This window comes from Protopterus annectens, chromosome 6.part0 (genome assembly GCF_019279795.1).
Source record: "Protopterus annectens isolate FY-2018-M chromosome 6.part0, PAN1.0, whole genome shotgun sequence".
In the NCBI taxonomy this organism is placed as follows: domain Eukaryota; kingdom Metazoa; phylum Chordata; order Ceratodontiformes; family Protopteridae; genus Protopterus; species Protopterus annectens.
In genome coordinates this window covers 998334962-998407050 of record NC_056737.1, presented here as the reverse complement: position 1 = coordinate 998407050, position 72089 = coordinate 998334962, and positions in this window count along the sequence as shown.

Here is a 72089-nt window from a genome sequence, read left to right as displayed (position 1 = left end):
TGTCAGGAGGCATACCCCTAGGTGGGTGGTATCATCTGCAGAGGCAATGGGAATTAAGTCAGAGTGCGCAGTCACGCAGCCTGTTACCATCCCAAGGTCGCCGTACAGTAACACGTTAGTGCTGCAGTCGGGAATACCAAGTAACTACTGATCAGTACATCACGACAGGAATACGGGATGCACCGCATGACAGTTCACCCTATGAGAGGGCATCCGGCGTGCAGGATGTAGGCAGCCAATGTGGCATGACAGCCACACATGTGTCACCTGGATGGTCACCATATCTATGCAGGATGCCATTGGCCATGGCTACGCATAGTAGCAGACATCGGTGGCGACTGTCGTGTGTACCCCGCGGGTGTACTGGCCATGCCTCCCACACCTAGCGGTTGCAAAAGGGAGACAGACATGCTCACGGGGTATCAACGCAGTCGTGCACGGTGTGCACTGTACTGTGTGTCTATCTACACAGCTGCTTACTGGGCATGCTCAGACACTTAGACGGCACAGAGCAGACATGCATACACATGGTGCGGCGGCATGGGTGGCGGAATGTGGACCATCGTGTGTCCAGCCACACAACAGCAACCTGGCCATGCCACAGGCGTGGCGTTGCAAAGGGATACAGGCATGCACCGGGTATAACTGCGGGCGGTGTGCACTGTGCTGTGTGTCTATCTACACAGCTGCCTACTGGGCATGCTCAGACACTTAGACTCGGCACAGAGCAGACATGCATACACATGGTGCGACGGCATGGGTGGCAGAATATGGACCGTCGTGTGTGTCCAGCCACACAACAGCAACCTGGCCATGCCACAGACGTGGCCATTGCGAAGGGGATACAGGCATGCACCCGGGGTATAACTGCAGTCGGGCGTGGTGTGCACTGTGCTGTGTGTCTATCTACACAGCTGCCTACTGGGCATGCTCAGACACTTAGACTCGGCACAGAGCAGACATGCATACACATGGTGCGACGGCATGGGTGGCAGAATGTGGACCGTCGTGTGTGTCCAGCCACACAACAACCCGGCCATGCCACAGACGTGGCCGTTGCAGCGGGGAATATCCAGGTGCAATTAACCATGGGTAGGACTGGCCTACAGTTTGTTGCATGCTACAGACCACCCTCCCAAACACAGGATACCTGCACAGATGTCCTGAGGACACTGGTGAGTGTGCATGCTCTCACAACAGCACCGTATTGGGTGACATCAACCACCCATACATAGACTGGGAACATTACCCATGGCACAACACCCTACGCCACCGGTCCCAGGTGTTCTCACACCTGGCCACTGTTAAACAGCCATGCACCATACACACTAGGGGGGATGTCTAACAGTTCTGCCCATCACACATGGTGAGGATATGCCCCACACAGGATGTACAGCCCTCAATGGTGATGCCAGACCATATAGTGGATCCACTGGTCATCCACATCCTGCACCCAACACCGGCATGGGGGACCTAAGTGATGACCTCTCCACAACAAACCACACACATCATCAGACCGGTGTGGTACCCTACAAGTCCTCCATGCCAGTGTTGAACACAGGCCACACTGCCAACCGCCTTACGAATGCCTTCTCTGAGCACCCCCATGCATGTCTGCACCAGGCGAACATGATAACATCAGGACCTTGTCCACCACAGGTAGGCACATGGTGTGGTGGACCCCAGCCACTGACAAGCTGTACATCAACAGTTGGAGCTAATACATGACAGAGCAATGTCAGTACCAGGGAAACCATCTCCCATTCATACCGGCGTCACCATATGGCCACACATACAATCATCCACGGCCGCTTGTGGGAGTGGTACTGCAGAGGGCACATGAGACAACCATAGGGCCTTCCCTAACTGTGGTAAGGACATGGTTGGGGGCGCACAGACATGGCCGGAAATGGTCCAGAATGGTACAATGGTCACTGCACCCACAGACATTGTCAACAAACCAGCGGACATGTTCCATGCATACATCCACCCCCCCCAAGAGGGGACATATCCATCCCACCAGAGTGTAGCCTCCGAAACATCTCATATGGCCTGGAGTGATCTCATATCTCTATGGCGGTTGACACAGCACCAATGGGCACCGATGGTGTCCCTGGCTGTGTGCTACCCATCCTCATTGAGGCCCTCGACCCACACATGAGGCCACTGTGTCATGTTAGCCTTACTATGGGCTATGTCCCCGATGGATGGCATATGGCATCTGTGGTCCCACTATGCCAGGGTAGTGCTCTTCTGGACTGTAGACAGCCACACCCTATCAGCTTGACAAGCCTTGTCTGCAAAGCTGTGGGGAGGTCCATACAGGTGCCCATGGATACAGACAGCGGTGTACAGCCAATACCGGAACATACCCACAACAACATAGTCAAGGCGGATCCTGCCTCCCGATCCTGCTCGTCCTGTCTGGCGTGGTCACCAAGGCCATTGATGGGGATCACGCGGTTTGCACACAGTACCATGACCTGGTGGGAGCGTTCAGAGCACACTCCACATGGGACTCATGGAAAGGCTTGCCAGCGTACATGTGGGGACATATGTCACCCGATGGTTCTCAGAAAGGTTGGAGGTCACACCACACAGGGTTGGTGTTCCTGGTGCCGTGTCAGACTCATATCTGGTCTCCAGTGGAGGCCCACAGGGCTCAGTCCTGGGCCCCCTGCCATACGGCATTCGACCTTCCAATGTGCATGCAATCATAGGGTATTGTGGCAGACAAGGTATGCAGATGACTACACACCGGCCACCATACCCAACACCCCATGTGACACGGACATCCACCTAGGGCGTCATAGACATGGATAACTGGTGCCAGAGCCATGGCCTGCTGCTACATGCCAGAGAAGGTGCAGACCTACCCAGTGTGAAGGACATGTTCGGCCCAATGTAACATGTAGGTGGTAAGCCATTCAAAATGGTGGACATGTTCATGGAAATGGGTACCACACCTGTCGGTAACCTCTGTCAACACACACAATGGCAATGTGGGTGTGAAGACATTCCACTGTGGCCACCTGGTCTGGAAGGAATCGCATCCACATCAGGGGTGTTCATTGTACCCCTGTACACATCACACACCAGAGCAATGACTGCGTACAATGGCACATCTGGCCTGTACCTAAGCTGACACCTGCAGCACTCGGAAGGACCACAAACATTCCACAACGCAGGGATGATGGTGCTAGGACATGTGTCACAAGCTGCACGACCAAGGGGACTCCGGCTGTATACCTTCCCAGCACATCTGCTCTGTGGTGATCTGTGCCTGGCATACACGGCCATGTCTGACCTGGGTGACATGGGCATATTCCACCTCCTAGGCTCCAGGCAAACACGGGCACAGAAGCGACTGTCAGACACCTCACCACAAAGATGAGTGGGACGTGCTGGGGGAACAGGGTCAGCGGCGGAGACCCCTACAACACGGAGAGGAGTGCCAGCCCATGTGAAGGAAAGGCCCTGACTGCCTTTGTCCAGGAGTAATCATGGCGTGTGGATGTGTGAACATAGTTATCGCCAGGCATCATCTGTGTGTCAGTGCTGGACGAGGGACTGGGGACTGATGGATGTGGCATCCCCATCCTAAGGGTGTTAGCAGCCACACACAGTCATGCTAGGTCTACACATGCATGTAGGGCACATAGCCTGGTATGTACATGTGGACCTATGTACCTATGTAGGGGTCCATGCCGGTTGCGGGTACCTGTGCTATGCTGATGTTGCCAGACATGCCTGTGGGTACCCCACGACTACGTGGGGAACTAATAACAGTGCTCCCAGTAGGCACATGCAAGTACACCATCATTGTCATACGGGTTAACTGAACCAACATGGTGCTACACATGTAACCACCACGCATACTGTGTACACAGATCAATGAATGCTGCACCTGCCCTACATGGTATGTCTGCTGCATGATGTCAGTGCACAACCCACATCACATACACACCTGTCACCAGCCATACACACACACCACAACATACACATCACGTACTATGCGGACACAGGTATCACATACACCTCTCACTATCTTGTCCACCCTGTGCATCAGAATATGTTTGCATAACCGTGCACCGATGGTGTAGCTCACAGTTCTGCGGCAGAGACTTCATCATATGCACAGGGTGATATGTGCCACAGGCATGGGCTGTACCAATGGATGACATCATGTGTGTGTGTAAGGGCCTGTGCATTGACTGGGCATGACTGTGTAGATTGCATGTGGATGTGGTGGAGCCCTACAGTTGTGTTTGCTGTGTGTGGGTTTGTGTGTACACAGTTCAGTCATCTGTGATGCCTACACGGGTATGCTTGGCAGCCCCAGACTGTACAGTGCAGGTGTTACGGCTCACTGTGTCCGCCTGGCGGCGTGACCGTGCCTGCCTGGGGTCGCGGGCACTACCGGGTGGAGGTGCGGACTGTCCACTCTCCGATGTCACATGTCCACTGGAAGCGTGCCCACGCGGGGGGTCCAGGGCCCGCGTCCACGTGGCCTGCTGTGTCCTGGTGTGGTTGGTGTAGTAGCAGCTGCACTGCTGCTGCTACCAGCACTGTGTGGGTGGGCATGGGAGGTGGCGCGCACGCTGACCTGCACCTGGTGGTGTTACTGGCCCGCCCACGTGCCCTATGCCTCACCCTACCAGGTGTTCCAGCACGGACAGCTCACGCTCACGGATGGCCATGCCTTGTCGAGGATCCCAGCCATCTCACCCAATCTCCTATCCAGAACATCGGCAAGATGCTGTTGGGCATTCGCCAATGACTGGATGTTGTCATTCAAGGAACGGATTGCAGACCTCTGCAGCCTCTGCCCTTCCTGGTTCTGCCATTGGCGCGTGCCTGCACCGCCATTACAGTCTGGAACATGCGTCTGGTTATACCAGCTGCTGCACCCTGTACGGCAGGTGTATGTCTAGCGGTGCTCCCCTACGAGCAGCACCTGCCACATGCCTGTGTGGCACTGCACCAGTCATTACACTGGCAACATCGTGTGTACCCACACCTTCTGCAGCCACCACACATTCCTGCTCGGTGCCAACAGGCGGCTGACTGACCGTCATCTATGGGCAACGGTGTTGGGGTATGTGTCGGCATCTGAACCGTGTGCGGGGATGAAGGGGACGTAAGTGTGATGTTCTCCAATGGCACAGTGTCTGCCTGTGACGACCCTGCCTGTGCCTCATGCACATGGTCATCACCACTAGTATCTGTGGGGACACTAGCATCAGATGGACCGCAGGAGGGGAACTCACCTACAGCACCTGTCAATACAAAGACATACCGTCCGTTACAATACAGACATGCAGACACACACACACACACACACACACACACACACACACACACACACACACACACACACACACACACACACACACACACACACACACACACACACACATCATGCATGTGATATTGCAGGTGGCATGCAGCATTCCCACACCACAGACCAGTGAATGCAGACCAGACATTCATAGTGGCAGTATGCACACTGCCCTGGTGGGAACACTACAACAGGCAGGTGTCTTTTAGTAGGCATGCAGTACACACATTCATGGTAGTTTGCATGCATCACCGTGATACACCGTGTGGCCACGGGCGAGTTGACAGTACACATGGCTGCCGACACTATGTCATGTACACCGCAAACATGTGCGGTATCATGTGGACATGTGACGATGGTGTCCCACCACATGCACCACATCAACGGCTGTCACAGTGCAGTGTTATGTGTACAGTCTACAGATACAATGTATGGGTAACAGGGATGTCTGTGCAGGTGCGGTTGGTGTGAGCTGTGTACATAGCTGTACAGTGTGGAGTGCGGGCACTGTGCCACTGCACAGTAGCAGGACACAGGTATGTTTCTGTGCGATGCGTGACCTGGATGCATTACATTGCCATGTCTGAAAGTCAGTTCAGCTGCTCAGCAGCACGTATATGGTGGACATTGGTGGCACCTGTAGTAGCTGTGGACAGGCATTCCATGTCACTGGTGTACCACATCGGATGTCCAGGGGGTCCACTACAGTGATGAGCCCACTATGTGTGTACAGGGTGCAACGGTGACTACCCACTGTGGATGTACTGTGTGGCAACATGCCTGTAGATATCGCCCATGGCCTTGTCTGTCTGGGTCATTGACAATTGTGTGTGGTGGACATCGTGCACACGGCCCTGTGGTGGCCCATGTGACATACAACCGTACTAGTCTAAGGTGTCACATTCCCTACGGATATGCAGACAGTGTGGATGTCTGCTATGTCGTGCATAGGTCATGTCATGGTGTGAAAATGTTGCAGACAGACATCCACATGCATGGGACATGGCATGTGCCATGTCTAACGTGTGCACCTGATGCAGGGGCATAGGTCACATTGGTAACACCTGTGCTCTGGCCAGATCACAGCTCACTATGTGGTACTGTGTGCATACTGCAGAGGCATACCAATGCATACTACACATGCAGCCATTGTGGAACACCTACACCATTGTATGCATAGCTGACTGCACGTAACACACCAATAGGTTGTGTGGTGTCATGCCACTCTACGCTAACGGTTGTATCTACTGTACATGGGTGGTGTGTGTGTCGGGTGGTGCAACCTGTATACCGTGACTGGGGCACACACAGGTGTGCATGTCATGCCTGGACACATGGGGAATATCAATACACCGTATCATGCCTTTGACTAGCAACAGACTTACCTGCGACAGACCCTTGTCTTTGCGACTCGCCAGGCATTACCTGTAAAGGGATGACACAAAGGTATACACATTATCCATTACTATCGCCACGGTCAGCACTGTGCATGTCACATCATGCATCTGTGAGTTAGCATGTGCTATGCACATGTCTGCTAACACAACATAGCATACTGTAGTATGCATCTTGTGTGGCCATATACCTGGCATGTGTTGCTATATTATGTGTTGTACTATGACACCCACTCCCACGTCGCTTATCATACAAACATGCAACACTGACTTACCAGGCAGCTCCGAGCTCATAGTTTGGGAGACACCCACCTCCACGATGGGCCAAAAGTTTCTGCGTGTTGTTCGTGGGTGTCCCCAGACTGGCCAGGAGCTCCTCCGTGGCTGTGAGTGGGGGCTGGGTTGGTGGCCCACCACCTGTCCCACGTTGTTGTCTGGCGATTGCAGCGGCACGCTGTCTTGCATGCTGGATCAGGTCTGTGCAGTGCCTGCGGATCTGTTGGTAATTGCGGTTGTATCCGCCCAGGCTGTTCACCCTCCTGCGCATCTCCTGCCACATCTCCTCTCGTTGCTGTGCCTGGTGTGGCGCATGACTAAATAGGATGTCGTGGTTTGAATGGAGTGCGGTATAATCACCTCATCCTCCTGACGGCTGAATGCGGGAAGCCGGGAACGTGGCATTATCTGTAAGACATAATGATGGTGGCAGGTCACATTTACACTGCTGTGCTGGCATACTGTTGGAAATACATTGCTATGACATGTACAACATCTGCACAGTAATCTGTGAAAGGCATCGTGGCAGTGACACAGCCGATGTGTTGGCTTCACACCATTGAGCAGTGGGTGTCACATCATATCTGTGTGCCACCCCATCACACTGTACATGCACCATGTAGATGTTAGCCTGCTGTGGACATGTGTACCTGGCTGCACCTGTGTCCATATCACTTGGCATGGGTCCCCATGTGACGTCGGTGCTACTGTTCACCTGGGCGCTGTGTATATGTCAGTAAACATCACGTCCGTAGCCATTGTGAACGTCAGCAGTGGCACTGTACACATACACATGGACACCTGCACATGCATGTGTTGTGCCATGTACATCCACACAGCACTGTACGGGTGTTGGACAACTTGCCACAGCTCACCTGTGTTGCACATGTGATAGACATAGGACAATGTGTAACCATGACACATTAGCAGGAAAGGCCATGCATAGCATGTACACACACATTGTCCAGAGCAACACACAGCACCTGTAACACCACAGGGTGCATCACCGCCACATTACTGCTGTGTATGGTTGATAGTGAGAGTGCCTTTTGTCCATTGCACCATGTAGGACTGTGATAGCTCATGCAGCCTTGCTGGGCAGGGCTGCATGGTATGGCAGGGTATGCCACATACATGGCACTGGGTTGTGATCCACCTGGGGGTTGACGATATTGGCAGGGTGGCTGTCCATTCCATATGTCATTGCTATGTGTATATGGACATTCAACATGTCTATCACCATGGTGTGGACACTGGCCTCAAGCGAGGTAGGCTGCACGCTGCTTGCTGAGGGTGTGTCTGGTGCATGCAGGTATCACACATCCATGCATACACTGTAACCCTGGCAGGTGCTATGTGCTGGGATATTGATCAACACAGTGCTGTATGTGGACACACACCGCTATCCCGTGCACATGGATGGTTGCCTGCACTGATGTGGGTACCACATATGTGTACATCCAGTGCCTGCTGCCACCCCATGTCTGCTGCTGCACTGCACACCGCCATCCCTCCCTCTGTGACTGTGGTGTTGGGCACAGCATAGGTATCCATGTATGGGGACAGGGATGTTCACATAGCAGGGTCACTGATGGTATCGTCGATCTGACCATACATTATGACGCACCCTCACACATACAACCCATTCATATTGTTGTTCACAATGGTGACACAGCTATACTGCTATGCTGGAGACATTCACAGCCATACATACACAGATGCATGCACGTCCATCTGTGGCATGGCCTGGACTATTGGTGTGGTTCGGCACATAACGTGTTTGACTGCAGCTGGCGCAGACCTACTGTGCACATGTCTACACGGTAAGCCTGTTCTACAGTAGGCATCTGTGATGTGCTGTGCACATATCATATCTGCACATTTGGTTGGTGTCCATTGGTCCACGGGCCAGTGGTGGGACACACAGGGATGTTGCTGAACATATATGCATGCAACCCTGTACAGCTGTAATGCTAGCCTCTCAGATGCTCATGTGTCATGGACGTGAACACCGTACCTGCACATGTGGTTGTGGGCTGCCGCCCGTACCCATCTCCTCCTGTGGGTTGCTATCATCCCACACCCTCCTTGTATTGTATGTTCAGGCTATGCACCTATGTGGGGCTTGTGGGCATGCAATATGATACTATATGCCTTTGCACCCATCACAGACAATGTCACACAGGTACACCGGCAGCCGTACACGTCACAGCTTGTTGTCGGCACATCACATGTGGTACACACATAACACATCTCCTGTGGGACATGGTCAATTGTACGGGCATGTCCAGCAGTCACATGCCACTGCTACCCCTACATGACAGCTATGCAGGACATGTGGCTGTACAGCTACTGTGACATGTACACGAGCAATGCCCCCTACCTACATCACGTGGTACTACCTGTGGGGTATGTGCGTCTGCATCCATGCTATGGCCATAGATGACAATTGTACATCAATATGTGCAACATACCTCATTGGGGGTTGTCATGTGCACATGTTCCCGCGATGTCAACGCATTGTTTGTGTCTGTTGGGCGGTCATTGTTGTGCATGGTTTACATGGCTGCCATAGCGTACTGTGTGTGATTCCAGGTACTTCATTGGGCTACCAGCATTGTACATTTCCACAGCACATTCCGGCCATCATGTAGCCATCCTAGATGACAGTGGGAGGTGTTCCGCCATGTGCACATATGTCACACAGTACGAGGGTGACTGACACACATTCTCAGGACTGGGTTCTGACTGCTGTGGATGTGTGTGATGGTGTTGACGACCATGACTGCGCCAGATGGTGTCATCTGGATGTGTAACATTCACAACACACACCTACCTTCACATAGCAACACATCGTCCACGACAATGGACATTCCTGCATGAACACTGTGTGCGGTATGTCTGTATGACCACTGCATGTACCACTGGTAGCCACCAGCATGGCTGCCTACAACAGCAGTGTGTATCCTGTGCGAACATGGGTTACGCCTGTCACAACACACCTGTGTCAGATGGCCCTGTGGTGGGTGACAGTGCAGTTCCACACATCATGTAACAGTATACATCGTGCACCAGTATGTTGCGGACATGTGAATGGCTGTGCTACTCAACATATGCACGCATGACACATCACCTGGTACACCGTGTCTGCCTTGCCACCTGCTATTGTGACCACCCTGTGATGACATTGTACAGGCCACATGGACTGGGACATGTGATGGCTCAATGGTGAATTAACCCTCAGGGTGTGTGTCTAGCCAGGTGTCCAGTAGCCAGTGGTCTGCACGCAGGGATACTGTACATTGGCCTACTCTGTCACTGGGACTGTTGACTATGGTCATACTGTACTTATGCAGGCATGTGGTGTTTGTCCAGTCTGACAGTCGTGGTCAACCACACTACCGTGGCACACATGACCTGCGGACATCTGCCTAGGGTGTGCAGCCCACATGTACATCTTCACATGCTATGCTGCCTGTGCAGCAGTGTCACATGTCTGTCTCCGGCAGGGCTGTCACAGGCAGGCATGGCATGCAGTGATGTGTGACAATGCTTACACCCTCCACTGTGCTGTACACAAGCACTGCACACACAGTACGGCACGCATGTCATTTATCTGCAGTGCCTGGGACCTGCCTCCATGCCCTACACAGCACACCTGCCAGTCCAGATTGTACACAGATCATACCTCCCAGGCACATACCTGGACTGCAACACACACACACGGGTGGGCGGTTCCCACACCACACAGTGATTTACACACATACTGTATATTCCCGAGACACATTGCATCATAGGTAATCCATGTTCAGATACCCATGTTCGTGACCACTACACATTGTGACGCGGACGGTGAATACACTGTACACCACAGGTTACATGCTGGCCGTGTTGTCATACTGTACATTGCACCTGGGACAGTTGCTACTGCCATGTACTGACAGCAACACGCACTTCCCTAGTATGGACTCCCATGTACCCACATGCTTGGCCATGCACTACGCATAGCTGGGTGACACATTACACGACACATACCATACCTACACTACCCTCGGCATGCACCATACCTCCATGTGTCTGTGTGCTATACCTACAGACATCCCCCCTCTGTTTGCTGAACATCCATGCTTCGCAGCCCTGCTAGCCACGCCCTAGACCACGACCATCGCAGCATGCATGGTACATGCTCTACAGCCGGTACTACCGGCGTCCGCTGATGGAGGTAGTTAATGGCATGGCACCCGTACGATGGACAGTATCGTGACTATGCCGACACATATCACAGTGCACTTCCGCTACATTTACGCACTGGTAGGGACCATGCTATTCCACACAGAGACATGGTGGTACTGGCCTTTTCACAGACGCCACAGTGGTATTCCTGTTCCATGCACATGTGCTGTATGGGCACATGTGCAGGCTGTTCACCAGTAGTTATGTTCACATGTGTGTGGTGCGTCACTTGACAGTCATGGTGGGTCCTCATGGTGCATCACATACTCCACAGCTAGCTACCTACACATGACTGCCATACATTGCAGTGTGGGCCCTCACGCGCAGTGTGGTGGTATGTCTCTGCTGTTTGGCTACATCCACATTCAATGCAGCATACAACACTCATGCAGGCATTGCCAACACAGATGTTGCTGGCATCGTGCCTGCCAATGGGGTACCTACCAACAATACACACTCTCACTCACTACAGGGTTCCAATCCATGGCTGGACATTGTATTAACCCTGTGGACACATACATGGTACCGCCATGCACCACGTTATGTCCTGGACACGGTCCCAATGTCACCTCCGATCTCCGTAGTTGTTGTATCCCGCCAACCTGGCTGTTATATGTCTCTGCAGCAGCACACTGAATTGACTGCTAGCCCGTTCATGGACGTTGTGTACCCTGACCACCACACTACCACATCTATCACTACACATGGGTGGTACTGCATTGCACTTATGGGGCTGCATTTGTACACCCATGACTGGGCCATTCAGTATGGCACTGGGCCACATCCTCACATACATGCTTCACACACTCATTGACGACCTCCATGCCTTTACTGGCACCCTTGTTGGGCTTCTGTGCACCACAGCACACCACATCCACATGCTGGCCACCTGTCATACCATTGCATGGGTGGTTGGTGTGGTACAGAGGGTAACAAATCAGACATTATCCCCTCTTTGCCCTTCAGCGCCATTCCACATTCTGGTATTGCCAATGTATGCATCCAGCATCACATCGTACCCTATGTCTCAGGATGTTACGCCATGTGACTCCTGTACAGGTCACACAGTGGTGCAGGCATATCATGCTACCTACAACATGTCAGGTACATGTGACATTGCACAGTCCTCAGTCATGTGGCCCCTCATGCTCACTATTTGCTTACATACACTACATGCTGTCACAGAGTACTGTCCATGCCTACATATACCACATCTACATACCTGGCAGCATTCTAGCTCAACCTACCCATACTGCTAACAACCATACAGGTGTCGGTGTGGCAGATATATCATGTAGATGTCATTGCGTCAGTTACATCACACATAGTGCATACACATCACCTTTGCATAGTGACAGTCATGCACTGTGTATCACATGGATACTGTCCCTATACATGCATATCACATTGTACATGGTTGCTGTACACACACATGCCCCACATGGTGCTGTGGTTGCCATATTCCACTGTGGCATGGGTACACATGTGCAGAGCCACACATTTCTGGACTGTATGTCTTGCTGGTACATTGGGTGCCCTTGTACCTGTGCCATACACACATGTACCGTAGGCAGTGTTACAATAACACATGTGTGGTGTACCTTACACAACGGATACAACTTTACATGTCACAGTATAGTCATGCCGTGATGTCTACCCAGCTCAGACAGTTTACATATGCAAATGACAGTCGTGAAACACATCTGTACTCACCTGCATACCACTTACACAGGGGTGTCATCTACTCTGCCATGGGCCATGTTCTCCGCATTACTGATGCATGTAGTACTCCTACATGGCGTTTGCAGTGGGCAGGGTGAATGGAGCACTCCTGCATGTGTGCACACATGCCACATTGCTCAGCCTGGGCGTCTGTGTGACCTCCGCAGACTGGACACACACACCGTGCTGTGGGACATAGGTCCTGTGCACATCCCACAGGGACACACTGTGGCACTGGTCATGTGATAGCTCCCTTGCTGGTAGGGTGACACAGACCCATGGTACCACCACAGCAGAAGTACTGTATAGACATACAGTTGACATCCACCTCTGCTGTTCAGTGGACACTACCATGGGGGGGTGACACTACTGTGTACATTGCACATGTGTTTACACACGGCCCTGCCGGACGTCATTGTTGCACACATTGCACCTGCTACAGAACGTTTGGACATGGTTACTTGCTGTTCCCTCCATTTCGGGTACCTATTCTGCTACTACTCTGTCCCATATGTGCAGGCCATACATATCCTGTTTATGTACATAACATTAGGCCATCCCTCCATCATGCATGCTATGCCTGTGATACTGTGTATGATTTCTGAACATATCCATCATGACAGCTTTGCATTACACATACTTGACATAGTCACCCCTACTGTGAGGCATACGTGCACGTCGTGCGCACATTCCGTATGACATCGACGGTATATGCCCATACACATGTGTGCTGTGACACTATACATACATGTCCTATCCCCTGCTGTGGCACTTCATTGGTGGATATCCACTGCCAGCATCAGCGTGGGTGGTGGCATTGTTTTGTGTTTGAAATCCCTATGGCGGACCTTGAGTTATCCCGGCTGTGTACATGTTGTCCCACTGCTGTGCACACGTTGTCCACAGTCGTTGGTATGCTCGGCTTAGCACTACATAACCACCTTTCACCACTCTCTGCCTGATGGACAGGTATCTTTACTTACACACCGTTCACATACAGTGCAGATTCGTCATACATTATCATGCGTTGAACACCAGTACATCGTGGGTTCGACATACCTTTCCGGTCTTTTGTTCCATATTCCTCGCTACTTGCTTGATACACGTTAGTGTTGTCTTCACTATTTGTTCGGTATGAACATACGGTTTGAATATCCAGGGAGTCTTCCTTATATCCGTCGTCACCTGAGGCATGTGGGTTCATCACGCCAATAGCTGTTCCTCGGTGTGTACTTATGTGCATATCACCGGTGCACCTCCTCCATTCATACGTTACGCGTCGGAACTAGGCCATGGTTCATTCCTCGTGTGGGCGTTGGTTATTTGCACTACCTTCGTGGGGATGGTATGTATTGTATCATGTTTGTGTGACTGCATCCGCTATGTGTGGTGTCAGGTACATTTTGCTGTGGTGTTAGCCGTGGATTGTGTGTGTTGGGTATGGTATTTTGTTTGACATGTGGGTGTCCGTGTCCTGGCGGCGTCTGTCGATGGCGTTGTGCATTCGGATGTGTAACATAGCTGTTATATTTCTGTACATAACGGATGCAGGGATGCATCCGCTGCTGCTAGTGTTTCCCACGCGGGTTGTTGCGGGTATGCCGCTGTCATTGACTGCCTGTATGTTTTTGCTACGGTTTCGCTGGTATCCCTTTGATATGTGCGATGGGGTATATCTGCGGATGTGGGTGGCCAGTGCGGGTGTGGGCCTTGCATTTATACATACACGGTATGCTTGTGTGTGTGCTCCATCCCTGCTTGGGGAGCTGCAGGTTACCTGTCTGTTGTTCTGGGATTGTTTGTTTTGTTGATGTCGTGTGGTGTCGGTATCGCCTGCATGTGTGCTTCCTGCATGTATTCCTCCTTCACATCGGTTATATATCTGCGGATGTTCGTACATGCCTACTATCCATTGGCATTTTGTCATGGATAGTTACGGTGATTGTGGTCCTGTACTTGGGACGGCCTGTATGCTACCGGTTGCCTCCTATTTGGGTGGCGCTTGCTTACTTGACAGTCGTGGAACACACAGCGGTATTTACAGGACGGTACATGGCCACGATCGGTGCCGGGATAGCACATGCGTATTTTCGACGTACATGCCTGATGCTGTGTAACGTTGCCGACGTATCATGTTGAGTCTACCATATGGCCGCCATACATACGGTCATGGTTTGTACATGCGTCCTTTGCATCTCCTGTTGGCTATGGTCCTGTGGTACATTCTGGGACATTTCCGCTTTGCATCGTTTTACGTCAACGCCTAGCCACTGAGGAGCTCTCAGTACTACTTTGTGGGTACTGCTGTACATACGCCTGTGGTTCCTGTACTGTATGCCCTCGCATGTTATTCCCTCCGCCTGTGACATGTCACCTACATACACATTTTACAGTGGCACACACATTACACACACACAGCGGAACACACGACAACCTCACCTCACACATACACATATTGCCGCTTTCGCGCGATGGTTGCACACAGTACCTATGTTGCCCGCATCGCGGCGGTGTGTACCTCCGCACTCATATCCTATGAATATGACACGCACATGTCCTGTTACTGTACCGTGGCCTGGCGATCATCCCGACCAGCGGATATGCATTGATGCAGGTTGACATTTCCATGGCTGGCGTTCCTGCTCTGCCCACCCTCCCGGATGATCGGGTTGTCGTTCACTATGTTTACTATGTGGGATTTCGCGTCTTACTTCTCTGTAAACTTGCATCCCTGGGATTCCATATTTACCTGTTGTACTTTATATCTGTGTATGTGTACATATATTTCTCGTGTGTAATGATATCTATCTCCGTATCTGTGTATGCACATGAGTACATATGTAGTCGACTTGCGAGCATTGGCAGCATCTGGCTACGCCGTCTGCTGTAGGACGGCGTCTTGGTTGAGTGTTGGCGTTCCATGCTCCGCTGGCTATTGGGTGTGCAGTGTTTGGGTGGTGCCTATGTTGGAGTCACACATAGGTCCATACGTCTGTACACATTATGGGCGGACATGTTTGTGTGGCGTCCATTTCACTGTGTGTGCAGGTAGGGAGGTGTCAGTCCATGGGGCCTATGCTGTCAGCGTATGTGCTATACGTTCCCTCTTTGCCAGGGCATAGGCATATTGAGTACGCCTCCGTCTACCTACTGGGGCTGGCACAGTGTGTTCTTGGCACTGAACGCTCTGTGCCTGTGCTTGCCTTGGCAGTTGTGGCGGGCTTGGTGGCCCTACACCATTATGTCCCTGCAGCAGCTGTTTCCGCAGAATCATATTGTGTAGCATACAACATACTATGGATATGTGGGCACATGTGCCTGGAGAGTACTGCAAGGCTCCACCGGATGTATCCAAGCACCGGAACCATGATTTCAACATCCCAAACACACGCTCTATGATTATTCTGGTTTGTGCGTGTGCCTCATTATGGCGTTCTTGCATGTGTGTGTGTGCATTTCTGATGGGTGTCATCATCCACGGCTCCAGTGCATAGCCAGCATCCCCCACAAGGTGACCTTGTGTGATGTCCCCCCTGGCGAATACCTGATACAGCTGTGAGGCATGCCAGATATGGGAGTCGTGGTAGCTTCCAGGGCTGCCAGCACACACATCCATGATAATGCCCTGCGCATTGCACACGACCTGGCAATTGATGGAGGGGTATCCCTTGCAGTTTATGTTCATAGGTTCATAGGTTTATACTAGGCTATCTGCCCTAAGGCATTTATAAGCCTAGCCCAAATTTTTGTGGCTTACGCCACCCCTTATATGAAAAAATACTGTGCCCATTAGTTTGTTGTGCCTCTGTCCAGCAGTGACACAGAGATGATTCCTGGGGTAAACCTATGATCTCCCATCCACAGGTCTAGATTTCTCTTGAACAGAGTCAGCGAGGTGCTCTGCCTCACATGGACCGGGATTTTATTCCACAGCATAGGGAGTCTCTGAGTAATAAATCTATCCCTCCAGCACGTCCTATTTATATCCGTGCTAAGGTTTAAGTCGCTTGCTCTAGTGGTTTTGGTGGATTTGGATTTTTGAGGTGGAGCATGTCCATTAATTCCGGGTTGGACATGGCCTTGTATGTCAGGCACATGTCACCTCTGAGCAGACGGTATGCGACTGAATAGAGCTGGAGTTTCTTCAATCTGGCAGCATATGACAGATTTTGAGTCCTTTATCCTTTTGGTGAGGAACTTTTGGGGTCTCTCCAATTGCTGCAGATGTCGGGTGAGATACATCCCGAATGGGGCATTGTACTCGATCATTGGTCTGATAAGTGAAGAGTACAGGGAACAATGACCTCACTAGATCTGGATGTGAATCCCTTCATGATCAGGTGGGCAATGTAGAAGGTCTTTCTAACCACTTTAGCAATGTGAGTGTCAAAAGAAAGGCCACTGTCAACCTGGGTCCTCAGGTCCCTGATAACCTCTTCTGTGCTTAGTGGATTGCCACCTATATGGTAGCTTGGGGTTACCTTGTTTTCGAAGGGTATGACTATACATTTTGGCGTTTAACTTCAGGCCATGGCTCTGGCACCAGCTATCTGTTTCCGTGAGTCCCTTCTGAAGGATATCCATGTCCGATGCACTTTCCACTATGGCCAGTTTGCAGTCGCCTGCAAACTTTGTCAGCCAAAGTCCTCCCATGTCGGCCTGTACTTCTGAAGTAGATGCCAAACAATAGGGGGCCAAGGACCGAGCCCTGTGTGACACCACTTGTGACCGGCTTGGAGTCTGACACAGCGCCAGCAACTCTAACCCTGTGGGTTCTGTCCTTAAGCCAGTTTGCAACCCATCTTGTGACATATGGGTTTACATTTTAAGCTGGTAAGTTTTCTACAATACCGAGTGGGGTATTGTGTCAAAGCTTTTGCAAGGTCAAGGTAGGCTGTATGGACTGCCTTACCCTCATCAATGGCCTTGGTGACTGTTTGAAGAAGTCGACCAAGTTCAAAAGGCATGATCTTCCCTTGACAAAGCCAAACTGGGTCGGGTCCAATGTCTGCAAGTCCCCTATATCTTTGTTTATGAGCTCCATTATGATCCTCTCCATAGCTTTGCAGAATAGACTTGTTAAGCTTATGGGGCGGTAATTACCAGGGTCCGTGAGGCGCGCCTTTGTGGAGTGGGACCACAGTTGCCGTCCGCCCCCCCTTGGGCACGTATCCTGTGGTAAGGCTGAGATTAAACAGCTGCCTTATATGCGGGTTTAATTCCTCATTTAGCTCGTGTAGCACACAGCCGGGGACACCATCGGTCCCATTGATGCTGTGTTTTAGCTTTAGAGAGAGCAGCTTTCACCTGCGCATTTGAGATGTCCGAGGCTACACTCGGCTGGGATAGTTATCTCTCCTTTAGGGGAGAGGGGTGAAGTTTGCACTGAACCTTTCTGCCAGTATGTTGGCAATGTCTGTGGGTTCAGTGATTTTGTATCATTTTGGACTAATTCTGAGCATATCTGGGAGTTTCACCCAGGTTCCTAACACAGCTGAAAAAGGCCTTATGATTGTCCTTTGAATCCATGGCAATTTTCTCTCAAAATTGGCCTTAGTTGATTTTATGAGTGCTCGTATTTTTACTAATAATGATCAGGGGTGACTTCCTTTTATGGATTTTGTTCTATCATGTAATAGCTTTCTCCTCTTATTGTAAAGTTTTTTAATGGCTGGGGTCCACCAGACTGGACGTTTGCCCTTTGTGGAAAGAGTCTTGGTTTTATTTGGGATTGCCTGATCCATGCAGTCCTGGAGGTGTTCATAGAAGGCATTTGTAAGGGCTTCCATAGCTTGGGTTGTGGTTTCCTCTGGCTCAGGGGCCTTGAAGGATACCACACCAGTCTTGAGTAGTGTGAAGTTTGCTTTAGAAGTTCTTCACTATGCTCTTTTTTGTTTGGGGTGCGGGCGGGATGTGGATTTCCAGTGAGATTAGTTTATGATCAGATCTCACCAATGGGGGATATACTTCCGGTGTGGAGCATTTTGTCCCCATGTTTGTGACAATGAGATCTAGTATATTTTCTCCTCTCGTGGGAACAGTGACTAGCTGTTCCATGGCATTTGAATTTATGAACTCCAGGAACCGTTGGGCTAGAAAGTTAGGGCTTGAGTAATGTTCCCAGTCTATATTCGGGTAGTTGAAGTCACCCAATATGATGGTGTTTGGAGATACATTTATACCCTCCAGTGTCTTCAGGAAGGCTGTGTGGGGTTCCTGAGTTTGAGAGGGTGGCCTGTAGCATGCTACAATTTGTAGAGCAGTTTTGCCTATGGTTAGTTGCACCTGGATGGTTTCCGAGCTTAGGTGTTGCCACCAACCTGGAGGTGTGGTATCCTTTATGAATATGGATACACCCCTCCTTTTGTGGTGTGGTCCGGTTTTGGGGCGGAACGCATGATATGAGGTAAAACCTAATAGTGCCTGGGTGCTCTCAGGAGCCTTGAACCAGGTTTCAGTTACAGCACAGACATCAATGTTCTCCATACTGAGAAGGGCCTCGAGTGCGTGCATTTTGAGATTTAGACTTCTGGCATTGAGCAGCATTACCCTCAGTTTCTTCCCATTTTTGTTTTCTAGGGTGGTAGGTTTAGAATTTGAGCCTTGCCTAAAAAAGGCACTATGGGGTGGCAAGAGCCTTAGCCAATATCCGGAATCCCAGGGGTGACAGGTGCAAGCCGTCCCTTGCGAAGCAGCGTGGCTTGTCAAGCATGTCATCCCAGGCAGACATGACACCAGACATTAAGCCAATTGTTAAAGCTGATCATCTTGTCTCTATATTGTGGCATCATTCTTGGTGAAGGAAGGATACTGCTCAGGGTTAGGGTCATACCTGCCTGGGCTACATAATCAGAGAGCTCCTCTATTTCTCTTTTCATGTAGTCCAGGGAGGTACGTCTCAGGTCGTTCACACCAGCATGGACAATGACTGTGTCATATTTGTACTTGCCGTGGAGTGACCCGAGTGCTTGTGTTATGTGGCGGATTCTAGCGCCTACCCTGGTCCCCGGGTGGTGACTTGATTTCTATGTGCGTACAGTCTATCGCACCCAGTACCTCCGGGTATTGTGCCACACGGTGGAAGTGGCGCATATTGCTAGCCAACTCCTCCTGAGATCTGGGGAAGTTTATATACTCATGGGCATGTCGTAACATGGCATCCAGGAACTGGTGTAGTACCCTGGATGCTGATGCCTGTGAGATGCCCATTATATCCCCGGTTGGCCTTTGAAAGGTACCTGTAGCCAGTATTCGCAAGCTCACACATACCTTTGTGTCCACTGGGATGGGCTCCCCTCTGTTGTCTCTTGTTCTCAGGCGTGGCGGCACAGCTCCACTATTTGCTGTAACGTGTCCCTGTCCACCCTGTAGCGCTCTACTATCTCCAGGTCTTGCAGCCCCTGGTAGATCACCCTTGGTCTGAACACTCTCCTTCTCCTCTGAGGCCTACGGTAGTTGTCGGCACCCTCCTCCGCAACTCCTGTCTCTGACACATACCGATGCATCACGGCCACGGCGGCACCCAACATATACATATTAAAAGTTCCCCGTGTGTTTACACCCTACGGTGCGGCATTTGGGAAATTGCGCTGTGTGTTTTGTGCATTCACACTTTATACTGTTGTGCTGTACACCCGGTGATGTCATTGGGTGTGTCTGTGCGGCCGTATCTGTGGATTATCTTCCGTGTTTTACCGTTGCAACTGCAATGCTGTTACCTTTGGTGTTACATTACACTTGCCTGCATTGGCTTAGCTTTGCATCTTACCTTACTGTTTCTGCACGTTGCACCTACTATTGCCTGCAGTGCATCCTGCAGGCACATGGCATATGATGCATTTTGTCTGCTGCCGCCGTAATGCTACCTCTGTACTTGGCTGTGCTATTTCGGTTCTTTGCTCTTTGCATTTCTGCTACATCCCCTACTATCTTTGCATTCCTATGCCTCCCCTTTCCGTTTTGCGGAGTCTGCATGCAGAGTTGTCAGCTGCCGTTTGCCCTTCCTGGATTGATTGGTGTTGATTGCTCATTACGGCTCCAATTACACTGCTTCCGCATTTCCTCGTATTCTCCGCATTACCTTCCTATATCCGTGGTTGTTGACGGGGAGGCCACATGACTGGGTTGGGGAACGAGTCATCCTCGTGCACATGCATCTGTGCGCATTATGTACTCTCAGTGCATCTATTTCCTCACACCGTCCTGCTGCTGTGATGTGCATTGTACAGCCCATGTTTGCTGGCCTCCAATGTGCTTCCTCCTACAGTGGCACACTCTCATTGACATGTATTCCGTGTAGGCCACTCCTCGGTGTAATACCGCTGCGCCATTTGCTCCATCCTTACACCGGCGGCGGTTTTGCGATTCACTATTATCTGCCTCATTTGCATGGCATTGACTGCTAATACATGGTCACGCCCGAACACTGCCGCCACTCCTTGGCAACCCTTGCGCTGGGGTTGAGGCTTTCCATACATACTATGGTGTGTGGTGGCTGTGCAGCTGATGTGTATTATACTGCTCTTTTAGGACATTGTCATATTATTTCATTGTTTTGCACCTTCTGTGCACATGTCCGGGGGTTCTGCTGTGGTTTCTGCGTACATACCATTTATGTCATTATTTACATTTTGTGCATGTTTTCTTTGGACATTCTCAGTGCCTTTCGCCATTGGCATATTGCACCTGTATGATACCTGACGTTGACAGCCTTCCGTTACTCCTTGGTCATGTTTGGGTAAATGTAAACTGTTTTTTTTGGTTTACATTGCCGTGCCCTTACGCTATGCCTGCGCCACTTTGTGGATCGCTATTTGCCTTTATTTGCATGGTGCAATACCGCACACAGTGTGTTTAGCATACCTACGCCAGGGGTGGCGCAGGTCCGGCGCACGCCGGTAGTGCACGTGGGATTGGTTCATACCTGAATCGCTCGGTGGCCATATTTGGCTTTATAACGCCAACGCTATGCGGGCGCCTGGCGCAAGGTTCATGAATCCCGGGGTGAGTCATATTTATACTTGGACATGTAATAGAATGCTAAAGAAGATTGTTGTAGTTTTATGTTAAACCAGTCTGTTGATTACTAAATAATAGCTTACTTTAAATAATAAATAAATATTCATCATAACTGGTTTGATTACAAGACTCAGATGGCAGGAGGTGGCCAGCTTTAATGTTTCCAATTTATTGATTCACCATCAGTTGCCAGTTTTTGGTCTGAATGTCCAGCAACATTATGTATTAAGTTTCATTCTAAAATCCAAAGGTTTAAGTTTACATAATATAATGCAGATATGTGGGCACCAGACAGAAGCAGGGACAAGAAACACTTCTCCATTAGAAGACTTAAGCCAAAAGTGTGAATGCATAAATTAATAATTAACGAGAATCACATAACAAGTGCACTGCTGGTATCTGATCTCAGCTTTTGGAATCAGTTTGTGTCTTTCCGCTTTTCACGGTTAGGGGTCGCCACAGCGGAACTCCGGTCCGCTAATGATTGGCAGTTGATTTTTATGTACCGGCTTGCCAGGCCTGATGCACAACCTTCAACGAAGGTACGCCCATTCACGCATGTCTCCACTAAAAAGGCAAGTAATAACATGTTGGTGGAAAGTTTCTCCCAAAGAAGGCAAATAGAAAAATGAAAGTGATGGAGCTCCAAGCCATTTTGACAGTGCAGATGATGAACACGTTGCTTCCTGCAATCCAGTGTTTGATTCCCACAGCCGTATTTGTCTGTTGTATCGCCCTCAGCATGTAACGTAATCAAGCAGTGCTCCTGGGTCAGACGCCTAAACACGGTGAGCTTATCCAGCAAGTAAATTATTTATTAACGTTTTTAACTGGGTCGGTGGGCTGGTCCACTCACCATTTTCAGCCATGACCTTAGTCAAGTATGTAACTGCAGCTTTTCTAACAGTGAAGTACATTTGCTATACACTGTATAATACAATGAGAGAGGACTAGGGAAAACATACAGAAAGGAACATATGTTTGTTAGTAGTGAGGTAGCAATATAGATAGCGCATAAACAATCAGACATTTTCAAAATAAACAACACAAAAATACATACTCAGGGTTAAACACAGATAAATTATATTTTCAGAAATACAGTGATCATAGTGGTTGAGGTGAAGTTGTTAGCTACTCATATTCTTTGGTAAAAAACTGAATTTTTTTTTAAAGGTATACAATTTCTGGTGTTTCCTGGTATTTTGAGGTAAAGAACTCCGGGCAGTAGCTGTAACCTTTGAGAAGGGTTTTTCTCCTATTGCTTTAGTGAAATGTGGCATAGAAAGCAATACTGAATTGTCTGTAGATGGAACAGTTTACATGCACACTGATCCTCTGCATGGATTGTTTACAGTATTTTATGTGAAACGGTTAGTGGTAGTATGGTTTGGCAGTTATGAGTGACAGTGATGTTCTTCTCTTTACCACCTAGAGATATGAATCTAAAGATTCTTTTTGCTATCATTTGAAGGTTATGGATATTCCAGGCTGAGTCTTACTCAAATAAAGGTAAACAACATAAACTACTTCTCAACCTGACTACGACCAAGACTATGCTTTTTGGAACGCCACAGAAAATTCACCAAGCACCTGACTCTTTAACTATCTTTTGACCTACACAACCATTCCACAGAGACAACTTCCACCTTCAAATAGTTAAGATTATGGCTTGATCAGTCACTAAGCTTTCATTTTCACACAAAGTGAGAGCCAAAATAAACTTCCTCCTTTTCTGGGCTGAAAAGATCTCCCTTTTTTCTATCTCAGCCAGCCAGAAGAGCCATTAGGAAAGGAATTCTCCTTTCTCAATTTGAATATGCACTTTTTGCTTCTGCCTCCAAGTAAAACATTGTCACGCTCCATCTGCTGATTAATTACAAACTCACCTGTCTGTGAACATTGCAGTATCAGCATAGAAAAAGCCTAACTGTTACCCATAAAACAAAGCTCTAACTTACTTTTACGATTCCCAATATGAAGATTGGGGGAAGATGGGCGAAGGCTGCCAGCCTAGTCAAATAGAATTTAATACATAATTCTATCATTTGAAAATATAAATGTAAAATACAGGCTTGTTTCTTAAATGAAAGAAAACACTGTAAAATGTGGACTTCAACATCGCAGCAACATTGCCATCTGCAGTAAGGAAAACTAAGCCAAGCATTTCACATCTGTTCTTTTGAAGTTAAAATTATGTCTTGTATACCCTTTTGATCTAGATAGTAGTGCCGAAGAGGCTAGCTGAACACATTCTTTCTATTGTTTTAACTTAAGGAATAATTACTAAAGTGTACATGTGAAATGTGTTTTGTTGTTGTAGTTTCCTGAGCAGGTGTTAGCTTGCTAAATAATGTAGCCTGTTGGCCTGGGAACTCCAGACTAAGTGTCAAAACGATGTAATGTGTATACTGGGAAAACCTAAGTGTCAAAATGATGTAATCTGGGAGGGCCCAGCAGAGATGTTTGTTAGTGAGTTTAAAAACTGTTGTTCAGTAAAAGACTGCAAGCATTTTGATCTTGATATCCAACTCTCAGCACTGCCTTATGCTCTCTTTATGTAAGTAGTATCTTAGAAGTGTGTTTTCTTGTATAAATAGGTAGGATTATAAAGTTTAGACTAGGTATTTTTCTGTTATATCAGAACTTTCCTAATGTAGTGTTTTAAGTTTCTGTGTGATCTCTGAACTCTTGGATAGCACTGTGGTGTAGTAGTATTGTCTTGTGTTTTAATTATTTATTATTAAATATTTAAAAAACCTTTTACCCATGACTGGTTTGTGTAGAGACAAGTTAAGCTCTAGAGTACATTGCATATTTAAAGAGTTTATTGTACAAAGCCACTCTAATAAGCCTTAGACTGATTAGTCACACTTACCAATTGGATAACAATATTGCACAATAATAATTGGGCACACTTTTAAGGGCCTTTGGGTAGCTGATAATTATTAGCTGGTGGTGGCAGTAATTACTACTGTATAGTCTGGGTAAAGGGGCACAGATTGAGAATCTGTGTCAGCCTTTCCCAGGAGTGTCTGTGAAGTTGTATAAATACTTATCTCTAAGTGTGTGTGTGCCTGTGTGTGTGTGTGCATGTGTGTGTGTGTGTGTGTGTGTGTGTGTGTGTGTGTGTGTGTGTGTGTGTGTGTGTGTGTGTGTGTGTGTGTGTGTGTGTGTGTGTGGGCAGAGGCATGAAGCACTGGTTGGACAGAGAGGGTTCTGGAGGTTAGCTTGCCAGTTAGGCTGAGATCTGGACCCTATAGCTGTGCCAGTGGGAAGTCTTATTGGGGACTTGGAGAGCAAGGAAGCAACCAGCCCCAGACTGACTGTGATCTCTGTGTGCACTTAAGGGAAATTGTACTTTACTGTGTATTTGTTATCCTTTCCTCTTATATGAGACACCTTCCCTGGTGTTAGTGGTAAGGATTGAGGCTCCTTGATTGCTGGGCCAGGGCAAGGCCGTCACACCCAACTTTGCAAAATATTCCACCTCCATATATTTACTCCTCTTGCAGGTAAATGTCACTAAAAAAAAACTTATACAACCTGACACACTGCTCACAAGCCACACCAACTCTCATTACCCCTAGAACAAAACTCCACAGTATTGCACATCCTTTCTCCTCTCAAGCACCTATCTTTGCCAAGCACCCCCCATCAACATTAAGGAAATCAACACTTATTACAAATTCAGCATGCAACTCAAAAAGCACTTCTTCATTGTAGCCAAAAGCTCCTGCTTCAACACAGGACATGTCACCTAACCTATCTCCTTTTCTAGAGGCTTCTTCTGTCTCAAGATTCATTGAATATCATCCCATATTTGAAACTAATGTATATATTGTACATTGCACTCTGCTTGATTGTACATTGCACTGTACTTGTTCAGTAGAATGCATATACACATTTTTTATAATTAGTTTAAACTCCTCTGTTATTGTTCACATTTCTATATTTTTTGTTTGTGAATTGTTTGTATTTCACTCAGACCGAGCCTGAAATTGGTCAGTATTGACTAGTGCACTACCCCGGTAAACAAATATAAATAAAATAATACAGTGTATTTTGAGCATTATCATTTGTAATGCTAAGGCTATCCTTGATTCTAGGGGCAGTAGGTTTGAGTATTTGTATTCTAGACTTAGCTAACTGAGGCCTGCTTTTATCACATGTATGGCAAATGTGTATCTATCTATATCTATCAAAAGTATATCTATCTATATATATGTATATATATATATGGGTCCCTTACAGAAGATCAACTCAACAGAAAGTTGGACTTCATATGGTTGACTTTCCAAAATGCTGAAGCTTTTGAATGGAGACTGTGGTACAGAGGGGATCAGGGAATTTACCCTTTTCCTCACTTTAGTGCAATCTCAGAGTTGGTATATATAATATGCAGGGGGTGGGGATTCAGCCCCCCACATGGGGGGGTGCATGGGGTGCTTACTCTCCTGCAAAAACATAGATTTTTTGCTGTTTTCTGTCAATCAAATTTTTGGAAAGTTGATCAGATGGTCTTGTCACTTAAACAGCAAACAAATAAATAAATAAAAAATAAAGTGACAAGGGAGACTTTTTTTATATGTGAACTTATTTTTTGCCCAGCAGTCCATTCCAAAAGTTTGTTCATACCATGCAATGGATTCATGCATGGTACAAGTATGAAAGCTCCCTCCCTCACACACTGGCTTTCTAAGATTCGTGCTGTGTGCTGCTCTGAATGCATGCATCTTTGGAACAGATTTTCAGTTGCTGCTTGGAGTAATCCATGAAATTGGATTTCCCCATTCTCCTGTCAGCAATGTGAACAAGTATGTATTACTCACTCCTCATTTCACTAGATGGCCTTCTGGTATCCAAGCCACTATCTGAGTTCAGGTCTCCAGGACACAGATAGTGTCTTTACTAATGGAAAGGTTGAAAGAAGAAATATAAATTTGGCTTATTAACTGGCAGAATATTTGGGATGGGATTGTTCAGGAGGAAGGTGAAGGATATGGCAGAGCACACTTTGGGGCAATTTAGAAACAGACTACAGCAGATTTTTCCATGACAGAGAGGCATGAAGCAGGCTGGAAGTGTTAGAACTACAAATTAACACATCCAGTATGGTGACTGAGCATAAACACACCAGAATGAGTGCTCTGTAGCCCAGCTGACTAAATATGTACAAGTATGTAGAAAGAAGAACCAAAAATAGTGGTAAAACCACAATCTTAATTCAGTTACTCAACAAGTACGCTTTTGAAGAGCAAAACTAGGAGGAACTCTGCAAAGGTCCCCCAGAAATATTGACAGAGTTCATCCAGCCTTCGGGTGCACAAGGAGCCTTTGGAAGTATCAAAGACACCAACGATGGAGGGAGGGCTTGTATAGCAAGATCAGCGCTCCTTCTTATCTGAACTAATGCACAAGATTAAAGAAATGAAGACCACATGTAAACATACACGGCAAAAGCAGAGAAAAACCTAAAAAATATAACTTCTGACCTTAAGCCCCAGTTTAACATGCTCCAGCAGCTGGGATAAGAAACACACAAGCACACCACTGGACTAGAAACCCAGGATGCCCAGCATAAGTAAGACTGGTAAAATTTGAAGATTGGTTGTGCAGGAAAATATAAGATTAGTAAATGTGCCTGAGCAATTGGAAGGAAACAACTGCATTGCTTTAGTTAACAAATGCTCAAGAAATGTACCAGCCTTGTACTTTCTGAGATTAGAATCAGGAGGGCAAACCAGGCTCCCTGGAGACCTCAAAGGCAAGATGAAGCTGTGCCAAGGCATATCCCTGCGAGATTTGAGACAAATAAGCAGAAGAAGAAGTAGCCACCAGGGGGATTTTGTCAATGCATCATGCATGTGTATTGCATCCTCCGTATTTTGTTTCATAATTTTATAGAGAAGTAAATAAAAGTTAACTTGTAAAAAAAAGTGCAAGGTAACAAAGGGAAGGCCTTCAGATTCACATAGGGTGGATGCAGCAATTGGAGCAAAGAAAGAGTGGGTCAGTAGCAAAGGAACAGTACCAAAATATGATTGATTCAGATTGACTTGGTGTCTGTTTTGCTAAGAAAGTTGATGCTTATGTACATTTTCTGTTTTATCAGTTAACTTAGTTGTTGTGTCAACTGATCACAATTTCAAAGTATAATAAACACAATTAAGGTGTTTTTGAATGTATGAAATAATTTAGAACGCATTTTTTGCCATCCTGGCCAAAGTAGAAGCTTCGCCAGACTCAGTTTAAGAGTATATTTCATTTATTTATTTTGCTTCTGCTTATTGGGTTTGTATGTCCGGGTTTAGTCAAAGCCCATTTTCACTGTAGGCCCAGGGAGAAAAGCTGCAATATACTGCAAACACTTGTAAACAAAGATTCAGTAATATACATGATCTGACATTAAGTAATACAAATTAACAATTATAAATCCATTTGTCAATTAAATTACTTTCATATGATGCTAAGGTAATTATTACAGTATAAAAGTGCTTCTGCATTAGTGGATGTTGAACAATGAGCATTTGAAGAGGTGCATTAGTGGGTTTGTTAGACAGATCATGGGGAAATTCAGTAAAGCCTACATGATTTTTTTTTCGTGTATGCATCGCACCGCAATGCGTACATGAGTGCAAACATTTTTAGATTCAGTAAATGTTGCTTAGTGGCACGGAAGCACGTGCAAACAGGGAAACATCCGTGCAGTGCACATTTCTGCATAAGCAGGTGAATCTTATGCAAATTAGCCAGTTGGAGTGATCCAAGAAGCCAAAAGGCACCCGTGTAGACTCTGTGTCTGTGTTTGTAGTGTACACGTAAAATTTCCGCATACAGGAGTCTACACGGACAGAAGGGGATGTAAAAGTCCACAAATCTGGACATAACTCCCCTGAAAATGTTAGACCACATACACAAATGTGCTAAACATACATCATGGATGTCTGAAAAAGGAAGAGAATATGTAAAAGTAATAATAATTTTTTTAAATAATTTTTTCATGTTTGCACTGAGTGCCACATTGTACAAATGGTTGGGAGGGTGGCCTAATGGTTAAGGTGTTTGCCTTATAAACACAAGATGCAGGGTTTGAGTATCACAAAGGATAATTGGCTAGGCTTAAAATGGCTCACAAGGGCAGTTAGCCTAGTACTAATCTATGAACCTATGAACATGTTTAAAAGAAAAATAATTAAAAATTGTAAAATTACATCTATAATGTAGTTTACACAAATGTACTGTAGGACCTTGCATTGAGTCCTTAAGGGTGCAGTTGTGCTGTTACACAGCTTACACTATTAAGAGCCATATAATTTCCAGGCTGTCAGCATGAATATATATGCAAATGACGTGCATTTGTTGAATCACTAAAAGGAGCAACTGTGTCCACATATCCACTTCATGTAGGCTTCTACATGGTGTTAATATTCCCAACGGATGTGGATGACCTCGGGGAGCAGTGTGTCCTGTTACTTTAAGGATTTTTTTAGTGCTCAGCATGTGTTTGCGCGATACACCACATAGCTTAATGTGTTCATGCAAACAGATTACCCACATGAGAGTGATAACGTGGGCATCTATCAATCTATCTAGATATATTCAGATAATAATATATACTTTTGTATAAGCTATGCTGCACAATGCAAAGCTATGTGCTGCATCGCACAAAGAGTAGGGCCTTAAAATTGGGTCTATATTATAAGAATGAATGAATGCTTAAAATGTCGAACACCACATTGTTGACACATTTTAAGCAAATGCTCTTTAAGCAAAAGCCCTAAAGATCGAAAACGTTAAGTTCTAAATATCGTAGCTGGCCAACACATGCAAATGTAGCAGTGATGTAAAGATGTGTACATTATGAATTATGCATGTTACCTTAATTTAGTGCGATCTCAGAGTTGGTATATATAATTAGCAGGGGGTGTGGGGGGTGCAGGGAGGCTTGACCCCCCACAAAAATTAGAGAAAAATTAGTGTATGTGTGTTAACTGGTTTGTGTTTTAGGAAAGTGCCGTTTTGGACAAGTGTAATTGTGGAGACTTACTGTTGGCAATTGGTATGGTTAATTCATTTACTTTACAAATAGGAAGGATTATAGCGTATATTGAAAGTGTTCATTAGAAGTGAAATTTACTGTGTTTGCAGTTCATGCTCAATGCGGTAGTGGGGGATTGGTTTTGGACAACTAAAATATTTTGAGTATGTGGGTTTCAACTTTGTCAGCTTTCGATTATAAGAGCGTTCACTTAATACTTGTCGACAAAGAGGTGTTCAACATTTTAAGCATTCGTTCTTATAATATAGACTCTTTAAATCATGTCAACCACATCCAAGGCTGGTGAGCTGTATCCAAATAAGCCAATTCTGCATGGTGGACCTACACCACAACTGTATAAAGTATGCATGCACCCTACATTCTTATTTTCCCTCAATACTCTGAACCACTGCGGTAGAGACTTTGAAATGTTAAATGAAATAATGTTAGGGGCTGCTGCCACTATTTTACATCTGTATGTGCCAGATGCTGAAGTCAATGCTGCTGGTTCGGCTGACAATAGGCTTAGGTTGTGAAGGAGAAGAGTGTTCAGGTCCAGGGTAACCTTCCAGGAGCTACATGAGCTGGAGATTGTGGGGTGCTACAGGGTGAACAGGGACATATTGCAAGAGCTCAGTGAGCTCTGCCACCCTCAACTCATAGACGGAGCTAACAGAGGGGAACCCATCCCAGTGGAAACTAAAGTATGTATAGCCCTTAGGATACTAGCAACAGGTACTTTTCAAAGACCAACTGGGGACATGATGGGGCTGTCACATGCATCTGCATCCAGGCTACTCCACCAATTCTGGGTGCTATGCTCACACATGGCCGTGGGTACATATCTTTTCTCCTTGACCCTCAGGTGAGGACCAGCAATATGCAACACCTCTACCATGTAGCACACTACCCTGAAGTACAGTGTGCCATAGACTGCAGTCCTGTACACATCAAGGCACCACCTGGTGAGCAGGGTAGAATCTATGTTAAGTGCAAGGGGTACCACTCCATCAACGCCAAGTCATGTGCAATGCCCAGGGGATTATCATGAATGTGTGCTGGCAACCCTGGTAGTTATCATGACTCCAATATCTGGCACTCATCACAGTTGTACCTGTTGTTTGCTAGGGGGGAACATCCCACATTTACTGGGGGATGCTGGCTATGGCCTGGAACTGTGGATGATGACACCAATCAGAAATGCACACACACCCATGGAAAAAATGCCATAATGAGACACACACACAACCTAGGAACATCATAGAGCATGTGTTTGGGCATCTGAAGTCATGGTTGCCTGGATATATCTGTTGGAGCCATGCAGTACTCTCCAGTCACATGTGCACAGATATTCACAGTATGTGCTATGCTACACAATCTTATCCTGTGGAAACAGTTGCAGTAGGATCAGCAAAGGGGAGGGATACACAGCCCCCTACCAGTGGCTAGGTCACTACAGCCACAGTCACAGGAAGACTCGGAGGATGAACCCCTGCTGATGTCCCTATAGGCAGATGTAGGCATGCTCAGTACAGCCTGGCTTTGGCTAAGAGACAACACATAGCACATTCACAAACAACTTAAGGACCTAGGGACTAGCACCTTACTCCTACTCACATAAAGATATTAAAATTTGTGCCAGCCAAATCACACATCCTATATCTATCCATGTATTGGCTGTGTACTGCTTGCTTCAGACAGAGTCAGCCCTAAACTACTGCACTTGGATTGTTATGTTATGTCATTGTAGCTATGGACTGGGTACACTATGCTGGCAACTACACTGGGTTAGTTGGACAGAAATGACATCCACATGGGACTACAGCCACCCATTTCACTAACATGTCACCATTTGTAATTGGTAGGTCTCATGCATGGGGTATTCATGCAGTCCTACTGCAACAGATTATTGGTACATCATTCAAGGGACATGTTAGAAAGTGAGGTTAAGTGATAGTCAGACTAGTGTGTGTCCCAGCAGAAATTCCCCCACACTTCAAAACAGCAGTGCACACTTGTAACTGCCATAACAATAAATCATCTATGCTATATGAGCATTTCACACAGTTAGTATGACACACAGCATCATAACAGTAATGTAAAATTTGAACTTACATTTTATGTGTTAGTTATCTGAGAATAGCAAAGGACATATGTATGCAGGTGATGGTGTGATAAATGATTCCCTGTCTATCAAGCAGCTTATATGGCACAAAGGACTGAGGCATGTAGGTTGTGTGATGGTGTTCAGGGTTCTTATCCCAATATATCCAGATATTTGGCATGTTAAGGAGTAGTAACTATTGTTTTACAGACTGTGGCTCGTGTGTGCTATACTAGTATTAACCTATTTCACATATCAATTACACATTTGCATGTGCACTGCATCTCTCAGACCTACTTAAAAAGTCTCTGGTAATATTGTTTAAGTCATTATCAGAATTGTAAAGGCTGGGAATTAAAACCATATATCAGCATGCATATGTTGAAAATAGATCTATTACCACCTGTAACATGATGTTCTATAACAATATAATAACAGCTATGAATGAAAAATTGTGCTGTGATGGAATTTATAGAGATCTGGCAGGTCCATACAGAAAACACTGATCAATAAATTAGAACAAAAAGGTACTGATGCACTCTTGATTATATGGACAGCTACATGGCTTACATATATTACATGGCAAGTATCATACAGCAATTGGACAAGTGAAATTCTTGGTTGCAGTCAAGGTGTCCCACAGGGCTCTGTCCTAGGCCCAAACTTGTTTATATTTGTCTTTAGACCTATCTTTGTCATCTGAGTTGTTCTACAGTCTGTATGCAGATGACTTGAAATTGGCTATACTAATCACATGTGTTACACATGGGGTACGTCTGCTAAATAACTAGACTAACTTGACCATTTGGGCACAGGGCTATAATACACTGATAAATGCATCAAAAATGAAGCATATGAGATTTGAAGATATAAATAGAAAGGTGAATATTAAATGCAGTACACAGTGGTTGAAACTGTATATTCATTTATGGACCTGAGTATATAGGTAGATCCAGCTGTGTTTCTAATCATATCATAATCCCAGCCTGGAGTACAGCTAGGTGTGAACTGGAGTCAGTGTATGGAACAGTAAGTGTCTGATGTAAGCAATGCACTACCATTTGTGCACTGCTTAGCAACACACAAACAAGTCAAAATGTCACTGGGCATGCCCATACACTTATTTAAGCAGAGTGCAAATCCATTGCTCCTCGTGCAATTTTATTTAAAAATGTATACACACACACACACACATATATATATATGTATGTATGTATATATTATTATATGCATATACATGTATATTTATATTTGTGCCTGTATGTCTGTATTGTCCTACATAGCTAGATCATGGAGAGTAAAGCTGTACTGCAACACTTATAATGCTGGACAAAGGAGCAAAAGTAAGGGCTCAGCATTAGATAATGCACTTACCAAAAAGTGGACATGCTTACAATAACGTGTTGCTACTGGAGGATTACTGGGATATCTGACGTTCAGAGTTCTGAAAGTCTTCTCTAAAGTCATATGTAAATGATGCCACATTTGACATCAAACCACAATTTCATGTGAAACACACAAACAATGAGTCAAACCTGTGTACTTGATGTAAACATCTGGACAGTAGTGAGTCATACCACATATTTGTAAGACAGCATGTGGCAACCTTGAAAATGCATGGCATTGTATATGAATACATGCATATATTGTCAAGCCATACATTTGCATCTATGGCAGCAACATCAACATTCACTATAGCTCCCTGTGTCTACTTGATTTCATCAACATACATCAACAACTGAACAAGTTGTGTAATGTACTATGTTGTGTGCACACTCATTGACAGGGATAATTTAGTTTTTTTACAGGCTTGCCCATCCAAATGCAAACAGACACATATGCCCAGTATGGGTACTGTTTTCACATAGCTAGGCTACAAAACAGTTTTGTGACTCTTAGGCTACTAGCTGCAGATGACAGTAGAAAGCAATGTGACTATGCAGGCCTCCCAAGCTGTTCAACACAGAGCTTGTTTATGTTCTGTAGGATTACTTCACCTGTAGTCATTTATAAAGTAGATTTGAACTGTGGCATGTGTGTTAAGTACTATGATCTGTAGTGTGCAAGATTAGATAGGTAGGGATTCTAATCTCACTCCAGCCCACTTAGTATGTTTGTGTGTGGATATATATCTCCCAAAAGAGCAAGTATGAATACCCCACTGACTTTGAAACTGCCATTGTTTGGCACTTTTTGGCCCTTACACTTGATGCAGGCCTCTACACTCTCCTCTTCTACAAGACCTGTTCATGTCATCTACCATAAGAGTACCTAAAGCAATGCTAATGTCAGCCTTAAGCCATGACATGTGCGTTAAGTACTGTGATATGTAGTGTGTAAGACTAGATGAGTAGGGGTTCTAATCTCATTCCAGCCCACTTTGTATGTATGTATCTCTTCTCGAACAGCAAGTGCGAATTCCACACTGTCTTCAAAACTGCTATTGTTTAGCACTTTTTTGGCCCTTGCAGTTGATGCAGGCCTCCACACTCTTCTCCTCCACAAGGCCTGCTGATATAATCTACCATAAGAGCACCTAAAGCCATGTTAGTGCTAGACATAAGCCATGGGGCATGCATTAAATACTATGATTTGTAGTGTGTAAGGCTAAATATGTAAGGTTTAAATCTCTCTCCAGCCAACTGTGTGTGCTGTGTAGTGTTCTCTAAACATAAAAAGGTAGTAGTGCTAATCTTACTATATACAAGTTGTTTTGTGTGTATGCTAATCAGAGCAATTTACATCAGACTATGGGATCATAGGATCATTGCAATTTACTAGGCTAATGGGCCTATGGTGCTTACAATCCTAGCCAAGTTCTTAACATTAGTTACATGATCAGCACCTATTGCCCCTGTCAAAGAGGGACACAGGTGGAATCCCTGTGGTTAAATTACAGTCACATATCCAATCATACAGATTGCATCTGAAGAAGGCCAATGAGGTGCTCTGTTTCACATGAAGTGAGAGTCTCTTCCAAAGGTGTGTTAAACTCTGGCAGACAAATCTCTCCCTCCAGCAGGTTTACTAATGTCACGTACCAGGTTAAGGTCTTTACAGCGAGAAAGCAGTGTACCATTTGACTTATGGATATGCGGCATTTGCAATAAACCAGGTTCAGAGATTGCCTCATATGCAAAGTAGAGATCACCTCTGAGTAGTCTGTATGACACACACTAATGTGACAGTGATTTCAGACAATCCCCATAGGACAGATGCTGAAGACTTGAGTTTCCCTTGTGAAGAACCTTTGTGGTCTCTCCAATTGCCGCAGATGCTTGGAAAGGTACATACCAAAAGGTCCATTGCACTCAAATATTGTTCTGATGAGGGAAGATTACATGGAGGTTATAACCTCTTCTTTTCCTGGAGACAATGCCCACACCTATGACATAAGCAAGATAGAATACCCTTCTTACCACTGTGGAGACATGGTGATCTATGGTAAGGTAGCTGTCAAGCTGTGTGTCCAGGTCTCTCACCCCTGATTATGTACCTAAGGTGATGCTATTGATGTGGTACTTAGCAGGAACATCACTGTTATTGAAAGGAATGATAATACATACATCTACCTGTAAAAGGTTACAACAAACCTACAGAGCCTTGCATCATCTGGGACAAGTGTGTGGATAAACAAACAGGCTGTGGCCTGTTTCTTATCTTGAGCTTGGTGATAGCATTTAGCATCTGGTTTGAGAAAAAGAATAGGAGCTTTGTATCACAGCAGAGTGGAATGTGTGTGCTGGCAACCCTTGCTTCTAGCATGACCTCCATATATGCATGTTACTTGTGCAGCTGTGGTTGTCTGTAATATCACTAGCAAATAATTGTGTGCTGCAGTCTGATATTACTGAGCTTTGCTTGAATTAAATACTTCAAAATCTTCTGGGAATTCCTACTAATGCATGACCTGACATTGTATGCACTTTCTAGAGTTGTAACAGGAATAGTTTAAATGTGGTTCTACCTTTAGGCCTTTGACTTCTATTATTTAGAAGCAGGCATTGAATCTCTGCTGCTTTGTGTGGATAAATAGGTGATGAGACAGTCATACATATCAGAGTTCATAATAGTGATGTACACATATATGTATTTTAAATGCTAGACACTTCTGGATTTGAACCCATAACCATGTGGACAAAAAATCAATGTTTTCAAAGCATTTAACAGACTGAGCTACTGAGTCACTGTTGCAGCAGGTATATTTTTACATGTTGTAGATATAATTCCACACTTACATGTTGTTACAGACCTCACTTACATCTATTATTATGTATGTGGCTTTATAGGGATGTATTTCTCCACCAGAGTCCAGGTTAAACATCTATTTTTCAATTAATCTTTTAGCAGGCATGTTTTTAAATGTTGCAGATATAATTGCACAGTTACCTGGTATTAGATACCTCACTTATATCTGTTATTATGTGCAAGGCTTTATAGTGATGTATTTCTCTACCAGAGTCCCAGTTAAACTGCTATTTTTCCATTAATCTTTTAGCAGATTTGCGTGATGTGGTCCGATGCACAGCATCGTGTAAACATGCTTAATGGTGAGAAAATGACAATTACTATGTTTTGCTTAAAACACATGTGTTAACTAACTAGCTGTGTGGCTTGGGGAGATTGATGCACTGTTCTTCAGGTGCAATGGTAGTTGGGTCAAAATAGGGTGCAGGTGTAATTTCTGAACATGATTACTATGTTTTCAAATACATATATTAATATACCACCATTTAGCATAGCTTAGTGATGCTGCATGTAGCACAGCATCTTGCAAACATTCTTTAAAGAAAAGATAAATTGGGGAGATAGGGCAGTGGTGAAATGCAGTGCAAGCAGGGGGAAAAACATAGTGAAAGGGAGATAGGTATGTGCGGAAAGGTTGTAGGAAAGAACCATATCTACCCATTTCTTCAATGGCAACAACTGTGCAGTTTAACAGGTTTTTAGCTGAATTTGGACTGTCACCCCCAGAGAAAGGGGTGATGACAACATAAGTGCCTTGTCAAGCCAATTGGACCAAATCAAGTGTGTCCAGTGGACACGTGTGTGAAATGGAGAGCTATGTATGGGATGAATTTTTTGGGGGGACAGGTGCACATTTTTTTAAGGAGAGAGTGGAGTGTTGGGGAAGGGACATAGGTATGTGTGGAGAAGGTAAGTTGGGAAGGTGAGGAAGCTTTTGCAGACAGACATGACAGACAAGACAGCAGACAGGAATGGTGTGGGACACAAAAGGGGGATGAGCACCTTGGTTGGAGAGGGTGTTGTAGAATCCCAGTTCCATGGATGGCAGACAAGGTAGCAGTGTGATTCAAGTCCTCACCCATGAGACTGTCAATACTGCACTTTCACTGTCCCTGTGGAGGCAGTGGTCAATGTTGGCACCTGGGGTGAAACTGGCCCACCAGGATGGACAGCATGCTCTCCATCCAGTGTAGGTGGGTACCATCAGTTTGGTACACAAGCCTACACATCATGCCTGTTAGTTGGGCTTGGGTGATAAAAGCACCCCTCCACCTCCACTCCCAGAGGATGGACTACTCCCAATTTGTGAGGCAGAACTACCTGATGAAGCAGGTAGTGCAAGTGCAGCAGAGTGGGTGCCACCAGGCTGTGGCCCAGACATGCTGGGCCCTGGTGTCTCAGCCAGGGGAGCTATGGTAGGTGGATCACTGGGAACTGACCTACCTTATTGCACTGTAGTAAATGAAATATAAACATAAGGAAAAATAATCATGACCAAAACAAATGTAGTTAATAACAAAAGAGAAAACATTAACGAGTAATGGAAACATATTAAAAATAATTTAATTAGGAACACAACAATAAATAATGTAAATTAAAGTTTATTAACAGCAAAGGTTTATTAAATTATACATAAGGCCAACATAAGAGGTAATTACATATAATATGATAATATCTAATGATAATAATAAATATAATTAAAGACAGAAGAGAACTGGGGTGAGAGAAAAAAGAACATTAGTAACTTCACAGATAATATAACTACACAGACTACAACTACATACTTCTAGATACTGTATGTTAGATTTCACTTGTGAGAACACTGACTGCTTATATTGTATATGTGATGTTCCACATACATACCTCTCAACCTGTTAGCATGGGACATTATGGGCCATGCCATACATAGTGATGGTACAAAGACACAATGACAGGGAACATTTTCACATAGTGTGCTCCTACAATAGTATCAAGGTATCCTGATTTGCCATTAAATTGCATTTCAAGCAATGTCATATATCTGCAAAGCAAAGGACCAGACATATGGGGCAATATTAATTAAATTCTGCAAAAATCATAACAGTTGAGAGGTACGTTCATGTACACTGATTACACTAGACAGCTGGACATTTCTCATTTGGCTGGTATGGGATTAGAACCCACAAGTGGTGACTGCAGGAATAATGAACATTTTATCTGAAAACCTTAAATTATTAGATCAACATCTCCTTTAACACTTTATTGAATTATGTTGTTTCAAATGTTGATTTACACACATGCATAACTGTGTAGTTCTGTTACCTGACACTTTTACCCTATTCATTTATTGACTGCAACCTACAGCATATATTAGACAAAATGAGCAGAACACAAGCTTGACCATTACTCTGGATAGTGCAGTGCATGTACTTATGACATATGTTGACACATTATTTACCATTTCACATTTATCAGTTGGCTAATGTAGGATTAGAACCCACAAGCAGTGACTACAAGAATACTGAACATTTTATTTGGAAAAATTAATTATCAAAGCACCATCACCCATTACACTTTATTAATTAGTGTTGCTTCACATTTGGCATTAACACACATAAATAGCTGTGTAAGACTTCTGTTAACTTACATGTTTACCCTGTTCATTTATTGAGTGCAATCTATAGCATATTTTGGACAATGAGCAGACCACAACAGTGATTCTTAACCAGGGTAGACCACAACATTAACTGATGGTTGGAAGCTGTGCTACACAGTACTGCATGTTTATTTGCTTTAAGTTGCTTTACCGTTTTAGATATGCACTGACACATTAATAAAAAAAACATGATGTCCCAGGTATTTCATACCTGTCTGTTAATTCTGCAATATCTGTAGTTACTTTATTGTATTATTAACGTATGCATTAAGTTATTACTGTATTGAACTTCTTACATACCACGCGCTTGCCTCATCCTGGCCAAAAGCCTAGCATAAGACTGGATGTTGCAAGCCCTCTCTTCTGCAGCTGTGGTAAGAGAAGGGAACCATTATGTATACCAGTTTTACACAGATTCAGCTTGTATATTTATAAATTACTGGAAAACTTACTTACACATCTGTGGGGTGTGCCCATCTCTACCTTCCTGGATCCAGGTGTCCAAGGTACCCCACTTCCTAAGGTACAGGTCATCATAGTGGTGATGACACTGCTCACCAGGGCAGGGGATACCAGTTGCACTGGTTAAGTCCCTGGCCAACTGATCCCAGGCTTCAGACTTACACTCTGAGCCTTGGTAGTCACCCTGCAACAGCAGGGGTTTGTGGCATCATACAAGGAGTCTAATGAAAACCCTGCACTCCTGCACACCCCACTTTTGTGCCGTAAAGTGCACTCCCTCAACAATACCAGCAGCCATACCTACAGTCTATGTCAGGCTCCAAGGAATGATGTGAAATTCTCTCCTACTGGCCTTTAAATAGACTGCATTCCCGCCCTTGCACATCAAACTGTAACTTTTAAAAATGTGCTGTGTCGCTTAGCATCTTGCAAACTTGCACAATCCATGTTTAAGTGAAGCTTAGCAATGCACAAGCAGGAACAGACTGCTGACCATGTTTAAGCACTGCTCAGCATTGTGCAGCTTTTATAAATGTAACAATTATTTAATCTAAAATCAACCAACTTTTCAGTCACCGGACACAGTTTCACAGCACTATATGTAAAAAGCATTACTAACCAGGAGTCAAACCCAGGACCTACTACATTGTAGGTCGTGACTCAACCTATCTAACCACTGGGACAGTGAAGGGAAGTAGAATATCTTCAGATATACTGCAAAGGTGCCTGTAAGCATATTGTAGCTTCACTGTGTGAGTTTGAGCTTTGCTAAGGTTTTTTGCTTTGCTAATTAGGTGCCACATTATACTGTTATGCAGCACTATTTAATTCTTTCCTGATCAGTGTTCAACTGTGTCATACTGATGAAATCCAAAAGAGAAGAAACGTGTATATGTCTACTGAAGACCTACAACAATTGAACACATTCAGTTTCTATTTTTAGCTTTTTAGCAGATGTCTAATGCTTAAGTATATGAGCTATGCCTAGCTAAGCAATGTGCCACATTGCGTAAAGAAGCACATGGAAAAATTAAATACAAAAACTAAAAATTGTTAAAATTCAATGCATCCAGTTTCTACTTTTAGATGTCTAGTGGATGTCTGATGTATATGTGTGCAAAGCTAAGTATAGCTAAGCAACGCGGCACACCTCGCAAACAAACACATAAATGTAAAATAATAATAATAATAATGCAATTTAATGACATGAAATTTCTTGTACACCTTTTGGCCAAGGTTAATGGGATGAAAGGTATACAGCTGTGCCACCAGTCTTACATGGATTCAGTATCCGTGTTTCTGTGATTTCCTTTAGGCATGCACCATAATTAATATGTATGGTGTATTGCAGAGGGGGAACCATAGCCGTGTACATGGATACATTTTGTGTAGGCTCTACATGGAGCCTACATGGACTTTATGGAATCCTGGGGCATGTGTGTATTCCTTTAAAATTTAATGAAATGGAGGTTAAGGAAGGAACTAGGTGGTACAGCTGAAAATTTTAATATAGTAGTTAAGGAATGGGTATAAAGTAGGTTCAGAGATAATTGCATATGTGGCTATCACAAGCTTTACATTAGAAGTACAAACGTGAGGGTGAGCAGTATCACAGAATAATGTATATGGCTGGGAGATGCTAGTAAAACTATTTCGGTATTGGTGAAGACTGGTTGTGGGGCATGCAATGGTTTGATGATGGGGCAAGCTGAAGATATCAGTGGTATTTATCCTGGAGATGTACAGGAGCAGATGCAGTCATTTGAAAGAGGAAGTTTTTAGTTGTGTTTTGAATTAGTTTGCATTCTGAATGGATTTAAGTAATAGTGGGATATGACATATGCAAATCATCTTTCAAATTAAACAGTGACCATCCTCAGGTAATCACTTAAAGAAGCACCAGAGAAACTAAGCCTTACTAATGTATGTAGACAAGAGCGTAACACGCTGAATGTTCCGGCTCTGGCCTTACTAATGTATGTAGGTGAGAGCGTAACATACTGAATGTTCCAACTCTGGCCTTACTAGTGTATGTAGGTGAGAGCGTAACACGCTGAATGTTCTGGCTCTGGCCTTACTAATGTATGTAGGTGAGAGTGTAACACGCTGAATGTTCCAGCTCTGGCCTTACTAATGTATGTAGGTGAGAGCGTAACACGCTGAATGTTCTGGCTATGGCCTTACTAATGTATGTAGGTGAGAGCGTAACATGCTGAATGTTCCGGCTCTGGCCTTACTAATGTATGTAGTTGAGATCGTAACATGCTGAATGTTCCAGCTCTGGCCTTAGTAATGTATGTAGGTGAGAGCATAACACGCTGAATGTTCTGGCTCTGGCCTTACTAATGTATGTAGGTGAGAGCGTAACATGCTGAATGTTCCAGCTCTGGCCTTACTAATGTATGTAGGTGAGAGCGTAACAAGCTGAATGTTCCAGCTCTGGCCTTACTAATGTATGTAGGTGAGAGCGCAACACGCTGAATGTTCCGGCTCTGGCCTTACTAATGTATGTAGGTGAGAGCGTAACATGCTGAATGTTCCGGCTCTGGCCTTACTAATGTATGTAGGTGAGAGCGTAACACGCTGAATGTTCCGGCTTTGGCCTTACTAATGCATGTAGGTGAGAGCGTAACATGCTGAATGTTCCGGCTCTGGCCTTACTAATGTATGTAGGTGAGAGCGTAACACACTGAATGTTCCAGCTCTGGCCTTACTAATGTATATAGGTGAGAGCGTAATATGCTGAATGTTCCAACTCTTTCCTTACTAGTGTATGTAGGTGAGCGTGTAACACGCTGAATGTTCTGGCTCTGACCTTTCTAATGTATGTAGGTGATAGCGTAACACGCTGAATGTTCCGGCTCTGGCCTTACTAATGTATGTAGGTGAGAGTGTAACACACTGAATGTTCTGGCTCTGGCCTTACTAATGTATGTAGGTGAGAGCGTAAAATGCTGAATGTTCCGGCTCTGGCCTTACTAATGTATGTAGGTGAGATCGTAACATGCTGAATGTTCCGGCTCTGGCCTTACTAAAGTATGTAGGTGAGAGCGTAACATGCTGAATGTTCTGGCTCTGGCCTTACTAATGTATGTAGGTGAGAGCGTAACACGCTGAATGTTCTGGCTCTGGCGTTACTAATGTATGTAGGTGAGAGCGTAACATGCTGAATGGTTCGGCTCTGGCCTTACTAATGTATGTAGGTGAGAGCGTAACATGCTGAATGGTCCGGCTCTGGCCTTACTAATGTATGTAGGTGAGAGCGTCACATGCTGAATGTTCCGGCTCTGTTAAGGCTAAGTGGGAATGCAGATAGTCCAGAAAAAGAGGACTCCAACTGTGCAAGGTGTCTACTTAAAGTGCTTTTAGGTAAAATTAAAGGTCATTAGCACTATTTAATTCTTTCCTGATCAGTGTTCAGCTGCGTCATACTGATGAACCCTAAAAGAGAAGAAACTTGTATATGTCTACTCTCTTTAACTCTACTTGGTGTAATGACCTACTCTTTAATATCATGCCATTTTAGTTATAACTGAAATATTCTCTCTTTTTATGTAGGAGTCTACATGCATTTTCCTTGATAATTTGTAAAAGTTTATATGCATGACTATTTTGCTATAAATGTACTTAATATCTATAACACAGAGCTAAGGTCAGCTTTGAAGATGACAGAAACGTTTAGTCACTGTAAGGGTTCCTGCAAAGCCAAAGAAGGTAACTTATTTCAAAAAGAGATGTGCAAAACATGGGATATAGCTTCAAAACAGAAAGAGTTAAGGGATCAGACCCAACACAGTTATTATTTTTCATAGAACACGTGGGAGAACCTTACTGAGGATGAAATGGAAAAAACAATATCAGGATGAAACCAATTTAAAGTATTGTCTATAACAAAGAGAGATAAAGGTAGTTCTAGTGAGTACAGGAGATTACATGCTAATTCTTAATGATCAAGTGCTTAGCCATAATAAAGTCCATTAGAAACAGGGCAGTCCGATAATAATGAAATGGTGTATTGGGAGACTTTCTTTTGGGTGAATTTTCATCCTTTATAAAAAAAAAAATCAGAAAACAGCCCCAATATGAGCTCTTAACAGAGCAGAAGGACAGATTTCTATATGAATACTTTTAGTCACATTGAAACAGCTTTCATTATCTCTGCACACAGGCTTGAGGCACACATATCCTTCCCATTTACCTCTGTAACACCATATATAGTCTGCTGATTACTTTTGTTAGGAGTGAAAAGTAAAGTTTATTAATTTTGTGTGCAGTTCCAAAACACCATGTGTCCTTCAAATGGAATGAAAACTTATTAAAGGATAATTTGCTATTAAGTGACTTGTTTATTCATTTGTCAACCAGGTAAACCCACTAGACCTGATTGTTTTGACTCAGGGATGATCCAGGGGCACCTACTTGATTAAGTGATTTCCTATGAACTGCACCATAGGCAAATAGAAGACAGTAGATTAAATCCAAAGACTATTGAGTGAAGCTCATTATTAGTTTATAGCCTTACTCTTCTGTGCTTAACTGCCAGACTTGAGTTATAGCAAAACTATTCATTCCTAGCCAAAGTGTGTTAATGATCAGGTTAGACAGTTGTCACAAATCAGCAGTACAGATATTGTGCATGTTTGTTGAGCCCTACTGTATCAAGCAGGAAAGGAGTACACTATAGTAAAATATATTTTTTCCCTTTATACAGGGGTTGCACAAACTGAATTCGGATTTTGAGGTAGCCTGTGACCTAGGCAGCTGCATTTGAAAGGCATCCATCCCATAAGATAACTTGCACAATACATAGTTTTGTTTGTCAATAACTGTGACATAGAGGAGGCAGTACTGCTGAATTATATCACCCAAATTAAATGTACAGTTGATTAATCGGGTAATGAACTCATCTTAAAACTACTTATCTCCTTGTGAGATGGCCAGATCTGTCATTCCTTCGGCTAGTGGAGAGGCTACAGCCTACATGTTTCTCTTTCTGCATATGCTGCTTCTTGCATTGGTCATCCTTTCTTTTGGGCATGGACACACATTGTGCATCTCTCTGACAAATGCAGTTATTCCTGAGCTTATATGGAAATCAAGTCATAATTATGCACATGCCAATAACATTATTCTTTATTGAGAAACCTTTTCTAACTGACCTGAAAATCTGGGCCTTACTTAATTTGTAATTATCAGTAAGCTTAGCTTCTTCCTACTAATGAATTAATATAATTTATGCCCAGTGCTACAATGACTGCAATGATTTATTCCTCAAACTCTGGTTGTAAGTCAAATATGGAGCATTTTTAATTTCCTTGAACAACAGGCCATGCTTGTAGTTTTACATCCACCCTTGACCTTGGGGAAAAAAAGTGACTGAAAAATCTATTCTCATTAGTTCCTCTTCGGATCGGTCCTCTTCTCCCTGATGAGTGAAGAAGTGCTTCAGACTAACCATCAAAGAGGAAACAGTTCAAGCAGAAAAAGACAAAATTGATTTTTCTTTTTACATGCTGGGAGGGTCAACATATCATGAAGAATAAGGGTTCTCACATGATGATTTATTTCACTCTTCTATTTCCCACATCTGTGCTGTTTGCATGCAGTGCTGAGTAACTTCACTCCAGGCTGGAGATGAACTCTGCACCTTGCTATAGACAATACTTTAAACTCATTTCTTTCCCTTTGATATCAAGGAACAGGAGACTAACACAGGTGTAAGTGAAGGAATGCGGCTGTACACATCTCCTGTTTATATGAGTCTAACTGTGTTGCATACTGTTAACACATTTCTACTTTATTCATAATTTTATTTTACCTGGTAAGTGTACATCAAGCTATATCGATTTATGATTTTCCTTGGTGCATTGTAAACAGAGGCCTTCCTGGACCACTTTTAGGTATGTTATAAATATTGGCCAGTATATTTTTTATTTGTTTCCTGTCTGAATAGGCTCACCCCAGTAGGACATTTCAAGTCATGATTCACTGGTTTGGCGTCTTTCCAGGCTTGATAGTTGTTGCTGAAGCACCTACCAAGAGGAGAAAATGCTGAGAGAAGAAATGAGCCACTTTTGAGATTTTAAGTATTTTCTTGTGATTTATTTCTTAGAAAAACTGCATTGCCACCTACTTTTCGGTGTTTTCTTGCTTGCAAAAGTTGATATCTGTGTTAGAAACAGTATTTAGAACATACCTAGAGCCTGTTTATTGCATTTTCTGTGTTGCACTTAATTTAAAATCGTTTTTTCTTAAAATTGCATTTTACCTGCCTCTGACCTAGCACACACATGTTGGGGTCATTTATTGCACTGTTCTGTTTAGTTTGCTACTTGTATGTCTCTGCTATCCTTAAACAAAAACAACAACAAAAAAAATCTTGCTAGTTTCCCACTTTCTATAACTTAAAAAAAGTTCAGTTACAGAGCTGCTGTTCTGAACTGTTTGTAAGTTTCTTGGAGGCCAGTGCTTGCTTGGGCTAAAGGGAAGTCTCTGTATTCACCAGTGGCAGTGGTTAACACTGAGCAGCCTGCCTGTCCCTGTAGGAGTGGTTACTGCCTAGAAACTGTAGTTTTATTGACCATTTTGAGTCAGTTCCAAACTCCTTGATCTCTTTCTCTTAAAACCTTGCAACTCTCTTTTTGCGCGGTCTTGCGCACAGAGCAGCTTTGGGCAGCTGAACTAGTCCATTATTTTAAAATCTGAGGTTAATACAGGAGTAGAAATGACACAAGACACCAAGGCTCAAACTTAACAATTTATTAAGCAAAACTTTTCTAAATAAACAGTAAAGCTAATACTAGATAAACAGAAATTCTAATAGATCATGTACTTACAAGCATATGCATAAACAAAATCATCTTTGCCACTGATAGGGAAACTTCAAATCCTATCCAGTGCAGCTATCTGTTCAGTCAAGGCAAGGCCGACACTGGCGAAATGTCTCTAAGCTCAGTTCAGGCTGGTGCTGTGATCAAATCCGGATGATGATTTCCATTTTAGCCTTTGAGCTTTTATAGTCTTTTTGAGTTGATAGAATATTGTAGAAAAATCTGACATTACAGGCTCATCATGAGTTGATGGAATATTTTAGAAAATTACAGATCATTTCCTAAGTTGTAAACAAGCCTCGTAATGTCTGGTCTTGTGCCCCACTTCCCTTTTTCAGAGAACAGTTAGCTCACAACCTTGTGATATAGTTCCTCTTTGAAATCCCCACATTCTGGTAAACATCTTTTAAGCTGATAAACAACTTATAGGTTAACAAAAGTTCAGTAATACCAGTAATCAGTGAGCAAGGCCTGCTCTTAAGCATATTGTATTGTTACAATATTAGCAGCATATAGTGAGGTAGTGGCATATCAAGAACTAGCAATAATCAATCTAGCAAACATACACAGTGATATGTGGCTCGAGGCATAGCAAAAACTGGTAGACTGTGTGGATCCATCACAGGCCACCCCTTGCATCGAGCAACGTATGCTGTGTATCTCTTATAATGGTTAAAACTGACAACATCAGTTTGTACCTTTTCATCACTTTACAATAAATGCAACATGATTTTATGCAAAATAACACAGAAATTATTGTGGTCAAAAGCAAAGAATGCAATAACAAATTAAACCACACTGAAGCCTTAGATGACCACATAAAAATATCATACCAATGCAAAACAGTTATATCCTGTATTTCATTTGCAATTTTTACAATGTTACCTTTGTCTTTTATCATTTTAATCACTGTTTGATGCGCATCGTTTAGTGTTTTATTTAGAAGTTGCAACACTGTTTGTCCTTCCTGCTTAATCTGTTGAAAGTCCGGGTAGACTAGAGATGGCCATTTAAAAGTGTGTAATGGTTCTATGCTAGCATTAAATGTGACGTCAATCCATCTAGTCAGTCTAATCCATTCTCCAGTACAAAAATCAATAATTGCATGGATATTACTTTTACAGTATGCTCCACCAGTTGTGATTATCCCATCACTCCAGGCTAATTTACAGGAGGATATCACACAAACAGTGGTATCATTTAGTTGGTAGATGTCTGTACCATTTACTACATACCTGTGCCAGGTGCATTCCCCAGTTCCATTATGTAAGCATGGGTGAGGCTTCCTTTTCACCATCATGTATACCCACCCCTGGGGCCAGATTTCACAACCTGCCACATCAACGGGTACATCATTATGATCAATCAAAGTAGATTCAATTTGAGGTACCCACCAATTATTTCCAAATTGCAAGGGTAATGTAACAAATGGACAGACCTGCTTTGTCCATTTTTTACTAGCAAGATAGTCAAAAATTAGTATACAAGACTTATTTTCACATGCAAAATCTATTGGTTTTAACCAATGATACAGTTGCAATTCCTTTTGCCAATAGGCTGCCTTTTTAGCCCCCCAGGTTTGAGTGAATTGCAAATATTGCGGGTTGGCAGCCAACTGAGATAAAATACAAAAAGTCTGATTTACTTCTGCTGTGAGGTTATTTAAAATCTGTTCTGTATATGTATTTGTATGTTCAATCCACCTCCACAAGACAGTTTGAGTTAAAATACCGTCTACAGTCCTTTGTCCCAGCTCGGGATCATGGTCTGCTAGTAGCTTAAAAGCCATATTTAGGTCAGTGCCCAAACGGCTCAATTTGCTACGTAGGGTATCTATATCTACACTGTTCAGGAATCCAGTCCCTGTCCCGACTGTACCTAGTGCAGTACCAAGAATACCTGTGACATCATGTTTACCTCTTCTATATTTGTAACATCTGTATTTGATATGCAAAGAATCAACCGGCCATAATTGTACAATTTTACAATGTGGATACCTGGTGGTAATATCAACTGCTGACATGTTAACTATCATTTTAATATGTTGTATAACTCTAGCACTACTTACAGTTTTACATCCTCTGGTATATCTTACCACATGTCCCAAACCATTAAATACAGTTGAACTATTGTCCATGGCATATATCTCCAAATCTGGAGATAGGGTTTCCGCGGAGTCATTTTCCCTTTGAAATTCAGCTATGCAGGAGGAATCTAATGGAGACTTGGCTAAAGGAAATCCTGACTCATTCAGCCTTTGGTACAGACCTCCAAAAGGGTTGGAAACACATTTTTCGGGATGTCTATCACAGTTCAGTCTACATACAGTTGTAATGTTTTCCGTCTGAGTGATGTTCCAAGTTAAGGCAGGCTTGGGTGTCACCGCATATAGATGGTCTCCCAATTTCCAATAAAAGTCACAGTCAGCTGTTAAATTTGCAACATCTTCCCCTTCGAATAGAGGGATAGGATTAAGACAGTCATATGGCCCATCTAAGTGTTGTCGTCGGAAAAGGTTGGCTCCTTCCCAAACAGTGGCAATAATCTATGGAGAGGAAAGTACAATGGTTGTTTAGCAGAATCAAGTAATACTAAAACAGTATCACCAGGTCCATCACAAATTACTGTCCCATGTTCATTTGGCTGATTGGGTGTGGTCACTATAACTTTCATTCCCAGCCATTTGCTTGGTTTGGTATCACAGTCTTGTAGTAAAATGACAGCATCTTGATGCATACAAATTTCTACTAAAGGTTGTCCTTTTTGAATCATCTGTGTCTTGTTATCTAAATTGATAGCCTTCACTATCACTTCTCGTTCTGGCTCCCATAATGTAAAAACCTCCCAACTTTCTCCTAATAGCCCTTTTTGCCCCCAGTGCCAATTCTCTGGGAGAAAGAGTCTCCAACCTGTCTCAACTAATAGTATATTTTGTGCTGGCACTCTTTGTTCAGTCAATGCACATAGCCAGAATCGAGTTTGATCAGTATTTGTCAAAAGAGGGTATATGGCATTCAGATTCAGCTTTTTTATTTTCAAAACACAGCAGTTGGACCGAATGTCATTTATATGCATTTGCAAGTGAGTTCCTTGATGCTTCCGAGGTTTATTATTCAGTGGACTCACAGCTAATTCTAATACCTTTGCCCAGCCTCGTAACGTTCCATCATTCATGTTCTTTCGAATTTGTTCTTTAAGGAGCCCATTATACCTTTCAATTAAACCAGCAGCTTGGGGATGATATGGGATATGCAGCACCCATCGGACTCCATTTTCCTTTGCCCATTCTTGAACCTCTGCTCCGGTAAAGTGGCTGCCTTGGTCACTTTGGATTCCAGTGGGAATCCCATATGTCATACATAATTTATTCAATCCTTTTAACATTGCTTGCTGGTTTGCCTTTTTGCATGGGGACACCATTAGTAATCCTGAATAAGTGTCCACCATCGTCAGGCAGTATTGCTGATTTTGATCCAGTGGTAAAGGACCAATAAAGTCTACTTGCCAAATTTGTGCTGGACGACTACCTCTGTGAATGTGTCCACATGCTTCTGCTTGTAGTTGCTTTTGTTTATTTCTTTGACAGATTTCACGCTGCTTTATAACATCTGTAGTTATTTCCTTATTCAACTGCATACCATGCCTCCATGCCCATTCTATTGTCGCATCTCTTCCCAAATGCCCACTCCGATCATCGGCCCATCTTGCCATACTAGCACTTTTGGCTTTCTCTTCAGTAACACATACCGCGGCCATCTTATCTACCTGCTGGTTATGCCTTCTTTCATTTGCTACAAGTGATGCATGGGAATCTATATGTCCAACACTGATTTTGCACTGTTGAGCTTTTTCCCAAATCCGTTGCCAGTCTTCTGAACCTCCCCATAGAGGTCTGCCATGGATCTTCCAATCCTGTTGTTGCCAGGCAGGTAACCAGGTTGTCAATCCCTTAAAGATGTATGCTTCATCTCCAGGTGATAAACTATCGATGACCAGGGCAACAGCTCGTAACTCTGCCTGATTACTTGAACCGGCAGTACCTTCATCAAATAACACAGCTTCTGTTCGTGGGCAATAAGCCACTGCAGTCCAGGTCCTACCATTTGATCCAATTTTGGCAGACCCATCAGTAAACCATTAAAATTTCTGTTTTTCCGCATCTAAATTATCAAATGGTAATGCTTCAGTAATTGGAGACTTCGGAAGCTCATGTCGCTGTTGTTCTATCGCATCAGCATCATCCAAAATTACCAGTCCAGCCAACTGTTGTTGTACCTGAGACACTCCAGGCATGATGTTGGCCCTTTCCTGTAAATACCACTTCGACTTTTGTACGGTCGAAGATTGTGCTCTCTGGGTTTTCATCAAAGTATTGTCTCGTAACCACCCCTGGATTGGGTAGTCTATCTTAACTGTCACTGTTTGTTGTATAGTTGTTCCTTCCACATGAATCAATGCTGTGTACACTGCCAGTACATGCTGCTCAAGGGGGCTATATCTCACCTGCGCTCCAGTCAGGGATTTGGACCAAAATCCCAAGGGTCTCTTTTTCCCAGTGTCATCCTTCTGCCACAGCCCCCAAGACATAACATTATTGGCAACTGTTACTTCAGGGACAAAAGGTTGTTGTGGATCAACTGGGCTCAGCCCCACACTCTGCTGTAGAGCCTTTTTTGCCTCTTCAAAGGCCGCTTGTTGCTTAGGACCCCACTGAAAGTCACACTTTTTCCTAGTTACATAGTGAATGGGTCGCAAAATCAGTCTGAGGTGAGGTACAAATGCTCTCCAAAAGCCCATTGCTCCCAAGAAGGCCTGTGCCTGCTGTTCTGTTTTTGGGACTGCAATTTTCTGAATACTCTCCAGTGCTGCTGCAGGAATTTCCCTTTTTGCTCCATTCCAAATCATACCAAGGAATTTTACTGATGTCCCTTGTTGTGTTTTATTCTCATTTATAGCCCACCCTCTGTTCTGAAGGTGCTGAATTACAGTTTTTAGTGCGATATCCACATCAGATTTTTCTCCAGTAATCATTATGTCATCAATGTAATGAAAAGTAGTCGCTTTGTCCAGCTGTAACTTGGCTAGGTCTCTAGCCACTAGTCCATGACACAGGGTAGGGCTGTGCAGATATCCCTGAGGTAACACTTGGAAGGTATACTGCCTCCCCTCCCAGGTAAAAGCAAATTGGGCTCTGCTTTCTTCTGCTATCGGAATGGAGAAAAAGGCATTTGCTAAGTCCAAAACTGCAGGATATGGTCCAGCAGATGAAGACAATCTTTCCACGATCGTAACAATGTCTGGAACAGCTACCGCTAAGGGTGGGGCCACCTTGTTCAGACCTCAATAATCTACAGTCATTCGCCATGATCCATCAGGTTTCTTTACTGGCCACACCAGACTGTTGAATGGGCTCACTGTTGGCTCAAGTATGCCGACCCGAAGTAGTTCTTGGATTGTCTCAGTGATCTCAGCGTGCTCACCTGGGACACAATATTGTTTGATGTTCACTATCGTTTTAGGTGTGGGAATATAAAGCGGTTCCCACTTAGCATTGCCTCGGACTACAGACTTAACTGCGTTGACTGAACAATGCCGCACTCCAAACCTAAATGGCCCTACAGTGGTTTCTAAAGTTCTACCCTTTAACACATCTATTCCTAAAATGTGTTCAGGTACTGGAGCTATTACTGCTTCAATGTAAATAGGAATGCTATCCCCAAAAGCTATCTTAATCTTGGTTTTGGTACCTAGTGTTTTTGCCCCTCCATAACCATCAATTTCTACATACTGTCCATGAAATCTACGGGGGTTGCCTGCAAAAATGGTTACTTCTGATCCTGTGTCTACCAGAGCCATCACATGTTGTGGCCCTCCCCTCCAAAAAATGGTAAGGGGTATGTAAGGGCATCGGTCCCCAGGTGTAATTGCTCTTACTGTACCCCTAGCTACTGGGGACCTGCCTACTAGTCAATTTGTCTCTGTTTTTTCGACCGGGGTTCTCCATCCCTTTCCTCCCCAGTCTCTCTCATCCTTAAATTCCCCCTTTTGCCACTGTGCTAGCTCCTCATCAGTAGGGATGTCAGGATATAATTGATTCCATCCTACCTTCCCTTCAGTGGTACTCCTGGTTGGACTTTTTGTAGGGGTTTGCTTTTTACTCTCAGAACTTGAACCTTTTTCTTTTTGTTTTTGCTTCCACTTTTTATATAATTCTTCAGTAGCTATCCCATCTATCTCCGCAGCTTCAGTCCCCCACCTTAACAGATCTAGAAACATTTGCTTTCTTGTAACTTTTTCTCCAGATTTATCTTTCGATTTCTCCGCATTTGCCTTTCTAGCTCTTCTCTGTTCTTTTTCTTCCACTAATTCGGCCATTTGATTTAGAGTGGCTATTACATCCCATATCTGCTGACCTACACAGCCTGCCAGGGCAGCCATCAGCTGCCCTTTCCACCACTGTGGTGCATTTTTGATCAATTTGCTCCTCATATTGCTAGTCATAATTTGTGCATCTGGTCCTTTTGGAAGCACTAATGTCCCATTCCTCAATTCCAGTGAGTAAACGGTAGCCAACATAGCCATTTCTCTTAACTGCTGTATTGCCTCTGCTATTGTTTTCCAAGGCTTATGTTCATCAGCTACTGCTGTAGCATCAGGCCAAGTAGTGTGGAAAGCCGAGGCTAACCACACCACCTGTGTATTCACCTGGGGATCATCATGATTCACATTGTTTACTATTTGCTTTAAACGTGGGTGAAACACCAAACATGCACATTGGTGCATCTCTTCGGCATTTAGAGACACCGCTTCTTCCCCTGTGTCCCAAACCCGAAGAAACCATGCTAAAACAGTTTCCCCTGGCCTTTGCTTATAGATTTGGATTATATTCAATAATTCAGCTTGAGTATAACTCCGCACCTCAACCCATTGTTGTGGAGCTGCCCCCCCCAGTATACTGTCCCTTTTTCTCAATAACTGGGCGTGCCTCCACTGATGGAGAATTTACTATTTCAAAATCACTATCAGCCTCATCTGTTGAGGGGAGATCACCTTCCCACTTCTCAGGATCAAACTCTGCCTTACACAGCAAAGCACGAACCCGAGGCCTTGAGGGCGGATGGCGTAATTTTCTCCCATTTCATTGTCTACGCTGTTGAATCACTCGAGTAGCTAGAGTCACTGAATTAGATTTCCAGTGTTCAGCTTCCTCCCCTACTTTAACAAGTGCCATGTTTGCCTTCTCCAAGGCATCCCTATCCAATCTATGTGTATGTGTATGTTCTTTACATTGCTCTTCTAATTCTAAAACTTTTTCTTTTAGTTTCTCTACATCTCTGTCTAATTCCTGAATTGCTTCAAAGAACAGCCATCCGGCTGCTCCCACCCCTTCCTTCACCTTTCTCCCCTTTTCATCCAATTTTAGCTCCGATAAAGCTCTAGCTAGACTATCAGGGTCTGCCTTAGGTCTTTCTTGCAAGGGTTTTGGGGAAGGAGGAGGTGAAACTTGACTTAATACCTTAGCAAGAGGATCCCACTTCCCAAATAATGCTGTCAACGTAGTATCAACGCCTAACTTATTTGGGGTGCCTGATGCAGCATCCTTCTTACCTATGCCTAGGTGTTTTAAAGGAAAAAACATTGGTTGTTGTTGTGACATTTCCACCGTAAACCCCAGATCCTGCCGACTACGCCAAGTGAACTAGTCAATTATTTTAAAATCTGAGGTTAATACAGGAGTAGAAATGACACAAGACACCAAGGCTCAAACTTAACAATTTATTAAGCAAAACTTTTCTAAATAAACAGTAAAGCTAATACTAGATAAACAGAAATTCTAATAGATCATGTACTTACAAGCATATGCATAAACAAAATCATCTTTGCCACTGATAGGGAAACTTCAAATCCTATCCAGTGCAGCTATCTGTTCAGTCAAGGCAAGGCTGACACTGGCGAAATGTCTCTAAGCTCAGTTCAGGCTGGTGCTGTGATCAAATCCGGATGATGATTTCCATTTTAGCCTTTGAGCTTTTATAGTCTTTATGAGTTGATAGAATATTGTAGAAAGATCTGACATTACAGGCTCATCATGAGTTGATGGAATATTTTAGAAAATTACAGATCATTTCCTAAGTTGTAAACAAGCCTCGTAATGTCTGGTCTTGTGCCCTACTTCCCTTTTTCAAAGAACAGTTAGCTCACAAACTTATAGGTTAACAAAAGTTCAGTAATACCAGTAATCAGTGAGCAAGGCCTGCTCTTAAGCATATTGTATTGTTACAATATTAGCAGCATATAGTGAGGTAGTGGCATATCAAGAACTAGCAATAATCAATCTAGCAAACATACACAGTGATATGTGGCTCGAGGCATAGCAAAAACTGGTAGACTGTGTGGATCCGTCACAGCAGCGCCCTGGCTCCACAAAGTCTGCGCTGCAAATTTTACCTTAGAACTAGGCAAGCCTCAACTCAAGTGCTTCAGATCAACTGCTCTTATTGCAGCACTTGCATAACCCAAATCAGCACTTGTTCAAATCTCCTAGACAGCACTATTATTTTCCAAATCTCCTAGACAGCACTATTATAATACAGCATAAGACCTTCGACTGTCCACAAGACAAATGAAACTCACTTTTCCAAGCATGTCCAGAGGTCAGCTTCAGGTGTACTCTCCAGTTCATCTGGTGGAATTGGGGATCCTGAGGCAATGTCACAACTGCCTCATGTATACAGACAACCCTGTCCTCTTACCTCTAGACACAAACACTTGTGAGAGATGCAAATACACAGACAGACTGGAAGCTAAGCGCTCTCAACCCATGACTGTAACAGACAGTCAAGAGGAGAACAGACACACTAGCATCACACCACCAGTCACACATGGATCTACAAAACAAGCACCGGCAAAACATACATATAAATACACAAAAACATATTCGGAGGCACTAGGTACCAATCTGAAAAAGAAACAGTGCCCTCCAAAGCAGACAAGCAAGCAACCTGCACCTCCAAACACAAGCCAGAAAACACATAATTCACCTCAGCAGTGTGCCTTACGACAGCCCCTAAGGCAAAACATCATACCCATGAGTGTATGGGTGGGAAGATGGCGTAATGGTTAAGGTGTTTGCCTTACAAGCAGAAGGTGCAGGGTTTGATTCTCACATGGGGTAAGTGGCTAGGCTTAAAATGGTCTGCAAAGGCAGTTAGCCTAGTACCAACCTATGAAACTATGAAACACGCTAGTAATAGGAGACTCTATAGTAAGGCACACAGATGTTCCACTCACCAGGCTGAACAAGGAGAAGGTTACTGTCAGCTGCCTGTCAGGGTGCTAGGACCCGCCACATAACACAGGCACTTAGGTCACTCCAGAACAAGTACAAGTATGATGCTGTCATTGTACACATTGGTGTGAATGATCTAAGATGTACTTCCCTGGACTACATGAAAAGAGACATTGAGGAGCTCTCTGATCATGTAGCCTAAGCTGCTATGACCCTGACCTTGAGCAGCATACAACCTTCACCTAGAGTGATACCACAATCTTCTTCTTCTTTCGGCTTTTTCCCAGTTGGGGGTCGCCAGATCACCTCACCTTGTTCCTATTGAATGGCAGTGGAGTTTTTTACAGTTGCCAGCCCAGCCCCCCCCCCCCCAACCTTCAGAGAGCACACCACACGCACACACCTAGACACCTAGGTTTGTCCAATCCCTGCAGTCTGTGGATGGATGAGGAAACCGGAGGCGGGAGGAAGGAGGAAACCCCACAGGACACAGGGACACATGACAGCTCAGTACAAGTAGGCAGGCCACCCTTAGAGTGATACCACAATACAAAGACAAAATTATCAATTTCAACAATTGGCTAAGCTTCTGGTGTCATTCTAAGGGGATCCAGTGTCTGTCTGTCTGGAATGACATGATAGATAAGCCTCGCTGTTTCGCCAGAGATGGTTTGCACCTGTCACCCCTAGGCTTTTGAATACTGGCCAAGGCTCTTGCCGTCCCCATAGTGCCTTTTTTAGGCAAGGCTCAAAGGACAAACCAACCCAGAGATCATCCATGTGCAACTATCAGCAGGCAAAACCACATTTCAAGTCGTAGCCTGTTATAGATCGCCCACCATGTCCCAAGATGCTCACTCAGCATACCTTGAGGCATTGGAAAATATAAAGGTCCTACCGAACACCATAATTTTGAGTGATTTCAACTACCCTGGTATAGACTGGGTGAACTACCAAAGTTCTAACACCTATGCCCAGCGGTTCATAGAATTTATAAATTCAAATGCCCTTGAACAACTGGTATGTTCTCCCACTAGAGGGGACAACATATTGGATTTAGTCATCACAAATATGGGCACCCATTATACCACACCCGTTATCACTCCCTCTCTGGTCAGATCAGACCACAAACTGATAACCCTGGACGTCCTCACCCCTCCACCTCCCCCAATCAAAGAAACCATTGTAAAAAACCTTTCCAAAGCAAACTTCAAACTACTTGCATCCGAAGTGGAAAGCTTCACTATTCCCTTGCAGAAGGATAATAATATCCAGGATACAGAATCCTACACCAAGGCACTCTATATGCATCTTCAGGATTGCATGGACCATGCTATCACAAATAAAACCAAGACTCCTTCCTCAAGCAAGAAGAAACCAGTCTGGTGGATCCTGGCCATAAGCAAACTTTACAATAAAAGGAGGAGACTTATACAAAAAAAGGCCAAATCTCAAGTAGAAAAATCATCCCTGATCAGCATTAGTAAGAAATTGAAGACCCTCATCAAGTCAACTAAAGCTAATTTTGAAAATAAGGTTGCCAAGGATGCCAAGGATAACCATAAGACCTTCTATGGCTACGTCAAAAACCTAAATGGCAACGCTCAAGTCTATTCTGAGCTAGTACAAAATGGAACAAAATACACTGACCCCACTGACATTGCCAATATCTTGGCTGATAGGTTCAGTGCAAATTCCCCCCCACCACCACCACCTACAGGGCCTATTACTATTCGAGGGGACTGTGTAACTACAATTATTACTGATACGTTGGTTAACAAGGCTCTATCTAAAGCTAAAAACACTGCCTCCATGGGACCAGATGGTGTCCCGGGCTGTGTCATACGCGAGCTCCAAAATGAATTAACCCCACATCTGAATACCCTGTTCAGCCTCAGCCTCTCTACAGGATATGTGCCCATAGAATGGCGCACAGCAATGGTGGTTCCATTGCACAAGGGTGGGCCCACAACCGGGAACCGGGAACCCTGGGAACTACCGACCAATAAGCCTGACCAGTCTGATCTGTAAGGCAATGGAGTGAATCATTATGCGAATCATTATGTGAATCATTATAGAACTCATAAATGGAGAGATTGGGAACCTCCAAACACTTGACCCCACACAGTTCGGCTTCGTCAAGGGCAGATCATGCCTCCTGAACCTGGTGGACTTCTTTGAGACAGTTACTCAGGCTATAGATAAGGGAAAGGAGGTACACATGGCTTACCTTGACCTTGCTAAAGCATTTGACACCATTCCCCATTCGGGTATTATTGATAAACTCACCAACCTGGGCATAAACCCTTATGTCACAAAATGCATCACAAACTGGCTCTTAGACAGATCCCACAAAGTAAGAGTAGCGGGATCTATGTCCAAATCCAGACCAGTAACGAGCGGTGTGCCTCAGGGCTCTGTCCTGGGGCCCCTCCTGTTTGACATATACTTCTCAGAAGTACAGGCAAGCACTGAAGGGCTGTGGCTGACCAAGTTTGTGGACGACTGCAAACTGGGTGCTATAATAGAGTCTCCGGCCGACATGGATATCCTCCAGAAGGGCCTTAATGAGACTGATGCATGGTGTCAAAGCCATGGTCTCAAGCTAAATGCTAAAAAATGTGTAGTAATCCCCTTTGGAAAAAACAGAGTACCCATGAACTATCACATAGGAGGTAACCCCCTGAAATCTGAAGAAGTAATAAGGGATCTAGGGACCCAAGTAGATAGTCAGCTTTCCTTTGATATCCATGTTGCCAAGGTGGTTAGAAAATCCTTCTATGTGACCCATCTGATCACGAAAGGGTTCGCATCAAGATCTAAGGATGTAGTGGTGCCCCTCTACTCTTCCCTCATCAGACCCATTATTGAGTACAATGCACCAATTGGAATGTACCTGGCTAGGCATCTCCAGCAGCTGGAGAGACCACAGAGGTACCTCACTAATAGGATTACTGGCCTCAAACAGTTGCCCTATGCAGCACGATTGAAAAAACGAAGGCTTTTCTCTGTTGCATACCGCCTTCTCAGAGGCGATCTCTGTCTAACATACAGAGCCATGTCCAACCCAGAACTGTTGAACATGCTCCATCTTAGCAAAACAAAATATACTCGAGCTACACGGTCAAGGGATATAAACCTCAGCACAACAATGAATAGAACATGCTGGAGGGATAGATTCCCTTCGCAAAGACTTCCCTTGAAATGGAACAAGGTCCTGATCTACATAAGACAGAGCCCCTCACTATCACTCTTCAAGAGGAACCTTGATGAGTGGATGGGTAACAGAAAGTTCACACCAGGGATCATACCAACAGCTCTACTAGATAGGGGCCAAGGGTACTAGCTGCTAGATCAAGGGCCTAGGGAACTAACCAAAGGGGCAGTGAATACTGCACAATGTGGCTGGGCTAATATATGCCTTCGGGCAGATAGCCCAGTACCTACCTATGAACCTATGAACCTAAGAGGCATAGGTAGAGCTTATATGTTGTGACATCATGCATAAATGTAATATTTTGAATGTATATGTGTGTGTGTGTGTGTGTGTGTGTGTGTGTGTGTGTGTGTGTGTGTGTGTGTGTGTGTGTGTGTGTGTGTGTGTGTGTGTGTGTGTGTGTGTGTGTGTGTGTGTGTGTGTGTGTGAATGTGTGTATGTGTGTGTGTAGTGAAGGGAGGATTTGCCATGTTCCTGATTATCAACAGCAACACAAATGTGTTTAATTAAGACTTGATTTTTCTTGTGATTTGAGGAAATACTCAATGCTTCCTAACAGATGGGACGTAGCCAGAAATGTTTTATTTTACTTAACTTCATATTGTTTCCCCTACCTACATTACATTGTTTAAAATATAGATTTTTTTTCAAAAATTTTGTCAATAAATAAACTTAAGTAAGGTATACTTCATTTCCAGCTGTTGTTGTCTACTATCATTAAAATGAGGTTTTATAACAACATTCCTATCCTTGGTTTACTATTGAAAATTGTGGAACTGCATTCGTTGACCGGTCACAATGGTCAACCCAAAATGCTGAATTTGGAACTTTGAAACAGCAGCCATGGCGAAAATTAATACATCAACATCCGTAGTTTGATGTAGTCGACATAGCAGGAGGTGACGTCAGTCACCCATGCTATGCACATTAATGTACTGTTACACTCTACAGTCAACAGTACGTTAATTGCACTATTTTGCAGGGGGGCTGCACCCTCCACACCCCCTGAAAATTAAATATACCAAGTCCAAGATCGTACTACACTGAGGAAATGGGCTAATTCCCTGTTCCTCACTGAACCGCGATCTGCGTGCACAATGCCAATCTCAGATACTCGAACTACACTACCTATACTTGTGTAATGTTTCTTCTTGATATGTAATGTTTTTTGATATTGTAAAAATGCATTCGATTTTGTGATAATCTGTGTATCTAAAATCTACTGTATTGTATTTTCTGTGGAGCTTTTCTCCCCGGGCCTCCGCTGAAAATGGGCCTCTGGCCTAGTCGGACATTCCCGGTCAACAAAATGTAATAAATAAAAAATAAAAATATTCACTGTAGTGCAGTCGATGTAGTTTGGCTTGTCATTCTGCCCATTTGAAAAGTGCCTTTTGACCACATGCCGGTCGAGCACAGGCACTTTGGACATTTAATAGTAAACCCCTATTCTTACCTATGTCATGCTGATTTGTTATCGGCAGTACTTTAAAAGACTCCCTGTTGGAATTTTGAGGCTCTTTAATGTGAGTCATAAAACTCTGAAAAAGTAAGTGCAATCCTTGGAACGTAACAGTGAATTATAAAAAAATAAATAAATCACTTCCGCTGAATAGTATTGCTGTTGGAGGGAGGTCTCCTTGCACCCCCAAATGGGGCTGTGCCCCTCATCCCCTTTACAGCCACACACACACACACACACACACACACACACACACACACACACACACACACACACACACACACACACACACACACACACACACACACACACACACAGGCACCCATATACAGATATACATATACACTAACTCAGAGATTGCTGTACCTCTGAAAAAAGAAATATCCCCAAGAAACGGCAATTTTAGAGCTCTCTATATTTCCCTGTAATAAAATTGAAATTCTCATTGTTCCAAGGGTTGCAGTTATGGCTATTGAACATTTAGGCATGGACCAGTTTTAGATGTGTGAGGCTCTGTGCAGCACAATGTTAGAGATAAATGGTCAGAACAAAACATACGCAGATGAGAATGCTGGATGTGCTGCCAGTAATCTTGCTATCCCTTTCATTTAAATTATTTTGTGCATGTTACAAAAAATTGGGCAATATATTTGAATTGTTAGTATTGAACTTAAGATGCAAATAGTTTAATATATATATATATATATATATATATATATATATATATATATATATATATATATATATATATATATATCTTAGAGCCACAAAGGTAACGCTCTTACAAAATGCTTGCCTTGTAAAAAGGTCTGGCACCTACATGTCTCATAGATAGAGACAGTCTGTAAATGCTTTACCATCCATTCCCAAGTCTACAAATACCCCATGAAACAACCCTAGAGTATCTATCAACCTGCCAGATACATTTGGGAAGTAAGGCTAGACTTAAAAAGGACCCTCAGGATCATTAGCCATGTAATCACCTCTGAACCTATAAAGAGCTACCAGTGGTCTAACATTTTTGTTTTTGGATTTTAGGCAAAAACATTGTCTGCTTGTAGAACTGATTAACATGAAATACAGTCTGAGACCCTTTTTATCAGATAAGAACAGGGTGGTGTAAATTCTGATGGGCACAATATGAGTGGAAATGTACTTCACTGTTAGAATTTTAGTCCATTTCAAACATTAATATAAGACACATTTAGCAAGCTGCCATCTGAATCAAACCCTAGTAAATAAACTCAAAAAAGGCATTTGTGCGTTAACAGAATTCTCCATACCATTTTTTCAATAGAACCAAGAAAACTCAAAATACTTTTAAAATGCATACCAGATGTGCAAACGTGCAAGCATGTGAATGTTAAAAATGAAACGCAAATAAACGGGCAGTGGGCCAAGTGCAGCATTATGTGACACAATGCAGTAATAAAACAAACAAGTGAGTAAAATAGTGTATGGCTGATACAATCTGGAAAATGCTCCTCAGGAAAATTAGAACAGATGAAACTGGAAGGAATGTTAATGCACTGACTGATATCACCAGGATGGTGTGCATATACAGGACATTAAAGTAAATAAGTTATGCTGATAATCAAAGATTACATGTAGGACATGCATGCAAGTGGACAGCAGTGAGATTGTGAGCCAGAACAGTCTGGACATGACATTCATTTATGCCCTGTAAACTGCACACTAGTGGCATGCATAGAGGGGAAGTGCATATTCAAGCTGCCCCTCTTGCCATACGTCATGATGATAATATTATTATATCCATTTGTCTTGGAAGCTCACTATGATGCATTGTAATAAAATGCTCCATGCTTCATGGCATCTGTATATCAGAGCGGTCAGAGTATGTCCATCTGTGGCTAATGACCTGGCTTTGAAAATGAGCTTGATTTGCTTAGAAAGACAAGCCTGTAAATTATTGACTTATCAAAAGAAAGTTGATTTCGGTATACAGGGGATAAGATGCTAATGAAACCTGGCCATAAGCACAGATGGGAGGGTTCACAGCTAGCCAGCTACAAAATGAAGTAGTGTTAGGGCAGCCAAGCTGCATGGACACAAAAATGAATGAGAAGTTACCTGCTCATTGCACATCAGACTACACTCATGAGAGGAGGGATGCAAGGGGGACATCACCTCAACTTACAGGAGGAGGACCCCCAGCTAGCATCACCACGAAGGGCTCCTTCACTCCCTATGGTGCAATATTTATACAAAGGAGAAAGCCAAATTAATCAATATAAAGAAGACAGCCCCAAAGATATTTGAAGAGAAATACTGGCAAACATATCCAGAGATGGAAAATTTCACAATAAAAAAAATATTACAAAGATAGAGCACAGAAAAGAAGATTAGTAAAGTAGAAGTTAAAAAAATAGAAGTTGAAGTTACGGAGTGCCTGCAAGTGAAGGATTTGGTGTAGAAGGTCTAACACAGGTTACATCACAGCATGATAGAGTGAGTCCCCAAAGTAAGGAGAAGCAGGAAGAACAGGAGACATCTGAAGAAGGAATATGGACATGGGAAAGAAAAAGAGATTTAATATGGTGTAATATTTATGCAAAGGAGAAAGCAAAACTAACTAATACGAAAAGAACAACACCAAAGATATTTGAAGAGAAATACATGCAAATAATCCAGACATGGAAAACTTTACATACAAAAAATAAGAAGACAAAGACGAAACACAGAAAAGGAGATCAGTAATGGAGAAGTAAAAGAAATAGAAACTGAGGTTATGGAATACCTGCAAAGTGAAGGCTTCAGTGTAGAAAATTTAATTCAGAAAGTACCACAACAGGATAAAGCAATGGATATCCAAATTAAGGGGAAACCAGTGGAACAGAAAGCAATTGGTCAGGTGCCATATGAAGATATTTTGGAGCCTTCCACAGGAAACCAGTATAAACCTTCACTTGAAGCTGGACAGCAAGGGAAAGAACATGAAACTATGGAAACTCTGATGCAGTCAGTGTTGAGGAGAGATAGGCCAGTGAGTTCCCATATGACAGAGCAACGGATGGCACAGGATGAAATTGAAGAGAATGTGCCACAAGAAGATGTTATAGAACTTTCTATAGAATGCCCACAGGAAATGGAAAACAAGGGATGTGCCCTCAGTTTGCAAGAAAATCAGCTAAGAGAAGAGTTGCTTGATTTAATAGACATAGATATATTAAGATCAATGAAAGAAGTAGACTGCAGAAAGTTAATAAAACCCCAAAAGTCAGAAGTCTGATAAAACAAATGAACACAGTAATTAGGACTGTCTATAGAGATCCATGTGATATAACAGAACTAAACAGGATATATTACTGTGCAGATAAATTGATAACTGATAACGTTTTACCGCAAGAACATAAGGTAGTGAGGGAAAGGAACGGGAGAAATCGAATACCATCATGGAAATATCGAATAAAGAAAACTATAGAGCAGTTATGACAAGAAGTGTCATTGTTAGAAGACTATAGAAGAAGGAATAGGTCATCAAAAATACTAACAAACATAGATGTGATAAAAGCAATGTGCAGTATTAGAACAGACAAGGATCTATTATGCATTATCGCAAATAAACTAAAAATGTCAGCACAGGCAGAAAAACTTAGAAGATACATAGATAAATATAAAGGAAAAGTACAAATAAGCAATTTACTGATGACCCAAAAAGGTTTTATAGAGAATTGGGAAGCAAGGTAAAAGGAATTGAAAGACTGCCAAAAAAAGAAGAAATAGATACATTTTGGAGAAGTATTTATGAAGATCCTGTGGAACACAACAAAGATGCTAAATGGATAAAAAAAGTAAAAGAAAGAATAAGAAGTTTAAAGGTACAGGATATGAAATGGGATGAAGTAACAGCCAGACAGATTAAAACAAAGTTAAGAAAAGCCTCTAAAGGAAAACTTCAGGCCCAGATGCAGTACCTAACTTTTGGCTAAAAGTATTAACATCTTTGCAAGAAGATTTAGCCATGAGTAAGAACTATTTATATGCGTACCCCAAACAGGCACCAATCTGGCTAACAACAGGAAAAACAATGCTCCTACTTAACAGTGAAGCTGGAAGCTACCCTAAAATTTATAGACCGATAACTTGCCTTCCGATGACATATAAACTATACACGGGAATTGATGCCAACAGAGTTTATAGTCATTTAGGAGAAAACTCAATTATGGCAGTAGAACAAAAGGGCAATAAAAGAAAGTGATATGGAACAAAGGATCATTTGCTGTTAAATAAAGTTATAGTGGAGAACTGCAAAAAGGGGAAGAATCTAAGTATGGCATGGATTGACTACACAAAGCATTTGATAGTATCCCACATCCATGGATAAAAGAGTGCTTAAAAATGTATAAGATACACCATACACTGATTGATTACATTACCGTGATCATGAAACAGCGGCAGACCACTTTGCAATTAAGCCATGATAAAGGACAAATTATTGTCCAGGGATAAAAATTCAAAGCGGGATATTCCAGGGTGACTCTCAGTCACCGCTGCTATTCTGCCTTGCCCTTAACCCATTAAGCTGTCTACTTAACAGCTTAGGTCATGGCTATAATTTGACCCATTAAGCTCTCTACTTAACAGCTTAGGCTTTGGTTATAATTTGGCTCCTAGAAAACAACAAAGTCTAAAGACTTCTCATCTTCTCTTTGTCGATGATTTAAAACTGTATAGCTCATTAGATGAGGAACTGAAAGCACAGCTGCAGGTTGTCAAAACTTTTTCAGATGATAATGTCATTTGGCCTTGATAAATGTGTAAAAGCAACCTTTAAAACAGGAAAACTGCAGCACCAGGAAAACATTAGCTTGGGACAAGAATGTGACATAGAAGAACTTGAGCAAGAGGAAGTGTATAAATATTTGGGATCAGCAATAAAACATGAACAAATGTGAATACAACTTAGTAAGGAATACTTTAAAATACTTAAATTTATCCTGAAAACAGCATTGACATCTAGGAACAACATTCAAGCTATAAACCAATTTGCTCTCCTTGTCCTAACGTACAGTTTTGGAGTGATTGATTGGCCCCAAAATGTGTTGGATAGATTAGATGTTAAAACGAGAAGGATGCTCACCAAATGATCCTTAAAGATCAGTGTATACCAAGATTATATATTCCCCTTTCTGAAGGAGGATAGGCCTCCTTGAAATTGATTATATGTATAGATCTGCAGTCGTGGGATTCCACCCATCTGCTAACCTCACAAGACCCAAATGCAGTGAAAGTGTTGAAACATGAGGATAAATCTAAGATGACTTCTGCTTAGTCTAGCAGAAGCATATCAGCATCAAGCAGGAATGGAAATCAAACTAGAAGGAGAAAAAAATCAGGCAGCAGCTGAATGTGCCAAAAAACAAAAGAAAGAAGATAAGGTTAAGGACCAGATGAGAAGGCAAGAAATGTGGAAAATGTATAATTATAGTTGCAAGTGCATTGAACTTCTGGAAAAACCTTATGTCGATCAGGAACAAATGCAGGAATGCTTAAGGAGAAGGGAATTCAAATCAAGAGATGAAAGGTTAATATTGGTGGCTCAAGGTAGTGGGCTATGTATATGCTGGTTTACAAAGTCCATTCAACACGTGGCAGAAACAGACAAATGTAGGTTTTGTAAAACCAAATTAGAAACAGTCGCATACCTTGTTGCTGGTTGTGACATACTAACTGCAGAAGGACTGTATACTGAAAGGCATAATAATGTGGCAAGACTGTTGCACTGGAGATTGTGCAAACATTATGGTATTGAAGTGGCTGAAAAACACTGCAAACATGAGCCACAAAGCATCATAGGAAATGTTGAAGTCTACATCACATGGGATCATCCATTATCAACAGTTCAAAAGATCGAAGATAGAAAACCAGATATAGTAGTCCAAAAGACAAAAACAGCATTGATTATTGAAATTGCCACACCCAGTGACTACAGTGTCTTGTATACAAAGAGACACAAAGTTGTAAAATATCAGGATTTTCAGGCAGAAATGAGAACAATGTGGAAGAAATATACCTAGATAGTTCCAACAGTAGCAGGAGCAACGGGTCTTAAAAAATAGTCTACAATCATATTTAGATATGCTACCAATACATTTAACTCCATACGAATTGCAGAAGGAGTCATTACTGGGCACATTGTGGGTGCTGCAAAGAGAACTTTTGACTGATATCAAAGAATGAAACAATACTAATTTCATGAACTTTAATCATACTTTGACTTTGGAATGGGGTCCATTCCTGTCATGGTATTAGAAACACAAAAGATTTGCAGAAATTAAAAAGAGGAGGGATGTAAGAAGGGAAATCACATCAACTTACAGGAGTAAGACTCCCAGCTACTATCACCACGAAGGGCTCCTTCACCACTCAAATGCTGTAAAGTTATATTTATTCATCATCAAGTTCCTTATTTTGAAGCATCTTGCAGAGATTCTGTCAAACTGAATCACTTTTAAACATTTACTTGGTGAAATTCTCCTCCCTGTGACTACTGCATCTTTCATTGACCAGATCTAACACAAGATGTTACTGTCTCACAAACACACACACACACACACACACACACACACACACACACACACACACACACACACACACACACACACACACACACACACACACACACACACACACACACACACACACACACACACACACATATGCTTTGCTGCAAACAGTACTGACCATCTCTAATAGCAGTAACATTATTCCTTTTAGTCCTACATGACAGCTGCAAGGCTACAATGAAACAGATACAGAGAAATATCTGTGACTATACTTTTGAAATAGCTACCAGATAATTTCATAGGTTCATGGGTTCCTAGGTTCACAATTGTTTACTAGGCTAATGACCACAAGGGCCTTTTTAAGCCTAGCCATGCATCCCAAATCTCTGGCAAGTTCTGATACCCTTGGTAAGTGTAAGCAGGGGCCTGGGAGATGAACCATTTACAAGTTACCTCTGTCCATTAGAGATATAGGTGCCAAACCAGGGGTGAATTTCCAGTTTCCATCCAATTGTCTAAGTTGCACTTGAATTGGGTTAGGGAGGAACTCTGCTTCACATGGATGTGGAGCCTGTTCCCTAGATGGGGTAGTCTCTGGGACACATACCTATCTCTCCATCAGGTCCTATTTATATCACAGGCAAGGTTTAATACTTTCCAATGGGTAATTATGGTGCTGTTTGTTATGTGGATCTGCAGAAGGTCCGTTAGAGTGGAGTCTGACAATGCCCTGTATGCCAGGCATAGATCTCCCCTCAAAAGCCTGTAGGAGACAGAATACAGGGATAAGGCCTTGAGGCAGTCTGCACAGGACATTTTAATTACGCCCTGTATTCTTTTAGTGACGAACCTCTGTGGACATTCCCGTTGTTGGATATGCCTGCTGCTTCACTGGGAAGCTACTCTGAATAAAAGAAAAGTATTCAATATGACTTTTAACTAATCTCCAAAATACATATGTTTGCATGGAGGGGCAAACTCCCACGGACCTTCTTGGAAGAGACTTTGCTCCATGTACTCTGTACGTATTATAATTAACTTATCATCATGATGTCTCTGGGCAAGGACAGTGACCAGGGCGCTATGACCCACATTTGATGAGTGTGTGTGATATGAGCTTTATTGTGCAGCCTTGGCTGACACTTGGCTTTCTTCCTCTCATTTGAAATAGTACAATATCATTAATATTTACCTGCAAAGTTCTACCACACTGACTGGGGTGGCTGTTGCTCATTTAAAATTAAATATGCAAGCATTTTTTGGAGTGCAACATTTATTTTGTGATTTATGCAGCAGTACTGTGATTTTTATGTGGGTTAAACTAAAACAAAGCTGCAACTTAGAAGATCAGAGCACACAAAATTATGCATGTGTGATATGTGTAATATTGTGCATAAACATCTAATATTGAAAGTAATGCACCAAGACACTATATGCTGGAAGATCATATAGAATGCAGGTAAAGCAATGTGTTTCTCCTGGGGTATTTGTTATGGAGAATTACAAGTGGAAAATTATAGTTTAGACTTCTTATCATTAATCCAGATTAGGATATTGTTTGGTCTGTATCAGAAGAGTTTGACTGAATCAGTTTAAATTCTTCTCTTGGCAGGTTAATGGTCTAGGGCTGTAGTGTCTTCATGTGTTTCTGGAGACCTCGGTCCAGGTAGTAGCTCAGATTTGAGAGTGCTAGCTCTGGGATGTGGTAATGTTTGGGTGATGTTCATGTTTCTTTCCTCAGGGAAAGCCCATGGAGGCTGTAGATGTGTGCCATGTAATGCAGACTATTTTGGTACCTGTACTAGGTAAGAGATGCAAACAGATCTCCAACGCAGGGGATGTGAAGGAAAGTGGACAAGGTCTAGTGTAATAAATGTTCAGTCATAGTTCCACAACTGTATTAGAGCATTCTGCAAGGAACTCTTTCCAAATGGTATATTAATAATGAGTCCTGTCTGTGAGGGTCACCAATACTCCTCCCTCCTTTATGTACTACACCAAGATGAGACACCACTATGTTAAATGTTCCCTGATAGGAGCAAACTCACACATAGTGGAAAACATACCTCTCTGTCCAGATTTTTGCCTCATATTTTTGATCTGTTCCTCAAAACATTTTTGTGATTTTTCTGGATTATTGTGGCAAGTTAGTGAGGATTGGATTCACTAAATAATGACAGGCATTTGAGTATCAGAGTTCATATCCTTCAGAAAATGCATGGTAACACAAGACCTTTTATTCTAAGCAACTTTATAAGTGTTGTTGTTGTGTCTTACGGCTTTTCCCGGTTAGGGGTCGCCACAGCGGAACTCCGGTCCGCTAATGATTGGCAGTTGATTTTTATGTGCTGAGTTGCCAGCCTTAATGCACAGCCTTCAGTGAAGGTATGCCCATTCACGCATGTCTCCCCAGAAGACGATCTGACAACGCTACCGCAGCACCACCACCGCGGATTCACTTATAAGTTTATAAGAGTAATATTTAAAATTTTTTCCTATTTTTGGGGCTTTACCTCCCCTTTATTTTTTGTCTTTGTCCAGATTTTTGTGCTAAGAAGTTGAGCGCTATGGTGAAGAACGAGGAGTCCTTGGTGATATGAATGGATCTGAACTCAGCAAGCATCAGGGCCCAAACTAAATTTTGTTTGATGGATTTTAACTTAATATGCACCACTGTACAATAAATGGATTGTGAAACTTTATTTTAATTCATTGTTTCAGAAAGAAGTAAAATATAACAGTCATAGCTATGTATATTTTTAAAACACAATCTTTTCTTATGTCCTGAAGTGAAAGACTTTTATTCTGTTTGTGAGTTTGACATCTTGTACAAAATGTTCCCTGGAACTATATTCGTCTGAACAAATCCTACATTTAAACTAGGCTTCGTGATTTTTCAGCTTGTCTCAGACATGAATCATAGTATGTTCTTTACAGAAATTCTGCAGTATTCATATTTTATGGAGTTACATAATTCACTAACTCATTTTGTGTACGTGTGTCTCATATGCATTCTGGATACAGACAGACTGTTGTAGTTACTTGCTGTTACTTTGAAGTACTTCTCAGACTGCATTTCTGTTTATCCTCTTCACACTGCATATATCATGCAGCGATTCATTCTCTGGCTGACTTCCTTACTTCCTTTCATTTAAAGTGTCATGGAGCATTTATGCATTATTAGCTATCAATGTTTATGCTGTGCTCCTGATTTTGTGCTGACAGTTAAATAAATACCCATCTGATGAAGATACATTATCATTTGCTTCATTTCACTTTTGACTGAGGAATGCAGATTTTCTTTTGGGCCTGACTTACCAGCTTGTCCAGTTTAGTAAAATTTATATATTTTATGTTGGTTCTCATTTGTTAACCAAAAGTGAAGATGTGAAAGCAAAGTTTAAAACTGAACCCAGTTAACATTTTGGTAACACTGGAAACCTTGTAAATGCATGTGGTGGTTCTGATCTTTTGTCTTGTGAGCAATAATCATATCTAGATGCATTATAATGAGGTATTGATTCCTCGTCTGTGAATAATTTTCATTAATATGCACTGACCTAGTGGGATTATTGGTTCTCTAAAGTCCACACACATAAAGAAATCTTCCATAAGTATTTACTACTCTGGCAGAAATATATCCATTTCCTTTTTCTGAATTATGTTTCCTTGTTGGGACTTAATTAAGCATTTTGAGCTATTTGAGGTTGGGAGGGTGGCCTAATAGGTAAGGTGTTTGCCTTGCAAACACAAGATGAAGGGTTTGAGTCTCACAAGGGATAATTGGTTAGGCTTAAAATGGCTCACAAGGGCAGTTAGCTTAGTACTAAACTATGAAACTTAAAGTTTTATTTCATTATCTACTTTTTCATTAATGTAACAGATATTTTGCTTCTTCTGTCTATTTGTAATGTTCTGCTGTAGTTACCATGGCAGTATTTGTTGCTGTTTTGACGATTCCCCAACCACTGTCAGTTTCTTTGTGAAGATGGGGTCCCCTAACTTTTGATAAATACTTAAGTACTGTTTTCACTTATTTTCTCTTGAAAGAAAGAACAACTTTGCAGTTTTATGCTTCTCTTTGAGCAGCCTAGTATCTCATTTTCTTTCTGCATTTTAGGACTGCTTTTAGAACATCATATTTAGCAGTTATGCAACAGAAAACCAGAAAAAATGTCACATTACAACAGTTCAACAAAATTACTGAAAAAAAAACAAGATTTAAACACAAAATTAAAGAACAATTGTACTATAAGCACACATTTCTTAACTCCTGCAAGGTATTTACTTCCAGACAAAATTACTCCTACAATGCCACATATAAATACAGCATAGCATAACTGTTTATCCCTTTATGCAGCATTTATATCCTTCTCATTTCTTCAGAACATACCATAATAGATTTGCATGAAATTGCATAATTCTTCCTTTTATAAATGTGTTTTTCTAAGTCCTACATATTAATACCCATTATATTATTAAAAAAACAAAAACAAAAAAAAACAAGATGGCGCCTCAAATAGCAGCCTTGGTTCAGTGCTCTCTAGTATTCTGTTTGTTTTTGTTTATTTGTTCTGTTATTTGGTGTTTAGCTGTAATTAAATATACTAGTAAAGAATTGTTGAATATTCAGCAATTTACTTTGTGTAATTTGACACCAGAGTTTTCACAATTAAGAAATTTTTGGGAGATCCTAGCTGGGGGAGCAGCAGCTGTCAGCAGCAGAGGTAGACGGGTCTATATTATAACATCGAAGTCTAAAAACTTCAAATGTTATAATATTGAACCCATTCAATCGAAACACCAGAAAACTGAACAGTCAGAATAGCTAATTTTTTTCCCAGGGAAAAAAATTGCTGTTCTGACAAACATACACACAACTCAAGCACACCAAAATAAATAATCTACACACATACACTTCATGAAACCTTACACTAAACCAGACATACACCACTAGCTACCCACTTATCTTATCCCAACCCTAACCCTAAGGTCCCTAACTATCGCACACTCACCTTACCTGTTCTCTAACCCTAACTCACCTACCCTACCCTAACCCTCATGTCCACACAATTGCACATTTACCTGACCCATGCCCTAACCCTAACTCACTTAATCTGCCCCAACCCTAAAGTATATCATTACCGCACACTCACCTCACCCTTGCCCTAACTCTAAAGTCCCTAACTACCGCACACTCACCTTACCCCAGTCCGTTCGCTCACTTACCTTAACCCGGTCCGTAACCATCGCGCCACACTTACCTGAACCCAATCTGTAACCTCGTTCATTC